General features: G+C 47.9%; 2 protein-coding genes across 7 annotated transcripts in view; one reads left to right on the plus strand and one right to left on the minus strand.

Annotated features, from left to right (window-relative positions):
- Positions 1-2,923, minus strand: part of LOC144738143 (uncharacterized) — an 18,646-nt gene extending 15,723 nt beyond the window's left edge. Inside the window, 1 exon segment of the mRNA XM_078621094.1 lies at positions 2,476-2,923. Coding sequence (XP_078477220.1) covers positions 2,476-2,533 — 58 coding nt within the window. The 5' untranslated portion in view covers positions 2,534-2,923.
- Positions 2,924-7,106: 4,183 nt separating this feature from the next.
- Positions 7,107-38,520, plus strand: LOC144738124 (uncharacterized). Of its 6 annotated transcripts, none has more exons than XM_078621046.1 (3): positions 7,120-7,178; positions 17,890-18,003; positions 19,734-25,736. In XM_078621046.1, exon 3 carries the CDS (start codon positions 19,744-19,746, stop codon positions 22,981-22,983), a length of 3,240 nt encoding a protein of 1,079 aa, XP_078477172.1. In that variant the 5' UTR covers positions 7,120-7,178; positions 17,890-18,003; positions 19,734-19,743; the 3' UTR covers positions 22,984-25,736. The 6 variants fall into 6 exon arrangements, 4 of the variants coding, with proteins under 4 accessions (XP_078477173.1, XP_078477170.1, XP_078477172.1 ...); XR_013589143.1 differs by adding an exon at positions 28,600-38,520 and having other exon boundaries at positions 7,122-7,178; positions 17,890-25,149; XR_013589142.1 differs by having other exon boundaries at positions 7,122-7,178; positions 17,890-25,149; positions 25,616-25,736.
- The last annotated feature ends 33,569 nt before the right edge of the window (positions 38,521-72,089 follow it).

Consider the following 72,089-nt stretch of genomic DNA (forward strand, 5'->3'; position numbering starts at 1 on the left):
AAAAGGGAAGGATTACCATGGCCGAGAAGACCTGGAACTTTATGCGGAGCGAGAGACCAGGTAGCTTCCACACAGCATAACGCAGCCAATGAAAAGACAATGGTGCTCGAGCACACTGGTCAGGTATGGGAATCTCTCCAATCTCTGCACAACTTGCGCATCACCAATTGTGAGTAGTGGGGGTGGATTGTCCGATGGTACAAAATACGCAAGCAGGTGCCTAGTTTTGGTGGGGCTGATGGTGGCAAGCTCCAGGTTCAGCAGCAGTGCCTCCAACTCCTCCTCTGAGTGAGCAGCAATCACCAGAACATCGGCATACATAACGTGGTTGAGCAATAGGGAGGCATCCCTTGACCGCACCCGGGCATTGATCAGCCTCCCATTGTATCTGTACCAGATGGTAATTCCTCCGAACTACAGTCATACCTCGGTATACGACCGCTTTGAAATACGTCAAATTTGGCATACGTCGTGTTTTGAGGAGAAAAAAATGTCTTGGAATACGAACTTGTATGGGTCGGGATCAGTCACCGCGTACCCGCGTATACCCCGTTCACGACTGAAACAAAGCGCCGCTCCTCAGTCTGCCTGTAGATCTAATTCAGTGCACAACCCTTGCTATAACTCTCCGTGAATTTTCACGTGTTTTTTGTCATTTTAGCGTAAATTTTCAGCACGGTAAAGTGATGTTAATTTTTTGTATTTCAATTTATTTGAATTTATTTATGCATTTATTTAAATCTATGCATTTTACGAATAAGTAATGTATAGAAAGCAATATAAACTATCATTTCTTATACTCTGGAACAGATTATTTCCTTTCCCTTTATTTCTTATGGGAAAAAATCGTTTGGTATATGTCATTTTCGGTAAAAGTCATACTTTTCAGAATGAATTAACGACGTATACCGAGGTACCACTGTATGTGGTAAAAAGATATATGTAAAATAATGTGGGAGCCAGACATCCTTGTTACCCGAAGGTGTAAAGGGAATGGCTCTGACTCACGGCCACGGAGTTTGACGTGGGGCCGCTCACCATCATGAAAGTCCTTAAGGATCGTGAGCAGAGGGTCAGAGACTCCGAAAGCACGAAACCCAGAGGCCAGGCCTACTGATGGTATCATAGGCCTTGACCATGTAAATAAAGCACACACATGGACTAAGACACACACAGGGACCAACAGACATGCAAAGAAATGGACTTACACTGACTAACATGGAGCCACGCACACACAGCAACTAACACACACGCACATGGACTGACACACACAGACATATGGACTCACACACACATAGACATCTACTTGAGATACACACACATGGAGTTACACACACATTTCGACGTACACACATACAGCGACTCACACACACAGACTCACACATACATAGACTGACACACACATTGCCGTACACACACATACACATATGGACTCTCATACACAGCCATATACTTTAGATACAGACACATGGAGTTACACACACATATCAAGTCACACACACGCATTGACTTACACACACATACATCGATGGACAGGCACACATGTATGGACTTACACACACGTGGAGTAACACACACACAGCGACTGATACACACACATGGACCGAGACGCACACTTGGACTGACACACACACACAAACACATCGACGTAAACACATAGACACATCGAGCGTTGTCCGTTCGAAAGAGACAGACACACACATGGACTTACACACAAACGCAAGGACTTACACGCACACACATATGGACTCAAACACACACATCAACTCACACACACACAGCTCGACGTGAAAAGCAATTCCCGATGATGGCACAGCTATCAGCATCGCAGTACTACGTATCAGTACATTGCGGGGCGTGAGCAATCGAAACAATAGAAATGCATAGAAGAAATAAGCTGAAATAAGTGAACATAAAATAGCAGCAGTACGTACAAGTTGAGAAGCAGGCTACAGTCTAGATGATAGACTCCCAGTACGCCGACTCAATGACATAAGCATTGCTACAGTGTACATAAAAAGCTGGCCGTATAGGCAGCAGCTGAAAAAGCAGAATACAGTCGACATGAAAGGCTGGCAGTACACTGAACTAAACCGAATGCGCATGACTTGGCAGGGTCGCCCCCCCCCCACAATTGGCGTGAGTTGGTATGGCCGATGTGTTTTAACATCTTAACACCTGTTTTGTTGCCAAAAAAGGGGGAAACCTCTTATTATATTTGATACTGGCAAAGGAGGTCCCATGAAGTAGTGAGCCAGATGAAGACAAATTAAACTTCAGCAGAGAATTAAAGCAAATGCAATCAGACGAGGGCAAGAGGCAAGGCCCCGCATGGGTAGGCCCCACGTTGTAATGTTCCAATCTGGACATCGATTCCATACTCGCTGCTCCTCAATTGATATCCCTACGAGAGAGAGACGGAGCGAGGCTCTACCTGGGTGAACAACAACAACCACCACGATGTGAACTTCTCACCTCGGATCTCAGTGAGAGCGCGCGCGGTGCAGCAGCTTCCGGATATAAATAAAAACATTTCTTCTTTTATTATTTCCCTTCTAAGTGACTTTACCGAAAGAACCAAGAATATGAATCCCTGCAGTCACGAAAGCTTTAAATCCAAAACCAGGTAAAGTCTTAACTTGCTATGATGTTTCCATCCTTTCTACCGATGTTAACTGACTCTCTGATGTCTTTGTATTGACAGGCTGGGTGTCCACTGCCCCAGCCTTTGTGGTTGGACTATCTCTAGCTCCACCCACCTACCTTGATGCTCCCATCTCAGGACAGGCTAATCTCTCACAATACAAAGGCCACTGCCCCAGCCATTTACATGCTAATCTCTCACAATACAAATGTAATGCGAGCGTAATGAGACAGGCTTATGTCCAGTGATGAGCCGTGGATGCTGAACCCGTCGCAATGAACTAGCGACGGTATTTATGAATAAATTATGTTAATGAACGCAAGTGAGTGTGTGTAGCTGTGCCCAAATAAGGATTTTTACTCGAACCGAAATCGACAGTGACCAACCAGACGTGACGTCCAGGGGGGTTGGGGGAGGGGGTGAATACCTTGGTGACATGACGTCCTAGCGAGATACACCTCCTTCAGGCGTCTCTCACGATGAGGTAATGCGGAGTTGTGACGTCAGAGAGCAGGGGTTTCAGTTTTCAGTGTCAGTTTCATTTATTTGGTACGTATAGCCCTGTGAGCCATTCGGCTCTTGAATCGGGTGCAACCGCAACAAACAAAAAACAAAAACACGAACAAGTAAACATCTTAAAGTGGCTATGCGCAAACAGAAAAATCCAGGAAAAAACTGAAAAATCTTCCAGAAAAGCACATTACACCAACGCTGTGTGCAAAAATCCCAGTGGGATGCAAGTCAAACAACAACAACCACAAGACAACTTAGATTAAAGCCATCAGTTTAACTCCGTACTACAACAGACAAACATGGCCAAACCAAAAAACGTTTCGAAATCACCAAAATAAAGCCGTAAAAGCAATGTAACAGTGATCATAGGAACTGTGACCGAAATTTCACAATAATCGACATAAACAACATGTACTGTGGTGCCACAGCGACGGGGCCGCTCTGCCGAGCCAGGGAGCCGCCCGGCTTCCCCCACCGCACTGCCCCCCATCACCCCCCCCACATAAGCACACACCCGCACGCATTCCCCCCCCCCCCCCCCATAGAGCTGGAAGGGAAGGTCACCTGACCGACCGGTTTTTATCCGAGAAACCCTTATCGGGATTAATTCTCACGGTTTCCGGCGATCAGGGAATTGGACGACCTCCCCCGTGCTACGTTGCGCCGCGGCGCTGCGACCAGCCTTAATATGGTGTGGTCGCGGCATGGGGCATTCGGCCACCGCGGTGGAGGCGCATTTTCCCCCCACACACACCCCCACGGGTCGACGAGACAGGCGGAGGAGGGAGGGGACAGCATGAATAGCGGGACCGCATGGGCTCTTGCGCATAGTCATGGAGGGTTGGGAACATTACGCTTGAGCGCGCAGGCTCCATTGTTAGGAAGGGTAAGGGAGTAATTAGGATGTACGCCGCCAACGCCGCTCACTGATTAGCATATCAAAAGCGCCCGGAACCGCCGTGCGCGGGCTCGAGGTGCACGAGCCCATTGTTCAGCGCAGCCTCCCTTTGAGGTAGGGAGGATAAATAGGGGGGCAAAAAGGGGAAATAGCTCTCTTGCTCCAGCGCCAGGCGACCAGACGCAGCTCCAGCCTGCGACCCGGACGTCCGTGCGACGCACCGAGGTACGCTGTTAGCACAAGGATCAGCGGACCGCCGTGGACACTTAACAGTGAGTAAGAAGGTGAATTAGAATCATAGCAGATAAATCGGGAATAGGTATAGAGGTATCAGCGTAGGCCAGCCTCGTCGACTCACTGATTTAACATCTAGTTCCAGGTACCAAGTAATAAATCATTAATAGCGAAGCGTGGTCTCGCGTGATCTTGTCGTGCAGTGTGAGCGTGTGGGTGCGCGTGTGTACGCAGTGATTCTGTAGTGCTGCGGCTCGCCTCGGGGGAGCGCTGCGCAGAGCGGTGCGAGAGTGGGTGGCGCGTGTGCTCACTCCGTGGGTGATACAGGTGCGCGATCGTAACTGGAGTAGTCAGTGTGGAGTTGGAGTGCACGGAGCGGTGTGCGTGTGTGCGCGTGCGTTCGCTCCGTGTGCGATACAGGTGCGCGATCCTAACGTGAGTGGTCAGTGTTGAGTGAGTGCCGTGCAGAGCTGCGTGCGTGAGTGCGCATACGTTCGTTACGTGGCGGATACGGATGCGCGTTGGTAACGTGCCGCACAGGGCTATAGATGGGCACACGCTCGCAGTGCGCGAGAGCTGTACGTAGCGGTGTAAAGAGAGGGGGAGTGGGGCGTTTGATTGATGATGCTGTGCGCACGTATGCTCGCAGCGTGGGAGCGTGGCGCGAGGCTGTAACAGTAGGGGCGTCGCGTTCGAATGCCGGCGAAACCGTAGCGGGTAATAGGGAGGTGGGGTAACGTAAACGAAATAGGGGATGGAGGCGGGAGGGCCCTTGGGGGCTAGCGACCCCCACAGTACTACCAAACCCTATAGCCATAGCTGGCTGCATGAGTCACTCCACAACAGCAGGAGTATCAACATTTTTCAATGCACCTTTAAAGATCAGCACACTAAATAAAACACAAGATCATACTTTGCAGCGGTCATCTGGAGCAAAACATTTGATTTTAGGCCACTGAATAGCAGTGGCAGCTAGGGGTGTACAACTCCTCTCGAGCACTTTTGAGTGAAGATTTCATAGGTAGTGATTCAAGTTGCAGTTTATTGGCAATAGCATTCCAGACCCTGGGGGCATCAATAACAAAGGCCCTTCCTCCAGTATTTGTACGGCAATAAGGAATGAGAAGCTGGTTAATGAGTGAAGACCTTAGGTCAAATTTGTTGTTTGAAACAGAGAGGAGATCCAGCAGGTAGTCTGCGGATTTTTTTTGTAAGTACATCGTGAATAAATCAGATCTAATGCACAAGACGTCGAACATTAAGAGATGTTAAGTTTGACCCAATATAGAGATCACAGTGGTGGGTCCTTTATGGGCAGTTCAATGCAAATCTTAAGGCCGAGTGATAAATTGAGTCAAGCTTCTTCAGTACAGTACTGTGGGGCTGATTTATATACGATGTCACAGTAATCAAGTAGAGGCAGTATGGTAACTTTTATCAATTCCAAACGGAACATAGGGGGGAAGCACTGCTTGTGTCGATACAGAAAACCAATTTTTATTTTTGTCTTTTTACCAATATAATCAATGTGATCTTCAAAATTAAGTTTTGAATCAAGGATGACCCCAAGATACGTATAGATCTTGACTTGCTCTATTTTATCATTACAGTATCTAAGGAATGTAATTGGGGGAAAATAACTTCCTGCTTTAGTCCTGGTGAAAAGCATAGCACTTTGGTTTTGGAGGTATTCAGGACTAGTTTAAGAGCAACTAGCTGATGTTGTAATTTGTTGAAATCACGTACCTGTGGGTGGGGGGGGGTCAGACATTTGTGACGATGTGTGATGGGGGGGTTTGAGAAATGCGACGTCACATCAAAATGCGCAATTTTAAAATAAATATATAATTGTTATTACAACACTAATTGTGAAAACAACACTCCTACAACATCAGAGTGCAGCCCCACATTAAATACGCACTACAATGACAATAGTTTAAAGCGATTTGAAGCATGTTTTATTTTCAAAATGGAAATATGGTTTTTGGGGTGGGGGGCAGAGCTTAGTGGCGTCATATTTGAGGGGGGTTTGACTTTTTGTGACGCCATGTGACAAGGTGGGGGGGGGGGGGTCAAAATCGTGGGCAGGGCTAAAGATGGTATTTGCATGGACAGTCATACCTCGGTATACGACCGCTTTGAAATACGTCGAATTTAGTGTACGTTGTGTTTTGACGAGAGAAAAAATGTCTTGGGATACGACGTCTTGCTAGAACTTGTATGGGTCGGGATGAGTCACCGCGTACCCGCGTTTTCCGCGTTCACGACTGAAACAAAGCGCCGCTTGTAACAGTATTGTGTGGAATGACCAAACAATGTCGCACTTCAGGAACATTCTTAGAAGAAGGCAAAAACAAACTTCAATGGACAGGTTTTTAGTAAAACTCAAACCTGGTGACCCTCAACCAGGTCCAAGTCAAGAAAAAAGACAGAAAATAGATGGAAAAAAAACCCAGAATGTCAGCTTCCTGAAGTTTTAAAATATAATTTCGTATACTCTGGAACGGATTTTTTCTTTTCCCTTTATTTCTTATGGGAAAAATCGTTTGGTTTACGTCCTTTTCGGTATAAGTCCTAACTTCTGGAACGAATTAACGACGTATGCCGAGGTACCACTGTAAATAAAAGATGGGAGGGCGCCGTGAGGCCGTGGCTTTACCAAAAGACCCATAGAATGTATTCCTGCAGTCACGACAGCTTTAAGTCAAGATTTAAATAAACTTAAATTCTAAACCCGCTCTCTGACGTCACCACTGCATTGCGTCATCGGCGTCAGACGCGAGGGGTAGCTGTGGCCCGCTAGTGACGTCATGTCACCTCCTGCTGTTGCGTGACGTAACGATACACCAGGAAGGTGCCGATCTGCGCGCGCGCTCACTGAGATCCGAGGTGAGAAGCTCACATCGTGGTTGTTGTTGTGGTGGTTGTAGTTGTTTACCCAGGTAGAGCCTCGCTCCTTCTCTCTCGTAGGGATATCAATTGACGAGCAGCGAGTACGGAATCGATGTCCAGGTTGGAACATTACAACGCGGGGCCTAGCCATGCGGGGCCTTGCCTCCTGCCCTCGCCTGATTGCATTTGCTTTAATTCTCTGCTTAAGTTTAATTTGTTTTCACCTGGCTCACTACCTTTAAACTTTGTTTCTTTTAAATGTTTCTACAGTTTTTTTTTTATCTTACCAGGCCAAGCCCACTTCAGCTGCTATACTTCTATTTTTCAGAAGCGACCAGCCCACAACAAAGTGGCTTATCAACGTGGGTAAATGTCTGTCGGTCAAATACTCTAAACGCGTGGTGATGTTGACTCTAAATGTGTCGGTAAACCCGACAGCCAATTAGTAAGGGTTTGTCACGTAAACAGCACGTGGCCAATTCGTCACTAGTGCAGCACTACGCCGGTTGTGTGTTGGAGAGCCAAGCCACAACATTTACAATCTGAGTACGACGTTTGTGCCTTGGCTCTGGGAATATAAATCGGCTCATTGTGATTATAGCTCAGCTTGCTAACCGTTGCGCTACCGCTCCCCATTCATGCACAAACATCGAAATGATAGTATTCAATACTAGTAAGTTACCTGGCTTTGCATCGGGTCTCGATAATCAAACATTAAGAGTAATGTATTGCTATGCTGGCTTTATTAGAATTATTTAATTCTGCCAATGAAGTCTATATATGTGTGTATATTGTTTCTTGATTTGAAGCTTTCATGACTACAGGAATCCATACTCTTTGGTTCTTTCGGTATTGTCACGTAGGTAGAAAAAGAATAGATCACTATTATTTTTCTACCTACGTGTGTTTATTGTCACGGTTTATTGGTTGTGTTATACAATCGCAGGGCTTATTTGTTTCATAATGAGGACAGCTTTTAAATTCGTTGCCCTTGGAAAGCTTCAGGATAGACAATGTTTGGTTGTTATGTTATCTGGTGGGTTTCATCGAATGAAGCTTCAATTTTGGCATACTAATTGACAGAAAATTGGCGGAAGAGCTCTTTGCATCTCAATAATAGATTTAAGCTGCCGTTTAGCACCATGATCCTGAAGGAAAAGAAGTCCATGGTGGAAATCTTCTTTTGTGTTGCCAAGCCTGTTGTTGGGTCAGTTTGGTGAAGTAGGAAATTGTAGCCATCATCACCTTGCCAGAAAATAAGTAGACATTGAAGAGCATCATAGGATCGGTGTGTTTCATTTCTGTATAGGGTATTGCTCCTCAGTTGCAAGACGATGCCTCGAGTGACATGTTGTTCAGCTGTCAGAATGACAGCGACTTCAGATTTTGCGAGTGCATTTAAGCGGCACTCATGTTGACCATGTGGCGTTTACTCGGCATGAATGACAACATTGTACTCTGAAGTCATCTTCTCCATGGCAAACTTGAAACTGTCACCATACGAGTGTGAACATCAGAGTGTTCCTTATGGAGCATGTCTTTCCACAGCAATACGACTTGCATCTTGGTGTTGATGACATTTTAGCGATGCTGGTGAGCCTGTCTAGAACTGTCAGACATGCAGGTAGATCTGTGTTAATGTAGGTAGGTCATTAGGTAGTGGCAGCAGATTACCAATGCGATTATGTACCTGGCCCTGCACTTTAAATGTGGGCATGTAGCCAGATGTCGTGATGAGTTGGTTTGTACCCAAAACATGTAATTTGGAAGCATGAGTTATATCTTCTGTTGTTGTTTTGGAATTGGCTTGCATAGGTAATGTTTCCAGGTATCAGTACATGAATAGGCTCGGGATGGTCATTAATTGGTACAGTTATAGCATAGCTCTGGAGGGTCTCCTTTTCATGTCATTGCATGGCAGTAGCTACAAGAAGTAGACATGGAACCAATGGCAACTACTAAATCAGAAGTGTAAATGAAGTGAGGAATATGTGGAATATATTGCTATAAAAATATAGAAAAAGTAATAATAATTGCTATTCTATGTAAATGAAAATAACAATTTCCTAAGCATTGGCCACAATATCTGGACTTGACTTCATATAAATCAATGCATAGATTTCTGTTTATATGATTGTGGTTATGGTTGTACTTTATTAATCCCTAATCTCAAACATTACATACAATGAAACAAGAAATGGTAAAAAAAGTAAAAACAGAGCAATGTAATACAATACACTGTTAGACATTATTGTAAAAACTAAATAAAAAGTATATCCCATGTGGGTAGTGATTTTTTAATATATTTTTAGGCAGTAAATGGCAGGAGATTCGTTTTCAAATTGAGATATTTTTCTGGGTTGGGACCCCCAGACCCCCTGGAAAATTTGGTCCCCCCCCAATGTTGACTCCATTGCTACGGCCTTGGTATATATCGACTCTATAGCAGTAGCTACTAACTCTATCGTAGGAAATACTGACTTTAGTAATATCTGCTCAATAGTAGTATATACCGACTTTATAGCAGTGTGTACTGGCCGTAGTAGTAGCTATACTAACTCTATAGCAGTGTGTACTGGCTGTAGTAGTAGATATACAAACTCTATAGCAGTGTGTACTGGCTGTAGTAGTAGCTATACTATATCTATAGCAGTGTGTACTGGCTGTAGTAGTATCTATACTAACTCGATAGCAGTGTGTACTGGCTGTAGGAGTGGCTATACTAACTTTTTAGCAGTGTGTACTGGCTGTAGTAGTAACTATATTCACTCTATAATAGTAATCTTTGGTTCTTTCGTTGAGTCATGTAGATAGAAAAATAATAATACAATAAAGTGAATAATAACGTGAATAAAAAATAATAAAAATAACCATTAATGTAAACTGTAGCCTGGTTATTAAGTTTTTTTAGTGTACTGGCAGTCTATGATGTAGACTGTAGAAATGGTTATTCATAACTAAGAATAAGTCTATAGACTGGCAGTACACTCGGTCAACTTGATAACCATTGCTACAGTCTACATTATAGACTGCCAGTACACTCACCAAACTTAATAAGCAGGCTACAGCCTCCATTATAGTGCCAGTACACTCATCAAGGTTAAGATGATGCTAGTCATCTACATTATAGACTGCCAGTACACTCACCCAGCTTAATAACCATTGCTACAGTTAACATTATAGACTGCCAGTACACTAATCGAGGTTAAGAACCAAGCTACATCTTCTTGGTTCTTTCGGTAAAGTCACGTAGAAGGGAAGTAATAAAATAATAAAAATAAAACATAATAAAACAATTCTCACGACGTTTCGGCCACAATGCAAGTATCCGTCCTCAGGTGAAAACCAAGTCTGTCGAGGCGACAGCGTCTGAATGAAACCGCACACGTGCTTGGAGCATGTATATAAGCTGGGTTGGAAGGGGGGAAAAAAGGGGGCGCCTTGACAAAAGAATATGCATATCAAGAGGAATTTAGCATATTTATGGGAAATGCAGGTATGTGATTAGTACTTCTTATGCCCGTGCATTATGCAGATTAGCTAATCCTCGACAGACCTGGTTTTCACCTGAGGACGGCTACTTGTGTTGTGGCCGAAACGTCGGGAGAATTGTTTTAATTACTTCCCTTCTACGTGACTTTACCGAAAGAACCAAGCAGATGAATCCCTGCAGTCACGAAAGCTTTAAATCGAAATTTAACCAGGCTACAGTCCACATTATAGACTAGCAGTACACTCACCCAGCTTAATCACCATTGCTACAGTCCACATTATAGACTGCCAGTACACTCACCCAGCTTAACCATTGCTACAGTCTACATTATAGACTGCCAGTACACTAATCGAGGTTAAGAATCAGACTACATTCTACATTATAGACTGCCAGTACACTCACCGAGGTTAAGAACCAGGTTATAGTCTACATTATAGACTGCCAGTACACTCAACCAACTTAATAACCATTGCTATAGTCTAATCTTGATTTGAAGCTTTCGTGACTGCAGGAATCCATACTCTTTGGTTCTTTCGGTAAATTCACATAGGTATAAAAAATTAATAGATCACGACGTTTTGATTGCAACTCAAGCAACCGTCATCAGGTGTGAAACAAACATCAGGAGGACTGCTGATGTAGGAGAAAGAGCTGCTGCAACAATAGTTTATATAGGATTTTGGTGGGCCCAACTCAAGGATAAGTGGGCGGAGCTAGAGAAGGAATTTGTACATAAATGTTAATGTGAGAGATTAGCATGTCAATGTGAGATGGCCCAGCCACCAGAGGTGTGCCAATGAGAAGATTAGCATGTTATTGTCAGAGAGCCGGGCAACAGGAACAAATAACCCCTAAGAGCAAGAGGTACACATGGTGAGAGAGAGACACAGAGAGAGAGAGACACAGAAAGTCGGAAATAACAGGTTACATAGCCAGGTAGAATGGAAACATCACAGTCAGTTAAGACTTTACTTGGTTAATAACATCCTTCCAATGATTGCTCATTGTGTACCCATCTTCTCAGTTGAAGTTGTGTCTGTGTTTATATATCTGGATGGCTTCATGAACAAATCTTTGATGATAGCCGGTGGGTTTGCATAGTACCTTCGTCTTGTAAAAATCAATTTCGTGTGAGCCCACAGCGTTAAAACAATGATCAGCAATGGCAGGGGCATTGATCCAACCGTGTTTCAGATCTGCCTTGTGTTCGCTAACACGTTCCGAGACATGTCGTTTCGTTTCCCCAATGTAACTGCTGCCGCAGCCACAACTTAGTTTGTAGACACCAGGGTATTGCATGTCAGGAATCACATCCTTCACATATAGGATCAAATCACGGATTTTGTGTACTGTGTTGAAACAAACCTCGATCTTGTGTTTGTTTAAGATTTTTGGAAATATTTTTGTTAACCCCTGCTATGTATGGCAAAGTGATGGGTTTGATTGGATCCTAAGATGGTTGTCTCCCCATGGCAGGGGAGACAGCTTTGCGGATTGTACTGTCAGAATATCCATTCATCCTGAGGGCTTGGTGTACGTGCTCCAGCTCACTGGCTAGGTGGCGCTTGTCAGAGATGCAACGGGCCCTATGGTGTAGTGTTTTGATTAGGGAATTCTTCTGGGCTGGATGGTGGTGGGAGTCAGGCTTTAGATAGGCATCCATGTGGATGGCTTTCCTGTAGACAGTGTCCCAACGAGCCATCATGTCCCTTCTCGATCACAACATCCAGAAATGGGAGCTTGCCATCATTTTCCACTTCCATGGTGAATTTGATAGATGGGTGTATGGAATTGATGTGGTTGAGCATTAATATGGCTACTACTACAGCCAGTACACACTGCTATAGAGTTAGTACAGTGAGGGATACAAGTATTTGATCCCCTGCTGATTTTATACTTTTGCCCACTGACAAAGAAATCATCAGTCTATACATTTTAATGGTAGGTTTATTTGAACAGTGAGAGACAGAATAACAACAACAAAATCCAGAAAAACGCATGTCAAAAATGTTATAAATTGATTTGCATTTTAATGAGGGAAATAAGTATTTGACCCTTCTGCAAAACATGACCTAGTACTTGGTGGCAAAACCCTTGTTGGCAATCACAGAGGTCAGACGTTTCTTGTAGTTGGCCACCAGGTTTGTCCCACTCCTCTTTGCAGATCTTCTCCAAGTCATTAAGGTTTCAAGGCTGACTTTTGGCAACTCGAACCTTCAGCTCCCTCCACAGATTTTCTATGGGATTAAGGTCTGGAGACTGGCTAGGCCACTCCAGGACCTTAATGTGCTACTTCTTGAGCCACTCCTTTGTTGCCTTGGCCGTGTGTTTTGGGTCATTGTCATGCTGGAATACCCATCCACGACCCATTTTAAATGCCCTGGCTGAGGGAAGGAGGTTCTCACCCAAGATGTGATGCTACATGGGCCCCGTCCATCGTCCCTTTGATGTGGTGAAGTTGTCCTGTCCCCTTAGCACAGGGGTGTCCAAACCTTTTGCAAAGAGGGCCACATTTGATAAAGTGAAGATTCCTGGGGGCCAATAGTTCCTTTTGACATTTTTTTAACCACAAAAGTTACGTGAAAATACACACTGTTATTAAAAACTATTTTCATTGTCACAATTACCTTTATTTTTCAAATGACAATGTAACCAAATATAAGCCACTCAGGCAGACGTGAACAACTCTAAAAACAAATTCTGCCTTTCATTCAGTCAGATAACATTGAACAAACTGTATAGAATACTTTAAATTTCCATGAGTTAAATATCTTTGCCTCATGAACATTTTAAACAGAAGTTATAAGTAATGCAAAGTGGTCTGTTATCATTAAACTTTAAAACAAGTGAATTTTGCCCTTGTCTTTTACAAGATCTTTCAGAAAGCAATAGTTTGTGTCACATCTACAGAAACATAACATCAACATTTATAACCAAATCTTTTTCAAGAGTTTAATAAAACAAGTGCCATAAGTCCAAGTGAATTAGTGTGCTTTAGGCTTTTCACTGTTAATAGTGGCAGATGTTACCGTTCAAAACACTCAATTTCAGATTGATCGAGGAACAGATAACTTGCTGACACTAATGAGAAGGGTGATACGGAGATCTAGATTTCAGTAAAGAGACCAGGTCTGGCTTGAGGGCAGTGGTTGAGATGCGTAAAATGCCATGCAGGTGGGAGTCGCTCATCCTTGACCTCAATCGGTTCTTGTTTAAGTTCATGACTGAGAATGTTTGCTCACACAAATATGTGGAGCCGAATAAGCTCAGCATTTTCTTAGTGAATGACCGCATTTCTTTTTTTGCAGTCGCCATGGCAGAAATGACTCGAGAAGGGTTTGCGGCACGGATGCAGAGCCAGATAGAATTAGAATGGTGCCGCCACCATGTTGTGAAAGGAGAAATTACATCTTTAAAGTTTTATGATTTATAAGACCGAAGCTGCGGGCCGTATGAAATCCGACCCGCGGGCCGTGATTGGCCTGCGGGCCGGACTTTCGACATGCCTGCCTTCGCAGAAAAACACCCCCAAAGCATAATGTTTCCACCTCCATGTTTGACGGTGAGGATGGTGTTCTTGGGGTCATAGGCAGCATTCCTCCTCCTCCAAACACGGCGAGTTGAGTTGATGCCAAAGAGCTCCATTTTGGTCTCATCTGACCACAACAATTTCAACCAGTTGTCCTCTGAATCATTCAGATTTTCATTGGTAAACTTAAGACGAGCATGTATATGTGCTTTCTTGAGCAGGGAGACCTTGCGGGTGCTGCAGGATTTCAGTCCTTCACGGCGTAGTGTGTTACTAACTGTTTCCTTGGTGACTATGGTCCCAGCTGCCTTGAGATCATTGACAAGATCCTCCCGTGTAGCTATGGGCTGATTCCTCGCCGTTCTCATGATCATTGCAACTCTACGAGGTGGGACTTTGCTTGGAGCCCCAGGCCGTGGGAGATTGACAGTTTTGTATTTCTGCCATTTGCGAATAATCGCACCCACTGTTATCACCTTCTCACCATGCTGCTTGGCGATGGTCTTGTAGCCCATTCCAGCCTCGTGTAGGTCTACAATCTTGTCCCTGACATCCTTGGAGAGCTCTTTGGTCTTGGCCATGGTGGAGAGTTTGGAATCTGATTGATTGATTGCTTCTGTGAACAGGTGTCTTTTATACAGGTAACAAGCTGAGATTAGGAGCACTCCCTTTAAGAGTGTGCTCCTAATATCAGCTCGTTACCTGTATAAAAGACACCTGGGAGCCAGAAATCTTTTTGATTCAGAGGATATCAAATACTTATTTTCCTCATTAAAATGCAAATCAATTTATAACATTTTTGACATGCGTTTTTATGGATTTTGTTGTTATTCTGTCTCTCACTGTTTAAATAAACCTACCATTAAAATTATAGCCTGATCATTTCTTTGTCAGTGGGCAAACGTACAAAATCAGCAGGGGATCAAATACTTTTTTCCTTCACTGTGTAGCTACTATACTTTTTAGCAGTGTGTACTGGCTGTAGTAGAAGCTAGACTAACTCTATAGCAGTGTGTACTGGCTGTATTAGTAGCTATACTAACTCTATAGCAGTGTGTACTGGCTGTAGTAGTCGCTATACTAATTCTAAAGCAGTGTGTCCTGGCTGTAGTAGTAAGGTAGAACCCATTGGGGTACCCTCATTTTGTTTGTAGAATGTACCATTCCAGGTGAAGTAAGTGTTGGTAATGCAGTTCCTTTCCAAAGTTGGTACATCTGGATTCAGTCACTATTGGACCAAGTCTTCAATGATTGCAATGGTCTCAGGTACAGGTACCTTGGTGAACAGGGAGTCTACTTTGAAACTGACAAGCAAATCATCGGGAGACAGTGCGCTGTCCTTGATTAGAGAAACTAAGTGAGCTGAGTTAAGTACAGCTGAGGTAGTCTTGCCCGTGAAAGGAAGCAGGGTCTCAGACAGAAATCGGGCCAGTTTGTAGGTGGGTGAGTTAATGGTGAAGACGATAGGACGGAGCAGGGTACCTACTTTGTGGATTTTTGTAAGGCCATAAAATCTGGGTGGTCTAGCAGCCGAAGGTTTTAGAGAGATCTGCATGGTCGGCTCGGTTAGAGAAGTCGAATTAGTGATGATGTTGGTTTTTGTGGCTAAGCAGTTGGTGGGATCTCTATTGATTTTGGTATAGCTGCCATCATTAAGAAGGTCCTAAATTCTGTTGTTCTAAGTGGTTTTATCCAGGATGACAGTGGCATTGCCTTTGTCAAGTGAGAGGATGACAATGTCACCTCTCTTTTTTAATTGAGCGAGTTCAAAACGCTCATCCTTGCTGATATTGCTAACGGGTTTCTTAGCGTTTTTGAGGATAGCAGCGATTTCAAATCTTGCAACGTCTGCCAGGATGTGTCCCAAACCTTTGAGGTCTATGTCGACCTGGGCAATGATATCACACACTGGGATGTATTTAGGAGAGACTGTAAAATTCAACCCTTTAGCTAGTACCGATTTTAGGCTGTCGGAAATTGGGCTGTTACTCTGATAAAAATCTTGTTAACATCTGACTTTTTATTGTGTGGCTTGGGCTTCTTTTTTTACATGAGGTTGAATTTAGCAATCAAGTTAACTTTACGTTTAGTTGACATTGAAGTGGCTGAAGAAACTGTCATGTTATCTACATGGTCGCAATCAGATGTGGACATTTTATTTGTTAATGCTAAGTGTGATTGTAAGAGAGTCTTGTCTAAATTATCAAGTTAAAATCGGAGCAATGTTATTCTCTCTGAGATTAGAGCTAGGCTGGCCCTAAACATAGTCTACATTATAGACTGCCAGTACACAACTCCGATTAAGAACGAGGCCTATCTACATTAGTGTTTTTTTATTTTTACTATTTCGATTTTAATTGACTTCTTTTTTTATTAAGATTTTTCTATCTACATGAATTTACCGAAAGAACTAAGAATATAGTACTTAACAGTGCTGTGATAAGGCCTAGTCCCATGCAGGGGCCCCGGCCTCGCGCATGCGCAGATATGTGCTTTGGCGCGCGCTCAGCATTGTAATATAATAATTAATAGTACTAAATTGTTATATCATGGGACCTCCTTCGCCTTTTGGCGTCCTCTGGTCTATCACTGTTTGAGACTAGGCTCAAAAGAAAGCTGGCTCTGGTGTAGACCAATCAGTTTCAAGGACAATTCATATATTATCAGTGTTTTTTTTGTTTGCATTTTGACTGCAAGTATTGTGGTTAATGCAGACATGAATCCTTGTAAAAAGGTTTCAGTTTTGCTGCCAGAAAAGAAGGGGAACAAACCTATTATATTTTGGTACTGGCAAAGGAGGTCCAATGATGTAGATGTTTACCCTGAGCCCTCATTACTTTGATAGTGTATTGTCTTTGAGCTGTACGCCTTTTGGCGTCATCTGGTCTAGCACCAATTGAGATGAGGCTCTAAAGAAAGCTGTCTTTGGTGTGGACCAATCAGTTTCAAGGACAATGCATATATTATCAGTGTTTTTTTTGCATTTTGACTGCAAGTATTGTGATTAATGCAGACATGACTCCTTGTAATAAGGTTTTGGTTTTGTTTCCAGAAAAAAAGGGGAACAACCCTATTATTATGACAATGCATATACTATCAGAGCATGTTTTTTTTTGCATTTTGACGACAAATATATAGTGTTTATGCAGAAATGATTCCTTGAAAAAGGTTTAAGTTTGGTGTTTTAACATCTTAACACCAGTTTTGTTGTCAGAAAAAAAATGGGAAAACCTATTCTTATACTAACTTGTTAATTTAACTACTTTAAAGTTGACGGGCGCAAAATACGATTAGCGCTGGCTCACCATGGGGCTTATCGCATGGTACCCGGGTACTTTTTTTAAACGTTAACTCCATGGTTCGCGAGTCAAATCTGCCGCAAGTTTTGTATACAGACAGACGTACATAAAAACAGACAAAAATGACTTGTATAGGTAAGAAGAAGATCCATGTGAAATGTATTTGGATTTAAGAGTTTGTCTTTGTGGGGAGCTGTGGCGCAGTTATTTCACTGCATTATGAATTCAACAATTAGTTTGATTATCGCCGACAGCAAACAAGATTGATAAGTGAAAGCTGAACTTATTACGGTCCTCTGCTATGTTGATTGATCTTAAATTAATCTATATATATAAAATCGCTAATCTGTCTGTCTGTGTGTCTGTGTGTCGCCGGACCATACGCAGTTTCATTGGACGGCGGTTGCCCCTGGCAACGGGTAGCGACGCATTCGCTGCGGGGTGGACGCCATTTTTAATTCCCGTTAAAAATATGCGCACGCATTAACACGCGACTCTGAGGTAAATTCATCAAAGTTTCACGTCCTCTTCACTCCCCCCCCCACCACAATGTGTGCAATTACTATTATAGGGTCGGTAGATAATAAAATTATAGCGATTAGACAGTATTATTGTAGCGCGGGCGGGGGGGTACCGGAACCAGTACCCAGCCTCAGCCGGATGGGCAATTTAGGCGAGGCCGGAGGCTCTGCACGGTACTAGGCCTCGACACCCACCACGCGACTCTGAGGTAAATTCATCAAAGTTTCACGTCCTCTTCACTCCCCCCCCACCCCAATGTGTGCAATTACTATTATAGGGTCGGTAGATAATAAAATTATAGCGATTAAACAGTATTATTGTAGCGCGGGGGGGGGGGGGGGAATGGCACCCGTACCCAGCCTCAGCCGGTTGGGCAATTTAGGCGAGGCCGGAGGCTCTGCACGATACTAGGCCTCGACACCCCACCACCCTACAGCGGATCGGCGCGCCTCACTAAAACCCTACAACAGATCGGCACGCCTCACACAAACCCGACAACGGATCGGCGCGCCTCACTAAAACCCTACAGCGGATCGGCACGCCTCACTAAAACCCTACAACAGATCGGCACACCTCACACAAACCCTACAACGGATCGGCGCGCCTCACTAAAACCCTACAGCGGATCGGCGCGCCTCACTAAAACCTTACAACGGATCGGCGCGCCTCACTAAAACCCTACAACGGATCGGCGCGCCTCACACAAATCCTACAACGGATCGGTATGCCTCACACAAATCCTACAATGGATCGGCGCGCCTTACACAAACCCTACAACGGAAGCATAACGCATTGTAGTGTCGTGGTTAGCGCGCCGCACTATGAACCCGGCGACCCGAGTTCCATTCCCGCTCACGGCCACCACCGGTGACGATTATTTGAACCGGTCCTGGGCCTCCCCTAGGTCGACTCAGCCTCAAAACGAGTAACTGGTGTGGCGTATGAACATCGCCACTGGGGAGACAAAGGCGGCCGGGCGTGGTGGATCCAAGTCCCGGGCAAAGCCGGGTAGTACAGCTAGTTACATGGTAAAGTGAGGAAGCATTAATACTGAGCAGATCAAGGTGGCCAGGCATGGTTCTGGACACCACCACCTTTTTACAATGCCAGTGTGTGACAGTGTCAAGTTTGTATTTGCAGCAAAGTATATTAACTATTGAACATGGAGGTTAAATCAAAACTATAGCTTATTTTTGTTTTCCTCTGGAACTTTTTATAAGAAAGGAATCGTCAGGAAATTAACACAGCAGATATGCTGCTGTAGTTACATCTGTTCATCCAAGCATTCAAGCAAATCAGCCTGGCTTCACACCTCTAAGTTGTGATTGGACATTAATTTATGCATTTCTGCATAATACAAATAGTATTATTTTCAACAGTCGTTGCTATGTTAACTGAATTTTGCTTTTATAAATATTGCTTTTGTAGCCAGGCAGCCAAAATTTTGTGCTTGGGTCTTTTGGGTTCATATTTATTTTGAAGATACTAGGTCCTCCAGGCATATTTATAACCATTTGCCCTCTCATTGTGTGCCTTAACAGCCCGTGTGATGGATTGGGGAATATCTTTAATATATGAATATACATAGACGTGTAAGTTATGTGTGACTATGTATATATATTTATTCCTCTGTGCCTCGATACTGACGTAGATGGTGTGGATATTTTTTCTGTCTGCAGCTGACGCTTCTTCCGACGCTTCCTCAACAGAATTGGTGTGATGGAGCAAAGGCACTCAGCGCAGCTCTGTAGAAAAAGGCAACAATGCGACCAGTGCGCATACAGCACGGATCGTGCTGGAAATTTGACACAGCACCAGAAAATTCACACAGGAGATAAACCCTTCAAGTGCACTGTCTGTGAGAAGGCATTTGCACGGTCATCAGTTCTTCAGAGCCACCAGAGAACACACACAGGAGAGAAACCCTTCGGGTGCACTGTGTGCGGGAAGGTTTTTGCCGAGTCATCACATCTTACATTACACCAGAGAACACACACGGGAGAGAAACCCTTCACGTGCACTCTGTGCGGGAAGCCCTTTTCAGATTCATCACATCTTAAGAAACACCAGAGAACACACACAGGAGAGAAACCCTTCAGGTGCACTCTGTGCGGGAAGCCCTTTGCAGATTCATCACATCTTAAAAAACACGAGAGAATGCACACAGGAGAGAAACCCTTCAAGTGCACTGTCTGTGAGAAGGCATTTGCACGGTCATCAGGTCTTCAGATCCACCACAGAACACACACGGGAGAGAAACCCTTCAAGTGCAGTGTGTGTGAGAAGGCATTTTCATGTTCATCTACTCTTAAAAGGCACCAGAGAACACACACAGGAGAGAAACCCTTCAGGTGCACTCTGTGCGAGAAGCCCTTTGCAGATTCATCACATCTTAAAAAACACGAGAGAACGCACACAGGAGAGAAACCCTTCAAGTGCACTGTCTGTGAGAAGGCATTTGCACGGTCATCACATCTTCAGATCCACCAGAGAACACACACGGGAGAGAAACTCTTCAGGTGCCTTTTGTGCGATAAAGCATTTGCAAAGTCATCAGATCGTGAAAAACACCAAAGAACACACAAAGGAGAGAAACCCTTCAAGTGCACTGTGTGCGAAAAGGCATTCACACGGTCATCATATCTTCAAATTCACCAGAGAACACACACAGGAGAAAAACCCTTCAAGTGCACTCTGTGCGGGAAGCTCTTTGCAGATTCAACATGTCTTAAAAAACACCAGAGAACGCACACAGGAGAGAAACCCTTCAAGTGCACTGTGTGTGAGAAGGCATTTGCATGGTCATCAGATCTTCAGATCCACCAGAGAACACACACAGGAGAGAAACCCTTCAAGTGCACTGTCTGTGAAAAGGCATTTGCATGGTCATCAGGTTTTCAGATCCACCAGAGAACACACACGGGAGAGAAACGTTTCAAGTCCAGTTTGTGTAGGAAGGTATTTTCAGGTTCATTTAATCTTAAACGGCACCAGAGAACACACACAGGAGATAAACCCTTCAAGTGCAGTGTGTGTGAGAAGGCATTTGCACGGTCATCAGTTCTTCAGAGCCACCAGAGAACACACACAGGAGAGAAACCCTTCACGGGCACTCTGTGCGGGAAGCCCTTTTCAGATTCATCACATCTTAAGAAACACCAGAGAACACACACAGGAGAGAAAACCTTCAGGTGCACTGTCTGTGAGAAGGCATTTGCACGGTCATCAGGTCTTCAGATCCACCAGAGAACGCACACAGGAGATAAACCCTTCAAGTGCACTGTCTGTGAGAAGGCATTTGCACGGTCATCAGGTCTTCAGATCCACCAGAGAACACACACGGGAGAGAAACCCTTCAAGTGCAGTGTGTGTGAGAAGGCATTTGCACGGTCATCAGTTCTTCAGAGCCACCAGAGAACACACACAGGAGAGAAACCCTTCAGGTGCGCTGTGTGCGGGAAGGTTTTTGCCGAGTCATCACATCTTACAATACACCAGAGAACACACACGGGAGAGAAACCCTTCACGTGCACTCTGTGCGGGAAGCCCTTTGCAGATTCATCACATCTTAAAAAACACGAGAGGACGCACACAGGAGAGAAACCCTTCAAGTGCACTGTCTGTGAGAAGGCATTTGCACGGTCATCAGGTCTTCAGATCCACCAGAGAACGCACACAGGAGATAAACCCTTCAAGTGCACTGTCTGTGAGAAGGCATTTGCACGGTCATCAGGTCTTCAGATCCACCAGAGAACACACACGGGAGAGAAACCCTTCAAGTGCAGTGTGTGTGAGAAGGCATTTTCATGTTCATCTACTCTTAAAAGGCACCAGAGAACACACACAGGAGAGAAACCCTTCAGGTGCACTCTGTGCGAGAAGCCCTTTGCAGATTCATCACATCTTAAAAAACACGAGAGAACGCACACAGGAGAGAAACCCTTCAAGTGCACTGTCTGTGAGAAGGCATTTGCACGGTCATCACATCTTCAGATCCACCAGAGAACACACACGGGAGAGAAACTCTTCAGGTGCCTTTTGTGCAATAAAGCATTTGCAAAGTCATCAGATCTTGAAAAACACCAAAGAACACACAAAGGAGAGAAACCCTTCAAGTGCACTGTGTGCGGAAAGGCATTCAGACGGTCATCATATCTTCAAAAGCACCAGAGAACACACACAGGAGAGAAACCCTTCAAGTGCACTCTGTGCGGGAAGCCCTTTGCATATTCATCACGTCTTAAAAAACACCAGAGAACGCACACAGGAGAGAAACCCTTCAAGTGCACTGTGTGTGAGAAGGCATTTGCATGGTCATCAGATCTTCAGATCCACCAGAGAACACACACAGGAGAGAAACCCTTCAAGTGCACTGTCTGTGAAAAAGCATTTGCATGGTCATCAGGTTTTCAGATCCACCAGAGAACACACATGGGAGAGAAACGTTTCAAGTCCAGTTTGTGTGGGAAGGTATTTTCAGGTTCATTTAATCTTAAACGGCACCAGAGAACACACACAGGAGAGAAATCCTTCAAGTGCAGTGTGTGTGAGAAGGCATTTGCACAGTCATCAGTTCTTCATCGACACCGGAGAACACACAGGCATCAGAAGATCCCCAAGGAGTGTAGTCTGAAATCGACTTGTGAAAGTCAAAGTGCTGCATTGAGCCCATCCCTCCTGAAAAAAGAACCAGAAGTGAATTCCAGCCTGGACATTATGAAATGTTTAAAGGTGAAATTTGAAAAAGTGACGGTGAAGAGCGAAGAACTGAAGGTGAAATGTGAAGATGAAGATTCAACTCCAAAATCGGACCTTCACATCGATGGATGCAACGTGAAGCAGGAGCTGAATTCTGACTGTGAGGCAGAGCAAGGCAACTCCCAGCAGTTTGTGGAAGTGGAGGTGTGGGTGGACTTCTTAGACAATACGAAGTCAAATGGAGACCCTGTAGATATGTAAGCTTAAGACAATGAGGCTCCAATAGATTCACCTTTGTCACAGGCCTTTAATGAAAAGAACGTGAAGTTGAACACTCCATTCCTAAGTTCAACCTGCAGAGTAAGAGTGGACAGTATTTGCGTACCTGTGGGTTGGGTAGATCTCTAACTAGGAGCCAGAGCCAATATGCTCCCAAGCTTTCACTATGTTATAATAATATTAACATGTATATGGTGCTTGCTTATTCGCCTCAACAACTCGGAGTTTTGTATCAAGAACACGCCTTTTGGCGTCCTCTTTGTCTAACACGGTTTGATACTAGGCTCGAAAGAAAGCTGTCTCTGGTGTGGACCAATCAGTTTCAAAGACAATGTATATATTATCAGTGTTTTTTGTTTGCATTCTGACCCCAAGTATTGTGGTTAATGCAGACATGATACATTGTTAAAAGGTTTCAGTTTGGTGTGTTAACATCTCAACACTTGATTTGTTGCCATAAAAAAGGGGAAAACATTCTCACTTGAAGAGCAAGTTGTATATATAACGAAGTAATTATGAAAGTATTAGACCTATAGTCATTCAGAAGTGATACAATGCAAATGGATCAATTACACACGACCAAGATAATATGTATTACACGGGATCAGAGCCTAACTAACCCCCTTTGGCTTCCAGTAGCTAACAGCACATGGTAGCAGTAAATTATATATGCAGCGGGGCGCCTCCTCCTAATATATCAAATACCACGCAAGAATTCCAAACAGCGACGTGAGTGCAGTGAACGCTGCTCAAAACGTACTTGGAGTCACTTGCAGAGTCAAAACTGTGGAAAGTGATACGGTTCCAAGCTATAAGAGGTGTAAAATAACACATTTTTTGCTTCCAACCCGTGATGAGAGAACGGTATACATGGCGACAACAAGCACACCCGTGCACAATAGGTCACTACTTCAAAGGCTACAGAACCCCTTTTTGAGAGAGACTGCAAGTCTCATGCGAAAAAAATGTAACACTTCCAACCCGTGATGGGAGCGTGGGGAACGCTGCCCAAAACATAATAAATAAAGACATCTGGACAACAAACAGCCCATGCGACTTCAAAAGGAAAACAGCGGCCCCTTTATGAGAAGAAAGAGCCTGAGGTGCAAAATTTCAGATATAAGCAAGAATGCAAGAACAGAAATCAGTACTGCTCAAAGAATTGCCCAACTGCGACTGTGGAGAAGTCCGAACCATCAAGCACATAACCGTTGAATGCTCCATCCATGCACATCCTGGCGGTATCGCTGAAATCCACACTGTGTCAACCACATCATTGGACTGGATGAGTAACCTCTGCATTCATTTATGACGATCATTAAAAATAAAAACTTTATTTTCACAATGCCATACTAAAGAATAAGAAGTACTGCGAGTGGCAGGCTCCAGGGATTGCTCTCGGGACTGGCAAGTTGATAGGGAGCTCTGCATCAGCAGAAGCCATACATCACGGAGAGTTTTTTTGCGTCATTGAGAGAGGCTGCCAGCCAAGGCTGGTGCTCGCAGGATTATAATACAAATGTGGGGAAGAGTGCCGTAGCATTACTATTCCCGGTGGCGAGGTTGCTGTGTACAGCCAACACATGCGATCATAGTGACAATCGTTCCAATTGTGCTCCGATCAAAGTCAACCCTTCGAGGGAAAGCTGGTGCAACCATTATTCGTGAGTGTGCCCCTTTAAATCACAACCCACAGGCGAAGTTTAGTTGAGGATCGGATCAGAGACTGACACGGAACGATATAACTTGATCTGAAGCGTGTCCTCTGTGGAGCACGAGTCGTACAGACAACTGGAAGAGGACTCTTGAAAAGGGGGTGGGGGGGGGGGGGGGGGAGACGACAGGCGCTGTCTCTCCAAGTCGCTCCACAGTCTATAAGGATCAAAAGTGTCTGTTGCCAATGGGGATGACGCGCGTCAACCAGCAGACGAGCTGCAAGCGGTGTCTGGCGACGGGATCATCGCGCACATCTATGGAGACGTAGCCGGACCCATCATCCCTGCCAGCAGGGGCACCGCCGACAGCGTGACCAGCGTGCCAACTCGGCAACCACCCCAGCAGTGGAGAAAGACTGACAAAGCAGCCGAGAACGCTGTGTTCACACACACGCCGACCCAGCGCACCTGCTGGGGATCTGAGGAATTTTCGGTACAAGGAACGCAGCACCTTGGAAGCCGCTAACTCAACAGTTAGCAAGACAACACGCCCACACACATAATGCGCATATTCGTACTAATAAGATTGTTAAAAAATATATATACAGTCCCTCCAGAAAAACGCGGAGTTTTTTTGGTGATTGTTGCGGGCAAAAATCGTTGATTATGCGGCACGTTTTCTTAAAAAATGCGATGGAATATGCGGGATATTTATGCAATTTTATGCGATTAAATTGCGGGAACTTGCAAAAATTGCGGGAACTTGCAAAAATTGCGGGAACTTGCAAAAACTGCGGTTTGATGAAAAAGAGAAAAAAAAGTGATTCCCCCAACACCCTATTCACTAGGCTACTACTTTAATGTAAAGAGTCATTTCTTATTACTTCCTATGATAAGCAAGCATACTACATCACAGAAAGTGCTGGGAATATTTAAGTTCTCATCTTGTTTTATTTCAGACCTTAGCAAACAGATGGCTCAAACTTACAAAACATTGAGTCGAACAAGTTCTGTAGCTTTACAAAATGAATATGCTACAACTTCTGTAAAAATGAATAAATAAAATATTAAAAAATAAAATGTGTGCTTCCTGTTTTACAGAGGTAGCTATGCAAAATAATTTGCCCCCACTGTCATGTAACACACTGGGGAACTGCTTTGCGCGGTCTTTTGCGCTTATGTTTGTTGGCAAATGAGAAAGATTTGCGGGCTTCATCATGGTTTCATTGGCATCGCGGGGTTTGCAGCTTTTCAATGATGTCCCGTAATGAGTGACGTCACTTCATAACGTTCCCATGGCAACAGGGGAAATGGCTGCGCTTGTGTGAAGTAAACGCAACATTTTTCAACTTTCTGCTAAGATATGTGACTTTTTGCAACGAAAATGCGGGGATTATGAAATCATGCAAGCCCGCATATTTTGCGCGCGGAAATCTGCAATTTATGCGGCGAAAGTGTGGCGTATTTGAAAAAACGCGCCCCCCGCATAAATATGCGGACTTTGGCTGATTTTGCGTGAAATCTTGCGATCGCATAATTGCGTTTTTCTGGAGGGACTGTATATATTTGTGGTGTGTTAACTATTAGTTGAATGTGAAAAAGCATTGTTCTGTCTTAATTTAGGAGCTTTCGTGACTGCAGGAATTATTCTTTGGTTCTTTTCGGTTAAGTCACGTCTAAAAATAAAATAATAAATTAAAATAAAATAACATATTACGACGTTTCGATTGCAACACAAGCAATCATCATCAGGCATAAAAGAAATAGCAACAAAAATCTAACTAGAAAAAACTATAGACAGACATACAAGCAGACAGACATCACAACGGCACACAGAGAGAGGAGCAAGCTGACAACGCGGCACGGGCACGCAAGCCTGAAAATTAGGAGGCAGGCACACGAAAATTAAATAACCTAGTAAAATATCGAAATGTGATGTAATACAACACAGAGAGTTGGTTAACACACAATTAACGCATAGCCTGGTTGATTACGTGTTTCAAAATTTGCTAAGTTAGAATTTTAGGTGTGAGCAACAAAAATCTAACTAGTAAACTATAGACAGACATACAAGCAGACAGACATCACAACGGCACACAGAGAGAGGACACACATCGGCACAAAGAGAGGGGTCGTTTCTGTGACGGTCCCTTAAATATAGAGAGGAGGGGGTGGGGACGGGGAGAGGGAGAGGGCGGAGAGAATCAAGCATATCAAAGACTGCACGCCAACGTACCCTATTGTAAGTAAACTGACAACGCGGCACGGGAGCGCAAGCCTGAAAATTAGGAGACAGGCACAACGAAAATTAAATAACCTAGTCAAATATCGAAATGTGATGTAATACAACAGAGAGTCGGTTAACACACAATTAACGCATATCCTGGTTGATTACGTGTTTCAAAATTTGCTAAGTTAGAATTTTAAGTGTGAAAATTCCAAGGAGAGCACACAGGCAGAGAGAACAAATAGCCAGAAAGAAAAAGGATAAGTTTAAAACTTCCCCGTAGAAGTGGTTCAATCTTAATTTAGGAGCTTTCGTGACTGCAGGAATTATTCTTTGGTTTTTTCGGTTAAGTCACGTCTAAAAATAAAATAATAAAATAAAATAACATTACGACGTTTCGATTGCAACACAAGCAATCATCATCAGGCATAAAAGAAATAGCAACAAAAATCTAACTAGAAAAAACTATAGACAGACATACAAGCAGACAGACATCACAACGGCCGTTGTTCTAGTTAGATTTTTGTTGCTATTTCTTTTATGCCTGATGATGATTGCTTGTGTTGCAATCGAAACGTCGTAATATGTTATTTTATTTTAATTTATTATTTTATTTTTAGACGTGACTTAACCGAAAAGAACCAAAGAATAATTCCTGCAGTCACGAAAGCTCCTAAATTAAGATTGAACCACTTCTACGGGGAAGTTTTAAACTTATCCTTTTTCTTTCTGGCTATTTGTTCTCTCTGCCTGTGTGCTCTCCTTGGAATTTTCACACTTAAAATTCTAACTTAGCAAATTTTGAAACACGTAATCAACCAGGATATGCGTTAATTGTGTGTTAACCGACTCTCTGTGTTGTATTACATCACATTTCGATATTTTACTAGGTTATTTAATTTTCGTTGTGCCTGTCTCCTAATTTTCAGGCTTGCGCTCCCGTGCCGCGTTGTCAGTTTACTTACAATAGGGTACGTTGGCGTGCAGTCTTTGATATGCTTGATTCTCTCCGCCCTCTCCCTCTCCCCGTCCCCACCCCCTCCTCTCTATATTTAAGGGACCGTCACAGAAACGACCCCTCTCTTTGTGCCGATGTGTGTCCTCTCTCTGTGTGCCGTTGTGATGTCTGTCTGCTTGTATGTCTGTCTATAGTTTACTAGTTAGATTTTTGTTGCTCACACTTAAAATTCTAACTTAGCAAATTTTGAAACACGTAATCAACCAGGCTATGCGTTAATTGTGTGTTAACCGACTCTCTGTGTTGTATTACATCACATTTCGATATTTTACTAGGTTATTTAATTTTCGTGTGCCTGCCTCCTAATTTTCAGGCTTGCGTGCCCGTGCCGCGTTGTCAGCTTGCTCCTCTCTCTGTGTGCCGTTGTGATGTCTGTCTGCTTGTATGTCTGTCTATAGTTTTTTCTAGTTAGATTTTTGTTGCTATTTCTTTTATGCCTGATGATGATTGCTTGTGTTGCAATCGAAACGTCGTAATATGTTATTTTATTTTAATTTATTATTTTATTTTTAGACGTGACTTAACCGAAAAGAACCAAAGAATTGTTCTGTCTCTTGAGTTACATGAATACGGTCATGTTTTCATTAATTGCATAACTTTATCAATTCATTGATGACACTCTAAACATTTATAAGCATCTATGTTACGAATCTAGACACAGGGATACTATTGTGTTGAGATTTTTCTTTTGATCACAGAATCTTTCCCGAATTCAAGAACTACTCAACGATGGCAGCTATACAAAAATAAAAAGAGACCTCACCAATAGCCTCGTCATTAAAACCAACAAAATCATTTCTGATTCAACCGCATTAATTGATCAAACCAAACAGTTTTCGTTGAAACCTTCTGCAGCCAGGCCACCAAGATTTTATGGCTTGCCAAAGATACATAAAGAAGATACACCTCTTCGTCCCATTGTCTCTACTATCAACTCCCCGACCTACAAACTGGCTCGTTTTTTGTCTGAAATCCTGCGGCCTTTCACTGGAAAAACCACCTGCAGTACTAAACTCTACTGACCTGGTATCGACAATCAAGGGAATTTCCCTGTCCCCAGACTACCTGCTTGTCAGTTTTGATGTGGTTTCCTTATTCACCAAAGTTCCTGTACCTGACACCATCACAATCATTGAATACTTGGTTAATCAAGGACTGAATACGGGGGTACCCCCCCTGGTGAGACACTGCTTAACCAATACATACTTCACTTGGAATGGAACTTTCTACAAACAAACTGAGGGCACCCCAATGGGCTCCCCCCTATCTCCGGTTGTAGCCAACGTTTTCATGGAGAAATTTGAGACTGACGCCATCCAGACTGCCACTCTACGCCCGACCTTATGGAAGAGGTACGTAGATGACACTTTTGTCATCTGGCCACATGGCCGGCCTGCTCTAGACCAATTCCTTGACCACATCAATTCTATACACCCAGCCATCAGATTCACCATCGAAGTTGAAAAAGATGGTAAGCTACCCTTTTTGGATGTTGTAATTAAAAGGAGACCTGATGGTTCAATGAGCCACTCTGTCTACAGGAAAGCCACCCATACGGATGCTTACCTAAAACCAGATTCCCACCACCATCCATCCCAGAAGAATTCCCTCATCAAGACTCTATACCATAGAGCCCAATGCATCTCCGACCAGAAACACGTTGCCAGTGAACTCAAACACGTACGCCAAGCTCTTGAGGCTAATGGTTACTCCGACTATACAATCCGCAAAGCCATCACTCCTAGCATCGAGAAAGATCCTGTTGAGCCTTTCAAAACACTCACCTTACCCTACATTGCTGGGGTCACAAAAAAGATCTCCAAAATCCTGATAAAACACAAGATCCAGGTCCGATTCAACACAGTACATAAAATCTGTGATCTGGTCCCGTCTGTAAAATATGTGGTTCCAGACATACAGTACCCTGGCGCCTACAAACTAAGTTGCCTATGTGGTAGCAGTTACATTGGAGAAACCAAACGACATGTCTTGGACCACATCCGTGAACATAAAGCAGACTTGAAACACGGTAGGACAAACACCTCAGCCGTGGCAGATCACTGTTACAATTCAGTGGGCTCACATGATATTGACTTCTCCAAGACAGGTTCTCTGCAAGCCATCTGGCGACCATGAGAGATTCGTTCATGAGGCGATCCACATATACATACACAGAGACAATTTCAACCGAGAAGATGGATTCTGGCTCAGCAATCATTGGAAGGACGTAATAAACCATTTCGGATCTTAACTGATTGTGTTCACGTTTACGGTGACTTTCAGACCGCAGTCCACTCACTGGCATTGACTATATATATCTTGTATTCTCCGCAGGGAATGGATTCTTTGCTCCGCTGCAAGTTTCCTAACACCACTCTCCCATTGACATATTTCGTTGCTTCCTCTTAGTATATTCTTAGGTTTTTTCGGTAAAGTCACGGAGGTAAAAAAATAAATTAATAAAAGTAAAATAAAATAAAAATCACGACGTTTCGGAGGCAACACAAGCTTCCGTCTTCAGGTGGAACCGTCACAGCCACGACAGCTGTATCAAGTAAATGAGAGATTACCAGCGCTACCACTCCTCTTAGTATCTTTCACGCGATGGTCAATGGTATAGTGTATAGCTGATTGTATAATAATGAATAGTATACAATTGTTATGTTTTATACAATGTAAAAAGTAATATATAGTATCGTAATTGTATAGTGAATATACAGCAGTGTGATATACAGTAGGGTAGGTAGAATAATACATAGTGTAATATTACAATGGTGTATAGCAATGCAGTATGTAATTTAATGTTGGGTTTGTCTATGGCAGTATATAGTACTGGGTATACCCGTGTGAGGTAAGAGAATAAAGTTTAGCGGGTAGCATATTATATTTTTTGCGACATAGAATTGTAATGTATTACTGTTAGTAGCTCAGCTTATTGAAGAGTATATTTAGTATACTGATGATACTATGTAGTTTATTCTTTAGTTGTTTACGTGGTGGTTTAGTTACTGCAGATACATACTATTAACATTCCTTCTCTTTATTAATGCTACCCCGACCCTCTCCCTTTGATGCTGCTAATCCTGCATAATGCACGGGCATAATGACTTTAAACAGCCTACCCTTCCCTGATCGGCTGGCTCATTGCAAGCTTCGGTGTTAAACATCACTCATACGCGGATGATACGATTCTATTCACCGCCATCGATTCTAGCAATGCATCTGGATTCTAGAAGCTCTCGGAATGTACCACCGCCGTGCAACAATGGTTCACTGCACACAACCTAGCCCTTAATCCGAAAAAGTCAGTGGCCATCATGTTAGGTACCAAGCAACGTCTCAATTCAGCAGCACTCCCCACACACATACACATCTTTGGTCACAGCATCAAGTTCACCGACCACTTCAGCTACCTCGGTGTCATCCTAGATTCAACTTTATCCTTCGACCGTCAAACCAACCATATCATCAGCTCATGTAACTTTCACCTGAAGGCTCTTAGACACATACGTCCTCTCATCTCTACTGAAATTGCCAACACTTTGGCATGTTGCATAGTTGGGTCTCGCCTTGACTGTTGTTACTCCGTCCTAGTCCGGACCTCCGCTGGCAACCTAAAGAAACTTCAAAGACTACAAAATAACCTAGCACGCGTCGTCATTTCCCACACTCATCCCGTCTCGACTCACTAGCTTGTCTCCGTGCTCTCAACTGGCTACCCATCGCCAGTAGGGTCACATACAAGACCGCCTGCCTCTGCCACAATGCCTTCATATCCGCCTGCCCGCCGTACCTTTCTTCATTATTGACAACTTGCAGCTCAGCACACGGCAGATGCCTGCGCAGCGCGACTCACGACCTCCTCTTGATACCAAGATCCAGGATGGTCATGTCTATGCACCGCTTCTCGGTGGCAGCCCCAACAGTCTGGAACGATATCCCTATGCACATTTGCAGCATCACCTCAATCGCCTCCTTCAAAGAGACGCTTAAAAACTCACCTCTACAGTCATGCTTTTGAGCGACTCTGAGCTTGGCTCCGCGCCTCTGAGTTGCGGCCACCGCGTCTGCAAATTTGCGCGCGTTACAAATTGAACTATTATTATTAAACCCCTCGCCAAACCTACGCATTTCACAATTAGTACTAATCACATATCTGCATTTCCCATAAATATGCTAAATTCCTCTTGATATGCAAATTATTTTGTCAAGACGCTCTTCGCCCCTCCATCCCAGCTTTAATAGTTGCTCCAAGCCTGGGGCATGTCATTCAGACTCTGTCTTCTCGACAGACCTGTTCTACACCTGAGGACGGCTGCTTGCGTTGTGGCCGAAACGTCGTGAGAATAAAATTTTTTCATGTTTTATTTTTATTATTTTATTATTTCCATTCTACGTGACTTTACCGAAAGAACCAAGAAGATGAATCCTTGCAGTCACAAAAGCTTTAAATCGAAATGTAGTGACTGTTCTTTAGTAAATGTACTGCAACAATGATTTTTACCTCCTCAAAAGGAGGCAAAAGCAAGTATCATTGGATAGGTTCCTTGTTAAAGTCGCACAAAAGAAAAAATATTCCAGTGAGGCAACAGATGGCAGTGATTTCGTTAGTGACAGTGAAAGCCGTCCTACACAATAACCCTCCTCTCCTCTCGTTTCCCTCACACCAGCCACGTAAAATGTAATTAATAAATTGGATTACTTTAGATTAAATTTAAATAATACAAATATAAAAGGTATTTTGTATTAATAATTTTACATGAATATTTTTGGGTTGTGGAACGAATCATCTGAGTTTCCATTATTTCTTATGGGGAAATTCGCTTTGATATACGAGTGCTTTGGATTACGAGCACGTTTCCGGAACGAATTATGCTCGCAATCCAAGGTTTTACTGCATTTCTTTTTCACGTGCATAACCTTTAAATTAGTTAAATTAGCGCGTTTTTGCGATTTCGCATTATTTATTTATCTCCACGCCCCGCCCAAGCTGCAGGGGGGTTTGCCCCTAGCAACGCACGCGCGTCATCGGTGGAGGCTGGGGGGGATTTCTTCTTCACGTTCAGAATGCACAAAAGATACACACAACTCTGACGGCAAATTCATCCGAGTGTCATGTCCTCTTCTCTCCCCCCCCACCCCAATGTGTGCACTTACTACTCCAGGGGGGCGTTCAGGGCCTGTGAGTCTGTGGGAGGCAAAACAGGTCCCTTTTGGGGATCAACCGGCAACCGAGGTGGCACATCGGACACATTAGACCCCGGCAGGGTAGTCAATGGGGATGACGGATCAACGCGAGGAGCAAAGAAGGGTTTCAACCGAGATGTGTGGACGTACCAACGGCGCGAATCTGCCCGGATACGCACACATTGAGGGTTGTGTATGTCTATCAATTCGACAGGCCCTTGCCATGGTCTGTGCAGCTTGGGAGAAGTACCCACCGGCACCTGGAGCCAGGCCTGGTCGCCCACAGCCCACGGGATGTCGCGACGCGACCGAAGAGCACATCGCTCGTTACGGGCCTGGATTTTGGCCTTGGCAATTTGTGCTGCCTCCCGTGCTTCTGTGACATGGCGAACGGAATTGCGGACGTGTTCGGGGAGGGTCAGCGTGGGACCCTTAGCGTTCGCTCCCAGTTGTACGCCAATCGGTGGCACGTTCTCCCGACCATACATGAGGAAGAACAGCGAGTATTTAGTAGAAGCATGCGGGGCCATACGGTAGACGGAATGCACGCTAGGAATGTGAAGGTCCCAATCGGCCTGCTTTTGGCTTCCACCCCCACTAACAATTTGTTTCCCCTGGCGGGAGGAGGAAACAGCCCGAGTATATCGAGAGCCACCAATTCATGAATTCATGTAACCTTAATCGATTTCAAGAGTGGAATGTGTTTCTGAAGCGGTGGTTTCCGCCGAGCGCATTCGGGGCAGGCTTGAATAGACTTGGCAACATCGGCTGTCATGCCGGACCAAAAGTAATCCCTCTGCATCGTGAGTTAAGTTTTTCTGCATGCCGAGGCGCAACCATTTTTCGGCGTACAGCGCCCGAATCCGCTCGTGCCATAGCGCAACGGGAACCACCAGACGCCAACGGCCCAACAGATCGTCCCTCCACATCAATAACCCATCCTGGAAGGTAGCCTGTTGGGAGTCATCCTTGGACGAGGCCACCCGTGATCCGTCAGCCCGACATTGCAGCGAAACCAACGAGTCATCCAAAAGCTGCTCGCCTATCCATCCCGAGCACGGCAGGTTCAACGCCCTGTCAGCCGGCTCCAACCCAGCATGGCCCGCGGAGTCCGCCACCGCGGACATGACAAGCCGAGGGGGCTGAGGGAGAATCCTGCACCGATTAGTGCCTGACGCGCATGCGCAAGGGAATCCCTGCGGAAACCTGGAGAACGCATCCGCATTACTGTGGCGAGAGCCCTTACGGTAGCATATGTCAAAGGAGAATTCCTGCAATGTCTCAAGCCATCGCGACAGCTGGCCAGACGGTTGTTCAATCTTTAAGGAGTATTGTAGGGCAGCATGGTCAGTGCATACATTACATTTTCTGCCGTACAGGTAAGGACGATATTGGCGAACGAAATGGACGATCGCCAATAGTTCCCTGCATGGAACACAGTAGTGAGTCTCCGCCAAAGAGAGAACACGGCTACCATACGCCACCACCCTTTCCGCGCCATTTTTACACTGGGACAAAATGGCGCCAATGCCCGTATCGCTGGCGTCAGTGTCCAGGATAAAGGGCAATGAAAAGTCAGGATGATCGAGTGTCGGCGTGATCGCCAATCGATCCCAGAAGGTTTTAAACACCAGCTCCTCCGATCCCCATTTAAACCTCTGATTCTTCCCCATCAGGACGTGCAGAGGCCTCGCGATGGTAGCAAAATTCAGAACGAAACGACGGTAGTAGGACACGAACCCGACAAACCGACGCACATCCCCCACTGAGATGGGGATTGGCCAGTCACGGATGCAATAGGTTTTGTCTGGGTCCGTGGCGACGCCGTCGGAGCTGACAATGTGACCTAAGTAGCGCACGGAGCGTTGCAGAAGATGACACTTCTTAGGCTTGAATTTAAGATTAGCGGAACGTATCATGTCGAAAACAGCCTTGAATCGCTGAAGGTGTTCCTCGAACGTACGACTGAACACAATAACATCGTCTAAGTACATGAGACATGTGTCCCATTGCAACCTGGCCAAAACCAGTATCCATCAAGCGCTGAAACATGGCGGGAGCGGCGTTGAGCCCCATGGGAAGACAGTTAAATTGAAACAGGCCTTGAGGTGTACGGAATGCCGTCTTTGGCCTTGAATCATCGAAGGGCAGCTGCCAAAAGCCCCTCCTGACAAGGCATCGAGGGAATCGTCCATCCGTGGCGGAGGGTACGCATCTGCCACGAACACCTTATTTAGCATATTCTTAGGTTTTTTCGGTAAAGTCACGTAGGTAAAACATTAAAATTAATAAAAATAAAATAAAAATGACGACGTTTCGGAGGCAACACAAGCTTCCGTCTTCAGGTGGAACCGTCACAGCCACGACAGCTTTATCAAGTAAATGAGAGATTGCAGGAGCTACCACTCCGTTTAAACAAACATAAGATCCAAGTCCGATTCAGTACAGTGCATACAATCCGTGATCTGATTCCATCTGTGAAGGATGTCGTTCCTGACTTACAGTATCCTGGAGTCTACAAGTTGAGTTGCATTTGTGGTGATTGCTACATTGGAGAAATGAAACGTCATGTTTCTGATCGTGTCCGCGACCACAAGTCAGATCTGAAACACGGCAGAACTGATTCTTCGGCCGTTGCCGATCATTGCTACAACTCGGTGGGCTCTCATGAAATTGTCTTTTCCGAGACCAAGGTTCTCTGCAAACCTCCTGGCTACCATCAAAGGTTTGTACACGAAGCCATACAAATATACAAACACAGATATAATTTCAACCGTGATGATGGTTACAAACTGAGTAATCATTGGAAAGATGTGATCAACCATGCAAAAAAGATTTAACTACACTTATTTGGCCAATATTATTTGACAGACAACTATCACAGGCTTACCATGTTTAGTTGCTTTCTCCTTGTCACAGGTTGAGTCACAAACCGTACCTCTCCATAACAAAGGCTCAGCCTTTGTTATGCAGTCTATTTTTAGTCTTAAGCCTCACCTTACCATATGAATAAAAAAGTGTGCTGCACTTGGCCCTTCCCCCCTCTCCAACCATTATATAAACGGAGTGGTAGCTCCTGCAATCTGTCATTTACTTGATACAGCTGTCGTGGCTGTGACGGTTTCACCTGAAGACGGAAGCTTGTGTTGCCTCCGAAACGTGATTTTTATTTTATTTTACTTTTATTAATTTAAATTTTTTACCTACGTGACTTTACCGAAAAAACCTAAGAATATACTAAGAGGAAGCAACGAAATATGTCAATGGGAGAGTGGTGTTAGGAAACTTGCAGCGGAGCAAAGAATCCATTCCCTGCGGAGAATACAAGATATATATAGTTAATGCCAGTGAGCGGACTGCGGTCTGAAAGTCACCGTACATGTGAACACAATCAGTTAAGATCCGAAATGGTCTATTACGTCCTTCCAATGATTGCTGAGCCAGAATCCATCTTCTCGGTTGAAATTGTCTCTGTGTATGTATATGTGGATCGCCTCATGAACGAATCTCTCATGGTCGCCAGATGGCTTGCAGAGAACCTGTCTTGGAGAAGTCAATATCATGTGAGCCCACTGAATTGTAACAGTGATCTTCCACAGCTGAGGTGTTTGTCCTACCGTGTTTCAAGTCTGCTTTATGTTCACGGATGTGGTCCAAGACATGTCGTTTGGTTTCTCCAATGTAACTGCTACCACAGAGGCAACTTAGTTTGTAGACGCCAGGGTACTGTATGTCTGGAACCACATCTTTTACAGATGGGACCAGATCACGGATTTTATGTACTGTGTTGAATCGGACCTGGATCTTGTGTTTTATCAGGATTTTGGAGATCTTTTTTGTGACCCCAGCAATGTAGGGTAAGGTGAGTGTTTTGAAAGGCTCCTCAACAGGATCTTTCTCGATGCTTGGAGTGATGGCTTTGCGGATTGTATAGTCAGAGTAACCATTAGCCTCAAGAGCTTGCGTACGTGTTTGAGTTCACTGGCAACGTGTTCCTGGTCGGAGATGCATTGGGCTCTATGGTATAGAGTCTTGATGAGGGAATTCTTCTGGGATGGATGGTGGTGGGAATCTGTTTTAGGTAAGCATCTGTATGGGTGGCTTTCCTGTAGACAGAGTGGCTCATTGAACCATCAGGTCTCCTTTTAATTAGGACATCCAAAAAGGGTAGCTCAGCCTTTGTTATGCAGTCTATTCTTAGTCTTAAGCCTCACCTTACCATATGAATAAAAAAGTGTGCTGCACTTGGCCCTTCCCCCCCCCCCCCCTCTCCAACCATTATATAAACGGAGTGGTAGCTCCTGCAATCTGTCATTTACTTGATACAGCTGTCGTGGGTGTGACGGTTCCACCTGAAGACGGAAGCTTGTGTTGCCTCCGAAACGTGATTTTTATTTTATTTTACTTTTATTAATTTTAATGTTTTACCTACGTGACTTTACCGAAAAAACCTAAGAATATGAATCCTTGCAGTCACGAAAGCTTCAAGTCTAGAACCTTATTTAGCTCACGGAAGTCAACACAAAACCGGAGGCTACCATCCTTTTTATTAACGAGCACAACAGGAGCGCCCCAAGGGCTATTAGATGGCGAAATTATGTCAGCGGCAATCATCTCATCCACCACACAGCGCACATGGTCCCTCTCTGAGGCACATCCATATCGGGCTCGCCTCACCGGTGTCAATGTGGTGGGACAAAAGCGATGTGCGACCCAAATCAAAATCGTTCCTGCTATAAATGTCAGCGTAGTCAGACAGCAGCGCCCTCAGTGCGTTACGCTCCTCAATGGCCAATGATGAATTTTCCTGGCACAATTCCGCGATCCATCGATCGTCGGAATTAGCACCGTAATCCACTTCCCCAGCCAATATGTGTTGTCGTCCCTCCTCGTGATCCATAAACACGGTAGTGGCGTGAGCCAAAACCGTACCGGCCGGGACCAAAATGCCTTCCGGACCCCCGTTCAAAACTTGCAAAAACGGGGCTTGACCGGCTCGGACAATCATCTGAGCAGCCACAAGAGAAAGACTCTTGGTAGTGGTGTTTGACGGGGACAGCAGAACCCCTGCTGCCGCGTCTGCTTCGTCGAAACGTTTCCGATATCGTAATGGAGCGAGCATTTGGGTGCCCGGAGGAATCTCCACCGTGACATCTGCAAGCGCCTGCACGGCAATGCACGGCGATGGACGACTCAACGGGGATGGCAAAAAAAACTTTTTTCGCCCTTCTGGCAACTCCAGACATCCCTGATTAACAAGAATTTTAACGGGCATTCTACGAAGAAAGTCGGTGCCCAACAAGCAGGACACCGCCAAGGACCTTGAAATCAAGACCATCCCCGACGTGGCTACATTACCAATGGCGATATGGACCTTGTTGTATATGCCGGGTCTTGAAAAATTAATGAAAATAAAAAACATTTAATGAAAATTTAATATTTTTTTTAATTATTCGAAATTATGCTAATTTATGTAATTATATGTGTAATGTAGTAACTCCACGGGAGACGACTTCACGGGTAACACACTCTTTATTTTATCAAACTTGGTTACAGGTGACTAACACCTACTTTGTATCTCGGGTGACAAACACCCACTTCGCTACTTGGCGACTAACGCCCACTGAGTTACTCGGATGACCAACATCCACTTAGTACTCGGGTGACAAACACCCACTTAGCTACTTGGCGACTAACGCCCACTGAGTTACTCGGATGACCAACATCCACTTAGTACTCGGGTGACAAACACCCACTTAGCTACTTGGCGACTAACGCCCACTGAGCTACTCGGATGACCAACATCCTCTTAGCTACTTGGCGACTAACGCCACTGAGCTACTCGGATGACCAACATCCACTTAGTACTCGGGTGACAAACACCCACTTAGCTACTTGGCGACTAACGCCCACTGAGCTACTCGGATGACCAACATCCACTTAGCTACTCGGCGACTAACGCCACTGAGCTACTCGGATGACCAACATCCACTTAGCTACTCGGCGACTAACGCCACTGAGCTACTCGGCTTCACTAGGTCTTCAGCTCCGTCTTCGGGTCTTCAACTGGGTAACTCTCCCCGAGTGCTCTCGCGCGTCCCCCTTTATACCCCACCTGCGGACGTCGCTGCGAGCACCCACTTATTCGACCAATCGCCGGTTGCTGGCTACGATCCTCTTTTCCCACATCTCATCGTGCCTCACCACTCACTCCGCGCCGCCTCGTCATCTGTCACTCCCGGCGCGCGCGTCCACACCACGCCCACAACGCGTGCCCAACCCCGCACCCCGCGCCGCCCCGTGATCCATCACTGTCACAGTCGGCGCACGTCAATACCACCACTACATCACCCCCTACCACATAGCTCGCAGCCGCCCCGGCTGCTACAAAAATTACAAACCCTCCCTGTGTGCCCCGTAACACAACACAACAACAAGAACAACAACTAAGCTAACAACACAACACGACGCGAACACCACCATCCGCAACCCTCAACCAATGCCACCGCGACAACAGAACAATATATACAAACCGGCGAGTGACAATAGCAATGTGTATACAAAAAAAATAAATGGAAAATTTTTTTTTTTTCTTTCGACTCGTGCAGTGTCCCCTTTTCTTCCGAGCGTCCCTACAACGGGACATTATCCCGGCAGAGGGGAACACCGGGCGAGCTCGGTGTAGAGCACAAAAAAAAACCCGTCCTCATGAAAATTGTTGAGACCTAGCCCGAGTCCGCCTTGCCGGTCCGTCGTACGGCACCAGACGCGGTTGAACGTCCGGTGGTGCCGGCGGTTCAGGAAGACATCGGCCAGGCATCGAGGACTCGTGCATGCCCCGGGGTTCAGGCTCTCGATGGTCAGCAGCCGTCAAGCCCGAGGCACCTGGGGGTGGGTCAGGTGGAGACACGTGAGGATCAGCCTGCGACACCTCCCTCCCCGAGTCGACGGTCACATCACACGCCCGGTCGTCACGGCACAGAACGGGGTCACACGGTGCTGCATAGGGCTTCAGTCGGGAGGGGTGCACATACCAACGGCGTTTCCCCCATTTAATCTGTATACTCTGGGGCCGTGCAACCCGCACAATTTCCACCGGTCCCCTCCAAGGTCTCAACAACTTGGGGGACGTAGCCAACGGTGCATGTGGACAATGCAGCCAGGCCTTATCGCCTGGTTTCCAATCATGCGTATGCACCCTCCGCTCATGCAATTTCTCGTTTGCAATTTGCCGCGACCGCGAATTCAACCTTGCCCCCTCCCGCGCTTCAGTCAATTTGGCGATATTAAATTTGATGTGGTCTGCCAATTTAGATTTTGCACGTGGCTGGGAAATCCCCAGTTGGACGTCCATGGCCGGATCGGCCTCCCGCCCATACATAAGAAAAAATGGGGAAAACCCTGTCGCCGCATGAGGGGCCATTCGATAGGCCGCGAGTACCCCCGGCACCTGTAAGTCCCAATCAACCTGATCGTCGCAGACCTGTTGGCACAACATAGACGTAATCGTTCTGTTCAGACGCTCAACCATCCCGTCAGTCTGCGGGTGGTAGGGGGAAGTACGCACTTTCTTTGTACCCAACAGGTCGCACACCTCGCGCAACAAAACGCTCGAAAAATTCTTCCCTTGATCCGTCAGCAAGCGTTCGGGGGCGCCCTTGTCCAACACATAACCCTGGACAAAGGCGTCCGCCACCGCCGCAGCCGACTGGTTGGCGAGCGGCCATGCCATAGGCCATCGGGTGAAGTATTCCACGCCAACCAGCAGGAACCTATTTCCCCTTGGTGTAACCGGAAAGGGCCCCAAGATGTCCAACGCTACCAATTCGTTTATACGCGAAACCTGAATGGATTGCAGCGGTGGATTAGCCGCCAATGGTGGCGGTTTCCTTTTGGCGCACTCTACGCATCCCTTAAGAATATTCGCCACGTCGTTACCCATCCCCGGCCAATAATAGTCTCGCTGGATTAGGGCGAGCGTTTTGTGAAAACCCAGATGCATGAGCCGTTCATGAGCTGCCAGAACAATCCTACCCCGCATAGCAACAGGCACCACGAGCACGTGACGCCGGGACATGTTGTCCCACCTCATCAACAGGCCCTGTCTGCACACCCAGGAACCGACCCGCGCCTCCCCTTGTTCGGGAGCGCCAACTTTCCGACGCAGCGTAAGTAGGGAGCTGTCGGACATCTGGAGGCGGCCCCACTCAATGAGGGGCAACGACAACAGCGAATCCCTCCCCGTGGGGGCGTCCTCTCCCGGGGTGTCAGTGGCGGCGAGCGCAACTCCCGGGGCGCCGGCGACCGGGGGTTTGCACCGCGCTGATCCCAACAAACATGTGCAGTCCGTGCACGGCGGCAACCGCGACAAGGCGTCCGCGTTTGAGTGCCGCAACCCTTTTCGGTAAATCGTCGTGAATTGGTAGTCTTGAAGGACCTCCAACCATCGGGACAATTGGCCCGATGGCTGCGCCACGCGCATAGCGTATTGTAGAGCCGCATGGTCCGTCCGGACCGTAAAATGACGGCCGTAAAGATACGGCCTGAATTGCTGTGTAAAAAACACAATGGCTAACAATTCACGACGAGTTACGCAATAGCGTTGTTCTGCGGGGGAAAGAACCCTACTACCGTAGGCGACCACCCGTTCAACCCCCCCGACCAACTGTGAGAGCACCCCCCCGATACCCGTATTGCTGGCGTCCGTGTCAAGCAAAAACGGTTGTGTGAAATCGGGGTAACACAAGGGGGGAGCCTGCACCAAAGCGTCACGGAGGGAGCAGAACGCATCCTCCTCCTCTGCCCCCCAGTGAAACCTCACACCCTTAGCCGTCAAAGCGTGCAGGGGCTTGGCTATGGTGGCAAATTGCTTGACAAAACGACGGTAATAGGAGGCAAAACCAATGAAACTACGAACCTCCGTGACCGAGGTTGGCGTTGGCCATGAGCTGACGCAATGCGTCTTAGCAGGGTCCGTCGAGATCCCTGAACGACTCACGATATGGCCCAAATATCTGACAGATTCCCGAAGCAGAAAACATTTAGCCGGTTTAAATTTTAGCTTAGCGGAACGCATCCTGAGGAACACCGCTCTCAGTCGCTGGAGGTGCTCCTCGAAAGTCCGACTAAAGACGATAATATCGTCAAGATAAATCAAACAGGTATCCCATTGGAGGCCTGACAAAACCAATTCCATGAGTCTCTGGAACGTGGCGGGGGCGGAATGTAAGCCCATGGGCAAACGGTTGAATTCAAAAAGGCCCCCAGGTGTGCGGAAAGCAGTTTTAGGTTTAGACTCGTTATCGAGTGGCAATTGCCAAAATCCAGAAAGCAGATCGAGTGTGGAAAAAAACTGCGCTCCCGCCAAGGCATCCAGCGACTCATCCATCCTGGGGAGCGGATACGCATCCGCCATCGAGATTTTGTTTAAGCGGCGGAAATCGACACAAAACCGCAAGGACCCGTCCTGTTTCTTTACTAGGACAATAGGAGCACCCCACGGACTAGAAGAGGGCGAATTGATATCGGCCGCCAACATATCATTAACCGCCGATTGCACATGTTCCTTCTCGGCCGGGCTGAGCCGGAAAGGATTCTGACGAATAGGGGCCGCGTCCCCTGTAGCTATGTGGTGGCGCAACAGGTCAGTGCAGCCGATATCGTACTTATGTTTGCTGAACACGTCAGCAAACTCAATGAGCAAACCCCTCAATGCTCCCAATTGCACCCCGGACAAGTTAGCAGAACCCGCACACAGCGAGTCCAACCACTCAGTCCCCTCATCACTTTGAGGATGCGACTCGACAGTAAAATCTGCTTGAGCCACGAGCCGTTCCTCAACGGGCAGCGGCGCGGCGTGAGCCAGCACCGTTCCCTGCGCAATTACGGCCGGCCGCGACCCCGTATTCAGGACCATTACGAACGGCTCACTGTCCCCTCTCACCATGGTTTGAGCAACCGCTAAGTCGAGGCCCTTACTGGCTCTGTTTGACGGCCCCAACAGCACCCCCTGTGCCTCCGCACCCACCTCGAGTGGCTTCCTGAACCGAAGGGGTACTAACATTTGCGATCCCGGGGGTACCCGTACAGTGTGAGTCGCCAGCGCCTGCACCGTCGCACAAACCGTGCGCACTTTGATAGGGCTCGACAAGAAGGCAACCCGCCGACCTGACGGAAGCTCTATGCAGGCCTGATCAATAAGAATTTTGATGGGCATTTTTGACAAAAAGTCCGTACCTAGCAAACAGGGAACGGCCAGCGATGATGATACAAAAATAGGGCCCGCTAATTTAATGTCCCCAATGCAAATAGTCGCCCGAATCTGGCCGATGATCCCCAGGGATCCCCCATTCGCCGCATAAAATGGCACGTCTACCGGCAGAAGGGGTCTACTTTGGACGGGAAGGATGTTATAAATAAGGTCCGAGATGATGGTGGCCGACGCACCCGTGTCAACAAGCACCCGGACCTCAACCCCGTCAATGAACCCCGTTACCACGGACGACCCGGCTGACGCAGCCACGATCCTGTGGGCCAATTCGGACCACTCGACTGCTTGCGGGCCGCGTACGGACCCCCCCCGCCGAATTGAACCCCCGGCACCCAGCCGCGAACCCCCCACCGCGAAGCGGCGACCCGAATGTGCCGTGTTTGTGGACCGAACGTGTGAGGTGCCGCGACTTGCCGGGTTTTGTTGGGATGACTTGTGGCCCTGGTCGTCGTCCCGACGTGGTCCTGCGGTGCGCGGACGCGGGGCCCGGCACCCGGCTGCGACGTGACCCCGAAGGCCGCAGTTGTAGCAGACGACGGACGTCGTAGGTTTCGGTTGCTCCAGCTTGCGGGGCGAACGTGTGGGCGAACGACCTCCCGTTCTCCACTCCCCCGGACACGGTGCAGCGAAGGCCCGCTCCTGCACCGCAGCTGGCTGAGGTTCGGCGATCGTGGCGGCCAGTGCCGCATTCCCCGGCCATTTGCAGACGACCCCCGGCTTGCGTTTGAGGACCTCGTACGCGTGAATGCTCGTGGCGATCGCCAGGGAGCAGATCTCCATCTCGTCTGCCACGTTGATGGGGACCCCCAACTCGTGGGCCAACACCAGCAGCTGCTCCGTCACCATGGCGTCCTTCCCCTCCTTATCCATGCGGGGAAAAGCCGCGTCCGCCAAGGCGAGCAGTGCCGTGCGGTAGGCTAGCGTCGTTTCCCCAGCCACCTTCCGCCGATCGTAGAACTGGTGGCGGCACGTGGAGGGCGGCCCGAACACCTTCGCCATCAGGTGTAGTGCGGCCTGGAGCGTAGAGCGGGACGACCTTGCAGCAGATGTGAAGGCTGCAAGCGCGTCGTCGTCAAGCATCGCTGGCAACGCACGCAGGGCAGTGGTGTCGGACCACCCCGACATCTCCTGATGAGCGAGGAACCTTCGTTGGAAGGCTCCCCAGTCGCCCCCATCCGCCTTGAACGCCGACAGCGTGGGCAATCTTTGCTGGAGGACCCGATCGTCGTCGACGTCGGAGAGATTTTCCCGCGCTCCGCTGGAGTTGTGTAAAATGTCGGCTCGGTTGTCAGGCGCAAAATGGAGGGCTCCGGCGCGCGCCGATGACGTGGGCTGCGCTGCGCGGAGGTGTCCGGCCACGTGGCGTCCGTCTTTCCCGCCAATCGGTGGCGGCCCCCCAAAAACGGCGGCAACTTCCAGGCTTTTGGCGCGAAGCGCCCTTTGGCGGGAATCCTCCACCGTCGCTTCCTCCACGACCCCCGCAGCCGTTTTTTCCGCTCGCCGGAACGGAGATGTCGGCCAAGACAGCGGCGGCGGCGAGTAGCAACTCCGCCAAGCGGGCGTGCGCGTCCTGGAGGCCGGTGTCGGAGGCAAGCGGAGCGTCGGCCATCACCGCGAAGTGCTGCATCGGCGGCAACTCCTCGTCCTCAACTCCCGAGGTCGGTGTCCCCGGTACGCAGTCGTCATCCCGACCTCGCTCGTGGGTACGGGTAGTCTTCCTTGTGTCCATACTTCTTGAAGACAGGTTTACTTCTGACGCCAGTTGTAATGTAGTAACTCCACGGGAGACGACTTCACGGGTAACACACTCTTTATTTTATCAAACTTGGTTACAGGTGACTAACACCTACTTTGTATCTCGGGTGACAAACACCCACTTCGCTACTTGGCGACTAACGCCCACTGAGTTACTCGGATGACCAACATCCACTTAGTACTCGGGTGACAAACACCCACTTAGCTACTTGGCGACTAACGCCCACTGAGTTACTCGGATGACCAACATCCACTTAGTACTCGGGTGACAAACACCCACTTAGCTACTTGGCGACTAACGCCCACTGAGCTACTCGGATGACCAACATCCTCTTAGCTACTTGGCGACTAACGCCACTGAGCTACTCGGATGACCAACATCCACTTAGTACTCGGGTGACAAACACCCACTTAGCTACTTGGCGACTAACGCCCACTGAGCTACTCGGATGACCAACATCCACTTAGCTACTCGGCGACTAACGCCACTGAGCTACTCGGATGACCAACATCCACTTAGCTACTCGGCGACTAACGCCACTGAGCTACTCGGCTTCACTAGGTCTTCAGCTCCGTCTTCGGGTCTTCAACTGGGTAACTCTCCCCGAGTGCTCTCGCGCGTCCCCCTTTATACCCCACCTGCGGACGTCGCTGCGAGCACCCACTTATTCGACCAATCGCCGGTTGCTGGCTACGATCCTCTTTTCCCACATCTCATCGTGCCTCACCACTCACTCCGCGCCGCCTCGTCATCTGTCACTCCCGGCGCGCGCGTCCACACCACGCCCACAACGCGTGCCCAACCCCGCACCCCGCGCCGCCCCGTGATCCATCACTGTCACAGTCGGCGCACGTCAATACCACCACTACATATGCATAAATTATACTAATTTGGGAGGTGTACTCATATAAAGTTATTCAAATGCAGGCGATTATGCTAATGCATGCAGTTACGATCATTAGGCTTAGCTTCGTTGTCTAGGGTCGTATTATCAATGGGGATAATACAATTAATTGTATGAAGTTATGCAAGTGTGATGTAATTGTGCTAAATTTAGCTCGGCTTCGTTGTCTAGGGTTGTATTATCAATCGGGGATAATACAATTATTCTCACTTTAACATTTACTGATTATGTCTTAGTATTTTATGTCAGGTCTCCAAATTCAAATCTCACCGCAGGATGCAGTTCTAATAATTAAGATTATTATGCATGAACTTAGGAAGACACCACTCAGACACTTATGTGTTAAGCAACTTTAATTTCTAAACAAAAACATAACACTTTAATATGCGAACTCTGATGCTTGGAATTGTTAACACAGTACTCCTGGAGATGTTCTTTTCATTGATCCGTACATTTAACTCTCAATGATTACGTTGTCAAACTGGGTAATCAGAACAATCGATTAATTCCTCGGAGTAACGTGAGCAGGAAAAACTTCTTAAACATGCATGCGACGATATTCATACGAACGGCAATAAAGAAACATCCCGAAGGCAAAGTATGCGTCAATGAATTGATCGGTAAGATTATGCATTTAACGAATTGTCTTCGAACAATGGTGTGCGGCAGTGTGCTTGCTTCAGCAGATGCTTATCAATTGGCTAAGGCTTCAATAAATTCGCGGGCAAGATTCTGTGATCAAAATAAAGATTTCAACACAATATTCTCCCTGTGAGTGTAGATTCGTAACGTTGGTTTCTAACGTTTAGTTTACATCGATGAATTCATTAGTAATATGTATGCATCTTCTTGGTTCTTTCGGTAAAGTCACGTAGAAGGAAAATAATAAAAATAAAACATAAAATAACTCTCACGACGTTTCGGCCACAACGCAAGCAGCCGTCCTCAGGTGAAGAAACAGAAGACAGCGTCAGACGCTGTCTTCTCGACAGACCTGTTTCTTCACGTCTTCTCGACAGACCTGTTTCTTCACCTGAGGACGGCAGCTTGCGTTGTGGCCGAAACGTCGTGAGAATTATTTTATTATGTTTTATTATTTTATTATTTTCTTTCTACGTGACTTTACCGAAAGAACCAAGAAGATGAATCCCTGCAGTCACGAAAGCTTTAAATCGAAATATGTATGCAATTATAAAGAAAAATAACGACTAAAATACTTCTAAACGACCGTATCCATGTAACTCAATGGGCAGCAATGTTCTTCGTTATCAGCTAATAGTTGACGCATTCTTATAATTAGTCTTCTTGTTATTAGTCCGGGTATGTGTTTCATGTGTGTGTGGTGGTATGTTTCCTTGATCCTTCTTATTGGTCCGGGTATGTTTATTGCTGGGCGATGGTCCGGGTATGTTTATCGCTAGGCGATGCGTTGGTGGTGTGGGAGTTTGGGCGGCTTCGTTGCTCTCTGATGCTCAGGGCGTCAGATGGAGCTGCTGCTGCTGTAGCTGCAGGCTCCTTCCACTGCTGGAAAAGCTGCGTCGGCACGATGCTTGTCCTTGAAATGCTCGATCGCTCTTGCCGCTCGTCCGCTGGCAAGCTGACACCCTTGCTCGGTGGCGCTGGGGGCACGCGCTCTCTCCTGCTCCGTGCTCTTTGGCGATGAACGATGCGCTCGCAGTTCGTTCACTGGTGGCAGACATCCTTGCTTGGTGGCGCTGGGGGCATGCGCTCTCTCCTGCGCTCTCCTCTTCCTCACGGGCGGCTGGTCAGGCTCTTTCCCCTGCTGGATGAGCCGAGTCGGCACAACGCTTGTCCGCTGGCAACTGACTCCCTTGCTCGGTGGCGCTGGTGGCGTTGTTGCGCGCTCTCTCCTGCTCCGTAGCTGCAGCTGGTTCTCTGTGATGCTGGCTTGGTCGACGCTTGGCGCTTTCCGCCCTTTCTCGAGGTTGATTGCTTGACGTTGCTCGTCAGTTCAAATTGAGCTGCAGCTGCTCGTGGGAGCTGGGACTCACTCTCAAAACTTGTAAATTGTATTCGCACCCTCTTAATCAACTGTGAAAGCTTAGTACAATACAATTGATCGCAATCCTTGACTTTGCAAGCGCCTCAAAACATCAGGATAAATGTAGAATAAAACTTTCAGCGATACTCTGTCGGTCCATGCCGAACTCAGCACCGAGTATCACCTCCCCCCTCTTCTCTGCGAGACACCACCCATTGTTGATCTCGAGGCCGTGCCCCGGAGTCTGCTCGCTGGTCGTAGCTCTTCTGTCCCTTGCAGTAGCATCGATGTATGGGTCGTGTCTCTGTTTTTATGTGAAAATCTCTCCCCTCGGCTCGCCTTCTCACAAAGGACCAGAACTTCTTTTGATTTCGCTCTCTGGCCTGTGGGAACAGCTGTCTGTCCGGGGTACGTGTGTGTGTGTTCTGATTTTATTGAGGTAATATAAGTTTAATCAAAGCCTGGTTCCTGTCGCCTTCCTCGAGCCGTCTCGCCATCAATGGAAACAGCTGCTCCAGATTGCCCCCACGTGCGTGCTTTCAGTCCTCCAACCCTCTGCAATAATGAATCTGGAAGGAGGGGGTTTCCCCCTCTTCCCCCATGGCTGAGTGTGACATTCTTTGCCTCTCACAAAGGGGGTGTTGTGGCTTTGAAGTCGAGTCCTGTGGTACCGTTTGGAAGTAAAAAATATTATTTTACCTCATAGCTTGATGTTCTGATTTTGTAGGTGACTCAAGGTATGTTTGTAGCGATGTTTACAATACTTACATCGTGGTTTGGAATTTTTCCTGGTGTTTGATTTATTTTGAATGGGAGATGCCCTCTGCATGCGTATGCAATTTTCTATCACTTGCTGCTGGGAGACAAAGGCGGTTGGGAGGCTCTCTCTCTATGAAATACATTGTATCTTATTCTTAGGTTTTTTCGGTAAAGTCACGTAGGTAAAAAAATTAAAATTAATAAAAGTAAAATAAAAGAAAAAATCACGACGTTTCGGAGGCAACACAAGCTTCCGTCTTCAGGTGGAACCGTCACAGCCACGACAGCTGTATCAAGTAAATGAGAGATTATAAGAGCTACCACTCCGTATATATAATGGTTGAAGAGTGGAAGGGCCAAGTACGGCACACTTTTTATTAATATGGTAAGGTGAGGCTTAAGACTAAGAATAGACTGCATAACAAAAGACTGAGCCTTTGTAATGGAGAGGTACGGTTTGTGACTACGTCTAGCCTACATAACAAAAGTGTGAAAAAGAAAATACTAAACCTGGTAAAACAAGGCTGGCTGTCTATCAATAACCTGTAATAGTTGTCTGTCAAATAAGATGGTCCAAATAAGTGTAGTTAAATCTTTTTTGCATGGTTAATCACATCTTTCCAATGATTACTCAGTTTGTAACCATCATCACGGTTGAAATTATGTCTGTGTATATTTGTATGGTTTCGTGTACAAACCTTTGACGGTAGCCAGGAGGTTTGCAGAGCACCTTGGTCTCGGAAAAGACAATTTCATGAGAGCCCACAGAGTTGTAGCAATGATCGGCAACGGCCGAAGAATCAGTTCTGCTGTATTTCAGATCTGACTTGTGCTCGCGGACACGATCAGAAACATGACGTTTCGTTTCTCCAATGTAGCAATCACCACAACTGCAACTCAATTTGTAGACTCCAGGATACTGTAAGTCAGGAACGACATCCTTCACAGATGGAATCAGATCACGGATTTTATGCACTACTGAATCGGACTTGGATCTTATGTTTGTTTAGAATTTTGGAGATCTTTTTGGTCACGCCTGCTATGTATGGTAACGTGATAGTTTTGGTCGGAGTTTCATGTGGCTGTTTCTGTATGGTGGGAGAAACAGCTTGGCGGATGGTGCAGTCAGAGTATCCGTTCATCCTGAGGGCCCGATGTACATGTCTTAATTCACCGGCCAGGTGGTGTTGGTCAGAAATGCCATGGGCTCTGTGGTATAGCGTTTTGATGAGAGAATTCTTTTGAGATGGGTGGTGGTGGGAATCCGGTTTCAAGTAGGAATCTGTGGGTGGCTTTCTTGTAGACAATGTCCCAAGGATCCGTCAGGTCTCCTCTCAAACAGAATATCCAAGAATGGTAGTTTACCATCTTTCTCCACTTCCATGGTGAATCTGATGGATGGGTGTCTAGAATTGATGTGGTCCAAGAAGTGGTTCAATGCTGGGAGGCCATGTAGCCAGATGACGAAAGTGTCATCCACATACCTCTTCCACAGGGAATGACGCAGGGTGGATGTCTGGATGGCGTCTGATTCAAACTTTTCCATGAACATGTTGGCTATAACTGGTGACAAGGGGGAGCCCATAGGGGTACCCTCATTCTGTTTGTAGAAGGTGGCATTCCAGGTAAAATAGGTGTTGGTGAGGCAATGCCTAACCAGCGCAGGTACATCAGAATTCAATCCATGTTGGACTAAGTCCTCAATTATTGTTAGGGTGTCCGGTACTGGGACTTTGGTAAAGAAAGATACTACATCAAAACTCACGAGGATGTCATCAGGAGATAATACCATGTCCTTAGCCATAGAGACTAATTGGGTTGAGTTGAGTACTGCCGAAGAGGTCTTGCCTGTGAAGGGAAGCAGAGTATCTGATAGAAAACGGGCTAGTTTGTAGGTAGGAGAGTTTATCGTCGACACGATGGGTCGTAGCGGGGTGCCTTCTTTATGGATCTTGGGAAGACCATAGAGTCTGGGAGGTCTAGCCGCCGATGGTTCTAGAGAGGGACGTTTGCTTGGTTCGATTAGGGAAGTCGAACTCGTGATGATACTGTTGGTTTTTGTCGTTAGGCTTTTAGTGGGATCGTTTTTTATTTTGGAGTAACTCCCATCATTAAGAAGGTCCAGGATTTTGTTGTTGTATGAATCTTTAGCCATGATGACTGTGGCATTGCCCTTGTCTGCCGAGAAGATGACTATATCATCTCCATTTTATAGGTCCGCGAGTTCAGAGCGTTTGTTTTTGCTGATGTTACTAGTGGGCTTCTTAGCATTCTGAAGAATAGTAGTTATTTCAGCTCTTGCTATATTGGTCCTGTGTGGTTGGCCTATTTCGCCTCATCCCTCCTGGATGACCCTTGGTCTAATACTTCATAATTATTTGGTTTTTGTTTATTCTAGATTTGTGATTTATCATTGTTATTACCACGTATATTCCTTGGGTTTTATTAACTTTTGTTGTCTATCTGTATCCAGGGATTTGTGCTGTTTTGAGTTATATTTTGATGTCCTGAGGTTTGATGTAACTAAGTTTTCACTTAAGTCTTCACTTAAGTTTTCTTGACTGCTGGAATTCATATTCCTTTGTTTTTGGTAAAGTCACGTAGATAGCAAGATACCACAAAACGCAATATATGAGGTGAATGGGAGTAAAATAAGGTAATTAATAAATCAAGGCCACCAATGTGACTGCAGTCTGGTTTTTAATCTGGGTGAGTGTGTAGGCTAAGTTCTGAACTTTTAACCGTTGTATTAAGGGAAACAAAAAATGAAAAAAAATATCGTGGCGCCTACTGTCTGTATTGTTTTGAGGGGGCCTTTTGAAGTCCTGTTGAGATTTTCAGAATCTCATTTACAAAACCCCCTCCCCCTTCTCTTTTGTTTTTTTTATTACCTTTTATGGCTTATCTCCGTTGCTTGGTCGGTGTGAAGGGCAGCTGCGGTGGGGGGAGGGTCATGTCGCTTGCTCGCCCCGATTAATTATTTGAAAAAAATATTGGAAGAATTATTCTCAACATTAATAATGGAAAAAGGCCTATATATACAACAACCTCCACCAGTCTGATGATGCCCATACTCCCTCCATTAGCAGCAATATACGCATCGAAAGCCGGCCGCACACACGAAGCAGGAATAGACAGGAGGTGGAAGATGACGTCGGAGATAATAGTCGCCGACGCGCCGGTGTCCACTAATATCCGAACGTCCACCCCCTGTATAGTACCCGGCACCGTGGAGGATCCCGCCACAGCCGCCAAAACACGGCGTGCCAATTTCCTCCATTGAGTGATAATACTCGGTGAACCCTCAACGGCATCGTGTGAGTCGCGAACTGGTGGAACATTACGCGCATCGGAAGATGCATGAGGTGTCAATATATGCCGGGTGTCTGATGCGTGCTGGCTTGCCTGGCCGGGGTCACGGTCCATCCATGGAGGCGACGCCAAAGATGGAGTCACGGGAGGCGGTGGAGGATGGGGACAACCCCGACATTCACTCGCGAAGTGGCCCATCCGGCCACACTTGAAGCACGTTGTCCCAGCCAGATGGGCGGCCCCATTGCCGTCCCCGCGCGGCGCCATGGCCCCGTCCCGACGCCCCACCGGTCTCCATCGCGGCTCCCAGTGAGGCACGGTGGCAGCCAGGTCTCTGATCTCGCGAGGTCCGGAATGTGGACAACTCTAGATGGCGCCCATCCAATCGGCTCACCATCCTTGGCAGGGTCTCCCGTCCAGGCGGCCATCTGCGCCCAATGGTGCAAGTTGTCTTTGGCGTCGAGGCACCTGGCAGCCCACCGGGATGTCAGCGGCTCATGACCGCACACAGGCAGCGAGATACCCATTTCCTTTGATAACTCCAACATCCTCGCCAAAATCAGATGGTCAAGTACATCAGGCGTGGCGTCCGGGTAAGCGGCCATCGCGAGCGCCAATAGAGCCCCATGGTAGGCAAGGGGAGACTCGTTGGTCCCCCGCTGATGATGCATGAACTTCCTCTGAGCGTCCGACGGTGGTTCGTAAACTTCCACCATCTCGGCAAACGCGGCTTTCATCGTCTTTTTCTTCTCCAAGGGAATGGAGCGGAACACCGCCAACGATACGTCATCGAGAAGAGTAGGCAAGGCGTCCAACGCCTCCTCCATTTACCACACTGAACGAAAAGCGGACTCGAACCACCAAGTAAAAGCACTCCAGTCGCCGCCCGTGACAAATTCCTTTATGTTGGGAAGACAATGGCTGCATCCCGCGCCGCTATCCCTGGCAATGCTGTCGCCGCCGGCCGCGCACCACGCGGCTCTAGCAAAATGGCGGGCTCTGACTGTGCACCCGCAGCTGCGCCCAAATTAGCGGCTTCGCACCACGTGCCATCCCGAGGGGGACCCTCCGAGACCCCCTGAAGGGAGCCCTCATCGTCTCCACTCGGCAGCGTTTCCTGCGGCCGTCCCGGCCCCGCGGACGAGGCGACCAGTGTCACGAGGTTGAGTAGAACCGCGCGGAGAGAATCGATCTGCTCAACCACCCGCCGCCAGCCGTTGTCCGCGGCCGGAGGCGACGCCATCTCTGCTCCGACGTCCTTGTCCGGCGCCTTGGTCGAGCCAGCCGCGGTTGCAGTAACCAGGTCCGCAGCATTCGGGGTCGGTAGGTCTTGGTTGAGCGAGTCGTCATCGTCTTTATTATTTATTTCTCAATGGCTGGACAGCTCTGCGTTCTTCCGATGTCAACACTGCTCGCTCCTCGTTCCGCGGCATAAGTTGTTGCTGTTCCACGCATGCTCACTCACACTACCCGCTCCTGCACACCACTGGCAGATGGCGCGCAAGGAGACAGCCTCCGGCCTGCCACATGGCCGCTGGCATTCCGGAGGCGCGGGACGTGGTCCCGCTTCTAGACTCCACACACTGACCACGAGCCCCTTCCTGCTTTCCCTTATAACCCCTCACCTACGTCACCAAGCCCCGCCTATAGCCACGCCCCCTCACGAACCTTCTCGATGGTTACCCACAATTACCCTTGAGCTCCGCCCTTGAACTTTGGCCCAATCGATTGCATCCATCTAATTGGCTAATGGCTGAAGCGGCGGAGCCTATCCCACTGATCGGCGACCGTCGGTGTACTCTCGTATTACACGTGTGCGTGTCACTCGATGTGTCTGTGTAAGTCAATGTGTGTGTGAGTTGATATCTGTGTGAAAACTCCATGTGTGTGTATCTAAAGTATATGTCTGTGTGTGATAGTCCATATGTCTATGTGTGTGTACGGCAATGTGTGTGTCAGTCTATGTATATGTGTGTCTGAGTCTATGTATGTGTGTGTGTCAGTACATGTGCATGTGTGTTAGTCGCTGTGTGTGCGTGGCTCCATGTTAGTCAGTGTAAGTCCATTTCTTTGCTTGCCTGTAGGTCCATGTGTTCGTGTTAGTCCATGTGTGTGCTTTATTGACCTGCTCAAGGCCTATGATTCCATCAGTAGGACTGGCCTCTGTGGGTTGCTCTTCGTGCTTTCGGAGTCTCTGACCCTCTTCTCACGATCCGTTAGGACCTTCATGATGGTGAGTGGCCCCACGTCAAACTACGTGGCCGTGAGTCAGAGCCATTCCCTCTACACCTTGCGGTGCGATAGGGATGTCCTCTGGCTCCCACATTCTTTTACATATATTTGGACCACGTAGTTCTTTAAGCCTTCAATGTCTGTACTGGAAGAATTCCCATCTGGTACAGATACAATGGGAGGCTGATTGATGCCCGGGTACGGTCAAGGGATGGCTCCCTATTGGTCAACCACGTTATGTATGCCGATTATCTGGTAATGAACGCTCACTCAGAAGAGTAGTTGGACGCGCTGCTGCTGAACCTGGAGCTTGCCACTAAGAGGTGGGTCCTTACCATCAGCCCCACCAAAACTAAGCACCTGCCTGGATATTTTGTCCCATGGGACAATCCACCCCCACAACTCACAATTGGTGATGGGGCGGTTGTGGAGAGAGTGCAGAGTTTCCCATACCTGGCCAGTGTGATCATGACCGGCTCCGGTTTAACAGCAGAGGTCTCAATCCGATTTAGTCGAGCGGCATGATCTTTTCATCGGCTGCATAACACTGTGTGGAAGCTACCTGGTCTCTCGCTCCACACGGAGCTACAAGTCTTCTCGGCCACAGTCATTCCCTCCCTTCTCTACGCTTGCAAAACTTGGACCCCCCTAATGGAACATCTTCACCGGTTACAAACATTTAGGCTGGCCTGCCTACGATCAATCCTGGGTTTAACCAGGCTGGATTGTGTGATGAGCTCACAAATCCTTGAAAGATCTGGACAAAGTCCCATCGGTGACCTTCAACTGCAGGCAAGGCTGCGTTGGCTGGGCCATGTAGCCCGCATGCCCAGCCACCGCATGCCTAAACAGCTATTGTTCAGCCGGATGGAAAGGGCTAAACGGGCACGGCACGGGCTAGAGAAGAGATGGAGTGATGTGGTACAGGACGATGTGGAGCTGAGTGGAGTTGTCGATGACTGGTACCAGCGGTGTCAAGATCAGCCTCTGTGGAGGAGCCTCATGAAAGACGCTACTGACCAGTTGGAGGCAGTCACCCTCCAACAACGGAGGGCGGAAGAGCCATGCTCGGAACAACGAGTGGAGTGCCAGGTGGCTAAAGCACAGCAAGTTAGCACAGTAGACGGCATAGGTGGTGCATCAGCCAGTCATCTCAGTCGACCCGTGGCACCTGGGTCTGCCCAGTGACCTCCTGCCAGCGGGTGTTTGACACTTCACGTGGCCTCAAAGTGCACATAGCCTGCCACAATCGTCGTGGTGACATCAACACCACTTGTTGTTGAGTCTATGACTGTATGTGTGAGTCGATATGTGTTTGTAAGTCCATGTGTGCCTGTGAGTCGATGTGTGTGTGTGTAACGCCATGTGTGTGTGTCTAAAGTCGATGTCTGTCTGTGTGAGTCCATATGTGTGTGAGCGTCTAAGTCCATGTTTTTCTATGTGGGTTGGTCGATGTCTGACTAAATACAACAAGAACCCCCAAGTGGCAGCTGCCCTTGTGTGGCATAAGGTGGTCCTGCACCAGCCTGCATGTGGGCATGAGCCTGTTCGTAGGGGGCGATGATTGATGTGTAATCTCAGTTGTGAAATTTGTGGGTAATGGTTAGAATTTGCCAAACTTTAACCACAACGCCAGCATGCAATCGCATACACGTTTTGAATGACAATAGTATGTTTTAGAATCAGATGTTAAGAAGTACGGTGCATATTTGTAATTAATGTTCCTGGACTAATCAGGGATGCCTGTCGGATTTGAACCTTGAACCTCTGCAACAAAAAGAGAATGCACGACCACTTGGCTTCCCTCAATCTGAGTTCTGCAGGTGTAGGCCTCATCCGACAGAGATCAACTTCTTGTAAATACGATATAACACAAAGAAGTACACTTTAGTGCAGTAATTACATTTTGTCAATATGCCTATCGATAATTTAGAATTATAATTTAATGAATACTTGTCTGATTTTGTACGTACATGTAACATTTTGTCTATAAGGTCAAACATGGAATACGTGATTGTAGGAGAAAGTGTGTGTTTTGGAAGTAACCTGTACATATAACTCACGTGAGAGCTGTTGGGTCAACTGGTATTTTTCGTGATTGAGGAAGCATCTGCCTCTGGAAAAAGTCATTGTCTTTGAAATAAGGAACATTCGCACCATTCATCAGTTACAAGGCATACCACTTAAAAGTTACGTATAGGAGATACATTCTCCACAACACAAATTATTATTTTGTCATACGTGTGTGGCAGGCAGAGTGATAGCTTTGGGGGGGCAGGGTGTTTCTTTGATTGGGGAGAAGCGAGGGACTCGCGTGGGTGACTTTGTGTGAAAGTGGTTGCAGGTGTGTGGGATTGGATTGGCTCGTGGGCACGGAGGGTTTGGACTCGTGGGCACGCCGTGCCAATCAAATGGGGCAAGGGCCCAAGGGTGTGATTCAATAAAAGGCGTCGCTGTGGGGAAGCGAGAGAACGGGGCAGGGAATTTCATTCCGCTACTGATCCGGCTCGAGGTGGCTGGGACTGATCCGCTGAGGTGGTGTTTGGAGCGTTTTTGTTTGGTCTGTTCCAGAGCCGGGTGGTGCGTCGTGTGTGCCTTCGGAGTTTTGCTCGGCGGTTTTCTCCCACCAGCGTTTGTGGTGGAGTAAGTCGGTGAGGCCGCGGTTGTTGGATTGTTGTGTGACTGTGTTGGTTGTTGTGTTATCGCGAGGGTCATTTGGGTTGGTATAGTGGCTTGTGATGCGTGCACTCCTCCAGAGAAGTAGTTGCCCTTTAACGATGTAAGATTTGTGTAGATGTAATAAAGCTCGTTGAGGCGACTTCTGGAATTCGTCTTTTATTCAACTTATCTTACAGTTACTTCACGCTGCTGATAGGCAGCGTGAGAGGGACAGATATAGCTAGAGAGACGCACTGCCACGTGGCAACTCGGAGCCCCGCTCCCGCGTGGCCTCCCCCCTTTGTTCGTTCCCTTTCTGACCACGTGTCATTCGTCTCCACCCCTATTGAATACCCGGGTCATGTGGTACATTTACGCCAATCCTCGTTAGCCTGCATGGAATCTTCCAGGCTTCCTCGTCATCTCCCGGGACCATGCCCCTGACTCATCTCCCCATTGGCTGTGGCCAAAGCCAGCAGAACCAATCCTTATAGCTGTCACCTTTCCGTCACGTCAGGACCATGCCCCCAGGCTTCCCCCCATTGGCTGTAAACCAGGACCGGCAGAGCCAATCACCATGACGAGTTGTGATACGTCAGTGAGCCAGATATATCCTCATATTACATCACACCCCCCCCCCCCCCCCCCCCGGTGTAAAAAGTCAGCCGTCTCGGCTGGGAAAAGGGTGAGAAGCCGAATCCAATTTAGATAAATATTAGGGCATCTAAGACACATTAACAAGGTAAGGGGGGGAGTAGGCGTCTACGCACCGAGGAATTCAAAACATTAAACAACGGACATACATTAGGGCGCCCCTGTAGCGCAGTAACAACAGGTTATTCAAAACATTAACAACAGACATCCATTAGGGCGCCTCTGTAGCGCAGTAACAACAGGGTAACAGACCGCAAGGCAATCATTACTAACGAAACGGAAGCGATTTCGACCGCATACGCGACGCAGGACCCTCTTCATTTTTCGCGCATGGTCGCCTCGCCGCCCGATCCGCAGGAGGTGGTTGCCGTGGAGAAGAAGAAGAGGAATGTTCGGTTTTGGTCGTATCCGGGATAGGTCCCGTTGGAGGAGGGACGTCCGGGGTCTCGTCCCTTAAAACCTGTTCATCTGCGGGGGGTACAACACAGCCCCGCTGGGGATCAATGGGCGAGGCAAGTGGCACATTCGGCACGCCAGACCCCGGCAGGTCAACAAGTGGAGATGAGGGGCCAGCACGCGGGTCAACGTAGGGTTTGAGTCGCGACGAATGGACATACCTACGACGTTGGCCATACTGGATGCGAACACTCTGGGGGTTCCGAATGTCCACCAGCCTCACAGGCCCCCGCCAAGGCCTGTGCAGTTTAGGGGACGTTCCCACTGGCACCTGAGGGCAATGAAGCCATGCCAGATCACCCACCGACCAGGGCATGTCAGTTCGCGATCGACGCGCATACCTCTCGTTCCTTGCCTGCGTACGGGCCGTCGCACATCTGGCGGCCTCTCGCGCCTCTGTGTAACCCGTTTTAGCGAGTCCCGTATGTGATCAGCCAAGGAAGGGGACGGTTGTTTACCCGCTGTACCCAGTTGCACATCAATCGGGGGTGCATTCTCACGGCCATACATCAGGAAAAATTGCGAGTATCCTGTGGACGCGTGCGGAACCATGCGGTATGCCGCCAGGACGCCCGGTATGTGCAAGCCCCAATCGGTTTGTTTTTCACTTACCGTGTGACAAAGCATGGCCGAAAGGGTGCGGTTAAACCGTTCCACCATGCCGTCCGTTTGCGGATGGTAAGGGGAAGTGCGGATTTTCTTTGTGCCCAGCGCAGTGCATACATCCTTGAGCAATTTGGAGGAGAAGTTACGTCCCTAATCCGTGAGCAGCCCTTCGGGTGCTCCCTTATCCATGACGTAACCATTCAAGAAAGCCTCGGTGATGGACGCGGCCATTTGGTCAGGCAGAGGCCAGGCCATAGGCCATCGAGAAAAGTATTCGACCCCGACCAAAAGGTATTTGTTTCCCCTAGCCGATGGAGGGAACAGGCCCAGGATGTCCAGAGCAACTAGTTCATTGATACAGGATACCTCAATCGAACGTAGTGGCGGAACATAATGGTTCCGAGGCAGTTTCCTCTTCGCACAATCATGGCATGACCGGACAAAGTCAGTGACATCCGCCGTCATGCCCGGCCAAAAGAAATCCTGCTGCATCGCGGCCAACGTTTTCTGCACGCCGAGGTGCATCAATTTGTCAGCGTGCAGAGCGCGGAGCAGGTCGTGGCGAAGGGAGGTCGGCACGGCCAGGAGTGAACGGTCGGACAATCCATCAGTACACATCAATAGTCCCGCCTGGCCCTGAAACATCTGCCATTTCCATCCTGCCAAATGAGATCTCGGTTTCCCGATCAGTTTCCGCAGTGGAGCCAGAGAGGCATCGGCCTCCTGCTCGCGGAGCCACACCGAGTGCGGCAAACGCAGTGTATCATCGGCGCCAACGGGTACATCCTGGCCTTCATCGTTTGACATTGCCCCCATAACCGGACAGGGCGAGGTAGGCAGCGCTGCACAGCGGTGCGTACCCGTCAGACAGGCGCAGGGAGGAGTGGGTGGCAACCTGGAGAGAGCGTCCGCATTGGCATGGCGAGTACCCTTGCGGTACGTGATATCGATGGAAAATTCCTGTAATGATTCCAACCACCGAGCCAATTGCCCCGATGGTTGGTCCAATTTCAACAAATATTGCAAGGCCGTGTGGTCAGTGCGCACGAGGAATTTCCTTCCATACAGGTACGGCCGGTACTGGCGAACAAAATTTACGATTGCTAACAGTTCCCGTCGCGTCACACAATATCGCGTTTTGTCAGGGGACAGAACCCTGCTGCCGTATGCCACCACTCGCTCGACTCCGTCTTTCCGTTGCGACATAACGGCTCCTATGCCGATATCGCTAGCATCCGTGTCAAGGATGAACGGCTGGGAAAAGTCTGGGTAGTCGAGCGTAGGCGCCGTGGTGAGGTGATCCCGAAGAGATTGAAAAGAGCGTTCCTCTTCCGGGCCCCATTTAAATCTCAGATTTTCCCCGTCAGAACATGCAGTGGCTGAGCCAGTGTCGCGTAGTTCTTAACAAAACGGCGATAACAGGATGCAAACCCAATAAACCGCCGTTCGTCGCCCACTGAAGTGGGCGTGGGCCACTCTCGGACACACTCCGTTTTCTGAGGGTCCGTGGACACACCATCCGAACTGACAATGTGACCCAAGTATCGGATGGACCGTTGCAAAAGGTGGCATTTCTTTGGTTTAAATTCTAGGTCAGCCGAGCGCATCCTCTGAAAGACAGTCTCTAGGCATTGGAGGTGTTCCTCGAACGTGCGGCTGAATATGATGATATCGTCCAAATATATGAGGCATGTTTCCCACTGCAGCCACGCCAGCACCAGTTCCATCAGGCGTTGGAACGTTGCCGGTGCCGCATTCAAGCCCATAGGTAAATGGTTAAACTCAAAGAGGCCTTGTGGTGTGCGGAACGCCGTTTTTGGTTTTGACGCGTCATCGAGGGGAAGCTGCCAAAACCCAGACGACAGGTCGAGGGTGGAGAAAAAATTTGCCCCTGACAAAGCGTCCAATGAGTCGTCCATCCGTAGCAAGGGGTATGCGTCTGCCACGGATATCTTATTCAATCGGCAGAAATCCACACAAAACCTCGTCCCACCATCTTTTTTCTTAACCAGCACCACCGGCGCGCCCCAAGGACCGTTGGACGGCGAAATAATATCAGCCGCCAACATATCGTCCACCGCGCCGTGCACGTGTTCTCTTTCAGCAGGGCTCATGCGATGCGGGTGCATACAAATCGGTCCCTCTGCACCGGTGTCAATATGGTACGACAAGAGCGAGGTATAGCCGAGATCCAAATCGTTTTTACTGAAAACGTCAGCGTACTCTAACAACAATGAATGCAAAGCTCTCTTTTGCGTGGTCGCCAAAGACGTATTTTCCCCGCACAAATCCGCGATCCATCGATCCTGTGAACGATCGCATCGATGTCCCTCAGCGGTTATTTTAGTGGGTGGTTTACCCTCAAAGCTGGTGAAATCGGTAGTGGCGTGAGCCAATACCGATCCAGCCGAAACGACGACCCGGTCCGGGCCCCCATTCAACACTTGTATGAACGGGGCCTGACCCGGCCGAACGATAGTTTGAGCCGCTACCAGGGAAAAACATTAAGCCACCGAATTCGACGGGGATAACAGCACACCCGTCGCACCGTCCGCAGCATCCAAAGGCTTTCGGTAACGCAGCGGAATAAGCATTTGTGAGCCCAACGGCACCTCTACCGTGGCAGCAACAATCGCGTTAACTGCGTACCCCGTGGGCGGACGGCCCAGCAGGGAAGGCAGGAACGACATCCTACGGCCACCTGGCATTTCTAAGCAACCTTGATCGACAAGTATTCTAACTGGCATACGGATATCGATCCCATGGTACCCCGTACCATCGATGAGCCCGATGCGGCAGCTACCACCCTACGGGCCAATTTTTTCCATTGCGTCGTAGAGTGTGGCATCGACACAGGTGTACAATAATTTACGTCCAGAATGATGTGACTAGACCTGCCGGGTGTCCGATTTGTGCCGACTCGCCCGAGGGTGTCGTGGATCCGCGTCCGGTGGAGGAGATGGAAGCCGACCCGATGGGAGCTGAGAAGGCAGAGGTCGGCAGCGGCAATCCCGGGCAAAATGGCCCCGTCGGCCACACTTGAAGCACGTGGCCGTTGTCGCCCGGCGGTCGCTCGTCCCGGACCCTGCACGTGGTCGACCCGTATCATCACGCTGGTCGCGCAGCCGGCGTCTCGGGACCCAGCGAGGAACAGCAGCCATCACCTCGTCGTCGTCGCCGAAGTCATCGGAGCAGTGGACGACCTGCCGTGGAGACCACCCCAACTGTGGACCGTTTATTTTGGGGATTTCCCGTCCACGCCGCCATCTGATCCCATCGCTTCAGATTGTACTTAGCGTCCAAGCAGCGCACCACCCAACGTGACGTGAGCGGTTCGTGGCCGCATACCGGCAACGAGATGTTCAGTTCCTGGGATAGCTCCAGCATTCGGGAAAAGATGAGAGGATCCAGGAGATCAGCCGACGAGTCGGGGTAGGCGGCCATGGCCAAAGCTAACAGCGCCCCCCGGTAGGCCAAGGACGATTCCTCTGACCCTCGACGACGTGACATACATTTTTTCGTAGCCGCCGTCGGCGGGTCGTAAAACGCCGCCATTTCTGTGAAAGCATCACGGAGCGTCTTCTTCTTGGTCGCCGGGATGGATCGGAAGCCCGCCAGGGAGACATCATCCAGCAGCGTGGGCAGCGCCTCCAGTGCCTCCGCCTCCGTTCATAGAACGGATCTAAAGGCCGACTCGAAGCGCCACGTGAAGGCACTCCAATCACCCCCAGCGATAAATTCCTTGATTTGAGGAAGGGGATGTCCGCGGTGAATGTCCGACGCCTCGAGCGTCTCCATTCCCGCTTCCCACGTTCTTCGCGGCTCCATCAAAATGGCGTCCGACAGCCGCATGGCGGCAGCCCCGCCCAAGATGGCGTCCGGCGGCCGCCTTGCAGCAGCCCCTCCCAAGATGGCGTCCGGCGGCTCCATCACAGCCACCCCGCCCAAGATGGAGGCCTCTCCCCGCACGGCAGGAGCAATGGCGGATGTCGATTCCCGCTGAAAATCCTGGTCGCTTCTCTAGCCTGTCGGCGATGAGCGGCGTCGAGGAGAGCAGCAGCCGGAGACAGAGGACCCGCAGCTCCCAGCAGTTCGTCCTCGTCCGCCTAAACTTCTTCCTCTGATGGAGGGTCCGGTGGGTTCTTCTTCCTGAGGTGCTTGGACATCTTGAAGGATCGTCCAAACGGTCTCAGAACATACTTCTGACACCAATGTAATAAAGCTCGTTGAGGCGACTTCTGGAATTCGTCTTTTATTCAACTTATCTTACAGTTACTTCACGCTGCTGATAGGCAGCGGAGAGGGACAGATATAGCTAGAGAGACGCACTGCCACGTGGCAACTCGGAGCCCCGCTCCCGCGTGGCCTCCCCCCTCTGTTCGTTCCCGTTCTGACCATGTGTCGTTCGTCTCCACCCCTATTTAATACCCGGGTCACGTGGTACGTTTCCGCCAATCCTCGTTAGCCTACATGGAATCTTCCAGGCTCCGTCGTCATCTCCCGGGACCACGCCCCTGACTCATCTCCCCATTGGCTGTGGCCAAAGCCAGCAGAACCAATCCTTATAGCTGTCACCTTTCCATCACGTCAGGGCCATGCCCCCCAGGCTTCCCCCCATTGGCTGTAAACCAGGACCGGCAGAGCCAATCACCATGACGAGTTGTGATACGTCAGTGAGCCGGATATATCCTCATATTACATAGAGATTAAATTATAAGTAAACACTATACATCTGGAATATACCGGCAGTGGTCTTGGTTGTGTTTCATGCATTGTAATATGGGGCGTTGCGTGTAATAGAGGCCCCACCGTAATTTAAACAGTGATGCTAGCTAGGGTTTCGGATGTAGATCGAAACCTGCTAAAGCATGTCCCAAAAGGACGCACCATTGCTACGTGTTTTTTATTTTGTCGAACTAGGACTAGAAATTCTCCTTGCTGATTAACATCTGGATGTTCGTAAGCCTGACTGCTGTTGAGACACTGTACACCAATACTGGTCCACAGGTGGCTTGCACTGAATCAATGATGCACTCCCAGAAGGCTGCTATTTATAGTTTGTGTAAAACATTTCTCTATGTCATGGAGAGACCAATAAATGAAAGACGCGTCGTGTCTGCTGATCTGTTTCATAACAAGGAGGTAATTTTAAGAGCAAATTTGAAATGCATCATGGATTTTTGTTAGTTTGTCTTCTAGTCTATGTTTTATTGAATTTTAATATATGTTTTAAATAAAACTTAAATAACCGTGCCCATCGATATCCCGCTGCTTACCACATGTTTACTTAAGTATGTAAAAACCTCTGGAGACATCACCTCAGAGTCACGAGTGGGTGATGTCAGCGCCTCCCTATCTCTGGTGTGTGAGCTCACCAAGAGCAGAACTCTCCTCGTCCACGGGACGTGACGACTGCATTGAGTCTTGGAATTCATTTGCACAGTCATCAAATTTTGACCAACAACAGAACACGCACAGAAGCGGACAAATCCGCGATCCATCGATCCTGTGAACGATCGCATCGATGTCCCTCAGCGGTTATTTTAGTGGGTGGTTTACCCTCAAAGCTGGTGAAATCGGTAGTGGTGTGAGCCAATACCGATCCAGCCGAAACGACGACCCGGTCCGGGCCCCCATTCAACACTTGTATGAACGGGGCCTGACCCGGCCGAACGATAGTTTGAGCCGCTACCAGGGAAAAACATTAAGCCACCGAATTCGACGGGGATAACAGCACACCCGTCGCACCGTCCGCAGCATCCAAAGGCTTTCGGTAACGCAGCGGAATAAGCATTTGTGAGCCCAACGGCACCTCTACCGTGGCAGCAACAATCGCGTTAACTGCGTACCTCGTGGGCGGACGGCCCAGCAGGGAAGGCAGGAACGACATCCTACGGCCACCTGGCATTTCTAAGCAACCTTGATCGACAAGTATTCTAACTGGCATACGGATATCGATCCCATGGTACCCCGTACCATCGATGAGCCCGATGCGGCAGCTACCACCCTACGGGCCAATTTTTTCCATTGCGTCGTACAGTGTGGCATCGACACAGGTGTACAATAATTTACGTCCAGAATGATGTGACTAGACCTGCCGGGTGTCCGATTTGTGCCGACTCGCCTGAGGGTGTCGTGGATCCGCGTCCGGTGGAGGAGATGGAAGCCGACCCGATGGGAGCTGAGAAGGCAGAGGTCGGCAGCGGCAATCCCGGGCAAAATGGCCCCGTCGGCCACACTTGAAGCACGTGGCCGTTGTCGCCCGGCGGTCGCTCGTCCCGGACCCTGCACGTGGTCGACCCGTATCATCACGCTGGTCGCGCAGCCGGCGTCTCGGGACCCAGCGAGGAACAGCAGCCATCACCTCGTCGTCGTCGCCGAAGTCATCGGAGCAGTGGACGACCTGCCGTGGAGACCACCCCAACTGTGGACCGTTTATTTTGGGGATTTCCCGTCCACGCCGCCATCTGATCCCATCGCTTCAGATTGTACTTAGCGTCCAAGCAGCGCACCACCCAACGTGACGTGAGCGGTTCGTGGCCGCATACCGGCAACGAGATGTTCAGTTCCTGGGATAGCTCCAGCATTCGGGAAAAGATGAGAGGATCCAGGAGATCAGCCGACGAGTCGGGGTAGGCGGCCATGGCCAAAGCTAACAGCGCCCCCCGGTAGGCCAAGGACGATTCCTCTGACCCTCGACGACGTGACATACATTTTTTCGTAGCCGCCGTCGGCGGGTCGTAAAACGCCGCCATTTCTGTGAAAGCATCACGGAGCGTCTTCTTCTTGGTCGCCGGGATGGATCGGAAGCCCGCCAGGGAGACATCATCCAGCAGCGTGGGCAGCGCCTCCAGTGCCTCCGCCTCCGTTCATAGAACGGATCTAAAGGCCGACTCGAAGCGCCACGTGAAGGCACTCCAATCACCCCCAGCGATAAATTCCTTGATTTGAGGAAGGGGATGTCCGCGGTGAATGTCCGACGCCTCGAGCGTCTCCATTCCCGCTTCCCACGTTCTTCGCGGCTCCATCAAAATGGCGTCCGACAGCCGCATGGCGGCAGCCCCGCCCAAGATGGCGTCCGGCGGCCGCCTTGCAGCAGCCCCTCCCAAGATGGCGTCCGGCGGCTCCATCACAGCCACCCCGCCCAAGATGGAGGCCTCTCCCCGCACGGCAGGAGCAATGGCGGATGTCGATTCCCGCTGAAAATCCTGGTCGCTTCTCTAGCCTGTCGGCGATGAGCGGCGTCGAGGAGAGCAGCAGCCGGAGACAGAGGACCCGCAGCTCCCAGCAGTTCGTCCTCGTCCGCCTAAACTTCTTCCTCCGATGGAGGGTCCGGTGGGTTCTTCTTCCTGAGGTGCTTGGACATCTTGAAGGATCGTCCAAACGGTCTCAGAACATACTTCTGACACCAATGTAATAAAGCTCGTTGAGGCGACTTCTGGAATTCGTCTTTTATTCAACTTATCTTACAGTTACTTCACGCTGCTGATAGGCAGCGGAGAGGGACAGATATAGCTAGAGAGACGCACTGCCACGTGGCAACTCGGAGCCCCGCTCCCGCGTGGCCTCCCCCCTCTGTTCGTTCCCGTTCTGACCATGTGTCGTTCGTCTCCACCCCTATTTAATACCCGGGTCACGTGGTACGTTTCCGCCAATCCTCGTTAGCCTACATGGAATCTTCCAGGCTCCGTCGTCATCTCCCGGGACCACGCCCCTGACTCATCTCCCCATTGGCTGTGGCCAAAGCCAGCAGAACCAATCCTTATAGCTGTCACCTTTCCATCACGTCAGGGCCATGCCCCCCAGGCTTCCCCCCATTGGCTGTAAACCAGGACCGGCAGAGCCAATCACCATGACGAGTTGTGATACGTCAGTGAGCCGGATATATCCTCATATTACATAGAGATTAAATTATAAGTAAACACTATACATCTGGAATATACCGGCAGTGGTCTTGGTTGTGTTTCATGCATTGTAATATGGGGCGTTGCGTGTAATAGAGGCCCCACCGTAATTTAAACAGTGATGCTAGCTAGGGTTTCGGATGTAGATCGAAACCTGCTAAAGCATGTCCCAAAAGGACGCACCATTGCTACGTGTTTTTTATTTTGTCGAACTAGGACTAGAAATTCTCCTTGCTGATTAACATCTGGATGTTCGTAAGCCTGACTGCTGTTGAGACACTGTACACCAATACTGGTCCACAGGTGGCTTGCACTGAATCAATGATGCACTCCCAGAAGGCTGCTATTTATAGTTTGTGTAAAACATTTCTCTATGTCATGGAGAGACCAATAAATGAAAGACGCGTCGTGTCTGCTGATCTGTTTCATAACAAGGAGGTAATTTTAAGAGCAAATTTGAAATGCATCATGGATTTTTGTTAGTTTGTCTTCTAGTCTATGTTTTATTGAATTTTAATATATGTTTTAAATAAAACTTAAATAACCGTGCCCATCGATATCCCGCTGCTTACCACATGTTTACTTAAGTATGTAAAAACCTCTGGAGACATCACCTCAGAGTCACGAGTGGGTGATGTCAGCGCCTCCCTATCTCCGGTGTGTGAGCTCACCAAGAGCAGAACTCTCCTCGTCCACGGGACGTGACGACTGCATTGAGTCTTGGAATTCATTTGCACAGTCATCAAATTTTGACCAACAACAGAACACGCACAGAAGCGGAGCCCATCAGGTGCACTTTGTATGGAAAGACGTTTGCATGGTCATCAAATCTTCACAACCGCTAGGGAACACGTTTAAACCCCCGTAAAGTACAGTGTTTGAAGTGTTTTGAAACTGAAACATGTGTAAGGAGATCAATAAGGAGCAGAGTCTGCATTCGAGGTGTGAAATTCAAAGTGCCACAATAAGCCCATAGCTTGCAACGCAAGAACCATTAGAAAATTCTAGCTTGGATACATGGCCAGAAGGAAGGGTGACCTGAAGACTACAGGGTTTGAGCTCCATGTCGTCAATAAAGGCAGCTTAAAGCGGGAGGAGAGGTTGGACTGCGGGAACCTGGGACAAATCCCAGCCGATTTTCTATGTGTAGGTTTGGGTGGAATTTTTTAATAATGTAGAGTAGGAGCAGCCAGTATATGTGACCATACGTGTTGGGTGGATCCTGTAACCAGGAGGTTGAGACACGGAATCTCAATAGCATGCACCTTGGGATACTAATACAAATATTTGAATTTATATGGTGCTTGCTTAATTGCATCAACAACTCAGTGGCTTGTATAAAATCTCATCTCAAACAGTCGACGGCCACTCCCATGGTGTAACTGTCCCTGTGCCACATGAGTTGATTCGGCAGCGGTCTAAGTGGATGTTTTTCTGCCAGTAAGGGGTGATGATTGATCTGAGGTGGGTAGCTTTTGGATACTTGTAAAATTTGGTAAATGTTAACAATTACATTCGCATGGAATGGCTTATTTATTTTTAATGACAGAGGCACTTTAACATCCACTGTGAAGTAGATGGTGCATATTTTTTAAGGTAACTGCAGCCGATGTAATAACCAGAGCTTCCGGTCGCAGTTGAATCTTGAACCCTTCATAGGGAGAGAACTGACAATTACCTGAAAAAACACTTCCCAAACAGATCCTCTGTCGTCCTCATGTATTGTACCTTGCTCAACTACACTGGTCCCATGGACCAAATTGTAATACATTTCTTCTCAACCTGTCCCAAATAAACTAAAGATGGCCGCTCACTAAGAATCTCTATAAACCTTCACTTGTCCATGTGGTAACATTAAAATATTACAAAGCCGTGTCCAGCCATGCATGACTGGTCTGCAACACTTACTGCTGTTATTGTATTTGATTCTTGTGTAGTTTGTCTTTGATTACTTCACATCAAATGTGGGGCCTAATCTATGCAGGCGAAATACACTGCACGATCAATCAAAAACACCACTACATGTAATGTGTGTTAGAACAGCCAGCATCTGGGATGTACAGTGGGCTTGCAGAGAAACCTGCCATTATCGTCATCATCATGTAAAATTGTCAGGGTAAGACCAATTATATCACACGCAAAATAATTAAAAACAAACAAGTGCTACAGTCACGCCCAACATTTTACATGTTTTAAAATTATGACAATGTAAAAGTTTATAAAACCTAATGACTATTAAATAACTTTAAAAAAATAAAGTGCGTTAAAAAAAACTGATTAAAACACCTTGGGAGCATACAGAAAGGCACGGCAACACCTGACGGCCACTAATGGCAATGTTCAACAGTTAACATTTATACTCTACTAGCGGCAAGTACCCGGCGTTTCTCGGGCGAAAAAGGAAGATGCACACATGGACTTACACACATACATTGACCCACACACATAGAAACACATCAACTTAGACGCACACACACACGTATATGGTTAAATCCAGGAAAGGATCGTTAGCAGGCCAGCCTAAATGTTTCTAACTGGCGAAGATGTTCCATTAGGGGGGTGCATGTTTCGCAAGCGTAGAGAAGGGAGGGAATTACCGTGGCCGAGAAGACCTGGAGCTTCATGCGGAGCGAAAGACCAGGTAGCTTCCACACAGCATTACGCAACTGATGAAAAGATAATGCTGCTCCACTGATTTGGAGTGAGACCTCTGCTGTTAAACCGGAGCCGGTCATGAGCACACTGGGCAGGTATTGGAATTTCGGCAATCTCTCCACAACTGCCGCATCACCAATTGTGAGTTGTGGGGGTGGATTGTTCGATGGTACAAAATACGCAGGCAGGTGCTTAGTTTTGGTGGGGCTTATGGTAAGGCCCCACCTCTTAGTGGCAAGCTCCAGGTTCAGCCGCAGTGAGCAGCAATCACCAGAGCATCGGCATACATAACATGGTTGAGCAATAGGGAGGCATCCCTTGACCGCACCCGGGCATCGATCAACCTCCCATTGTATCTATACCATATGGTAATTCCTCGGGAACAGCCATTGAAGTCTTCACGAACTACGTGGTAAAAAAATATGTTAAATAATGTGGAGCCAGAGGACATTCCTGTCACATCCCAAGGTGTAGAGGGAATGGCTCTGACTGACGGCCACGTAGTTTGACGCGGGGCCGCTCACCAACATGAAGGTCCTTAAGGATCGTGAGCAAAGTTTGAGGGACTCCGAAAGCATGAAGAACAACCCAGAGGCCAGGCCTACTGATGGTATCATAGGCCTTGAGCAGGTCAATAAAGCACATACATTCACTGACATACACACATGACCTACAGACACGCAAATAAATGGACTTACACTGACTGACATGGAGCCATGCACACAAAGCGACTAATACAGACGGCCATGGACTGACACAGACATATCGACTCACACACACATATGGACTCACACACGCATAGACATGCACTTTAGATACACACACATGGAGTTACAAACACATATATCGACGTACACACATACAGTGACTCACACACATCGACTCACACACAGACATACGTGGACTCACAAACACATTGATGTAAACACACATGTACTTACACACACATATCGACTAAGACACACACACATGGACTTACACACACTTACATAGACTGACACATTTCCCTACACACCCATAGACATATGGACTGTGACACACAGACATCTACATTAGATACACACACATGGATTAACACACACACATCGACTGACACACATAGACACACAAACGCACATTGACTTACACACTCAGATGGAGCCATGCACACACATCGACTCACACACACGCATTGACTTACACACACACACATCGAGTGAAACACACACGTATGGACTTACACATGTGGACTAAAACACACACAGCGACAAATACGCACACAAATGGACTGACACACACACACAAACAATTGTACGTACACACACACGGTGCGTTGTCCGTTTGAAAAAGACAGACACACACATGGACTTACACACAGACATGGACCCACACACGTAGAAACCCATCGACTTACACGCACACAAACACAAATGGACTCACACACACAGACATGCATGTAGTTTCTGCACACGAACATTATAATAGTAATAGAGTATTAAGCAACTTATTAGTTTAATAACAGTAAAGAATGAAGCCGAGTTGTTATGTGTACACAAACATTATCATTGTAATATTTGTAAATGTATTTGTTTAATAATAGAAAGCAATAAACCTGAGTTCTTAGCGAAAGATTGAATAAAATAGTACTTTACATTGGCGTAGTAACGCCTCGTCCTGTGCAGAGCCCGCGGCCTCGCCAGATTGGCAAGCCAGAGGAGGTGAGATATTGCCAGGCTGCGGGCTGGGCCACTACCCCCCCCCACCATTCCCCCGCCCTCGCCAGAATAATACTATGTAACCGCTTTAATAACATTAAATTAATATCTAAGGACTTTATATCAGTAACTGCACGCATTGGGGTGGCGGAGGGAAGATGACATCACACTGTGAAGAGAAATCGGCAGCGTGATGTGTATATCTATTCCTTGTTAAACGCGTAAAATAAAATGTCCCCATGAGCTCGAGTGAACGCGCACTACTTGACAGGGTCCACCCCCCCCCCCCACGCAATTAGCGTCACTTGGTACGGTCAATGTGGCGCAATAAGTAAATAATTAATCATAGAAACGGCACAAATGTGTTAATTAAACTACTTTAAAGTTTACGGATTGGAAAACGGAATAGCCTATTCCCACCGCGGGGCTTAGGGCGTGCCGCCTGTCAAATTATTTTTCTACGTTCAGCCCACCGTCCGAGAGCCAAATCCCCACAATATATATAAGATCATTGCATATGCAACCATTAAAACACGATCCTAAATGTAAGACAGGGTTTGAGGAGCAGCGGAAACGGAATCATCCGCCGCTGGTGGAGGCCCGTCTTTTGCAGCACCCCGCTCACCAGAGAGGCCCGTAATCGGGGCCCCTTGCAGCTGCAACCTCGGTGGGGTTGGAGGGGCAGCGGAAGCAGGTGCCCCCGTCGCCGTGGTAGGCCCACCCGGTGCAGAAATCCCTTTGTCCGGTAGGATCACCGTCGGCCCGTCTACAGGAGGCACGACAGGCGCGCTTGCAGGTTGAACAGGCAAGGGCAGTGGTACGTCGGACGCGACAGATACCGGCAAGGCAACGTTAGGAGATGATGCATCGACACGCGGGGCAACGTAGGGTTTCAATCGGGACGTGTGAATGTACCAACAGCGCGAGCCGACCCGAACGCGTGCGGACTGTGGGCTAGGGACCTCAATCAGCACCACCGGCCCTTGCCAGGGTTTGTGCAACTTAGGGGAGGTCCCCACCGGCACCTGTGGGCAGTGGAGCCAGGCCATGTCCCCCACCCGCCAAGGGGACCCACGATGAGAGCGCCCGGCGCACCGTTCGTTCCGGGCCTGGGTCTTGGCCGTAGCCAATAGGGCCGT

Source organism: Lampetra planeri, chromosome 78 (genome assembly GCF_965212315.1).
Source record: "Lampetra planeri chromosome 78, kcLamPlan1.2.h2, whole genome shotgun sequence".
Classification (NCBI taxonomy): domain Eukaryota; kingdom Metazoa; phylum Chordata; class Hyperoartia; order Petromyzontiformes; family Petromyzontidae; genus Lampetra; species Lampetra planeri.

Bases quoted from the DNA above. Each gene is read 5' to 3' on its own strand.
- LOC144738124 (XM_078621047.1), top strand. From the start codon at position 19,744: ATGGAGCAAAGGCACTCAGCGCAGCTCTGTAGAAAAAGGCAACAATGC.